The sequence below is a fragment of the Archocentrus centrarchus genome, chromosome 19, assembly GCF_007364275.1.
Source record: "Archocentrus centrarchus isolate MPI-CPG fArcCen1 chromosome 19, fArcCen1, whole genome shotgun sequence".
Taxonomy (NCBI): Eukaryota; Metazoa; Chordata; class Actinopteri; order Cichliformes; family Cichlidae; genus Archocentrus; species Archocentrus centrarchus.
The window spans coordinates 17,959,026-18,031,114 of NC_044364.1; the positions used below are offsets into that span (position 1 = coordinate 17,959,026).

At 40.4% G+C, this 72,089-nt stretch overlaps 4 protein-coding genes across 4 annotated transcripts in view; 2 read left to right on the plus strand and 2 right to left on the minus strand.

The window, feature by feature from the left end:
- Nucleotides 1-22,640: 22,640 nt before the first annotated feature.
- LOC115798661 (uncharacterized) lies at nt 22,641-27,693 on the minus strand. The gene is made up of 5 exons (XM_030755587.1): nt 27,268-27,693; nt 24,929-25,036; nt 24,268-24,390; nt 23,900-24,025; nt 22,641-23,652 (listed from the first exon to the last, which is right to left on the minus strand). Exons 1-5 carry the CDS (start codon nt 27,359-27,361, stop codon nt 23,180-23,182), a joined length of 924 nt encoding a protein of 307 aa, XP_030611447.1. The 5' UTR covers nt 27,362-27,693; the 3' UTR covers nt 22,641-23,179.
- A 630-nt stretch (nt 27,694-28,323) lies between these two features.
- Nucleotides 28,324-34,540, minus strand: LOC115798291 (uncharacterized). The gene is made up of 5 exons (XM_030755098.1): nt 34,444-34,540; nt 32,033-32,693; nt 30,239-30,439; nt 29,981-30,126; nt 28,324-29,860 (listed from the first exon to the last, which is right to left on the minus strand). The coding sequence occupies exons 2-5, from the start codon at nt 32,424-32,426 to the stop codon at nt 29,414-29,416; spliced, it is 1,188 nt and encodes a 395-aa protein (XP_030610958.1). The 5' UTR covers nt 32,427-32,693; nt 34,444-34,540; the 3' UTR covers nt 28,324-29,413.
- A 5,788-nt stretch (nt 34,541-40,328) lies between these two features.
- Nucleotides 40,329-59,966, plus strand: LOC115798441 (zinc finger protein 721-like). The gene is made up of 7 exons (XM_030755287.1): nt 40,329-40,423; nt 41,519-41,673; nt 49,698-50,799; nt 50,884-51,107; nt 52,188-52,892; nt 57,725-58,710; nt 58,879-59,966. Exons 2-7 carry the CDS (start codon nt 41,559-41,561, stop codon nt 59,425-59,427), a joined length of 3,681 nt encoding a protein of 1,226 aa, XP_030611147.1. The 5' UTR covers nt 40,329-40,423; nt 41,519-41,558; the 3' UTR covers nt 59,428-59,966.
- Nucleotides 59,967-65,682: 5,716 nt separating this feature from the next.
- LOC115797791 (gastrula zinc finger protein XlCGF57.1-like) overlaps nt 65,683-72,089 on the plus strand; it is an 8,099-nt gene continuing 1,692 nt past the window's right edge. Inside the window, exons 1-3 of the mRNA XM_030754294.1 lie at nt 65,683-65,888; nt 68,977-69,247; nt 69,962-72,089. The exon at nt 69,962-72,089 is cut by the window's right edge and continues 1,692 nt beyond it. Coding sequence (XP_030610154.1) covers nt 68,977-69,247; nt 69,962-71,604 — 1,914 coding nt within the window. The 5' untranslated portion in view covers nt 65,683-65,888 and the 3' untranslated portion in view covers nt 71,605-72,089. The remainder of the gene's footprint in view (nt 65,889-68,976; nt 69,248-69,961) is intronic.

The following is a 72,089-nucleotide window of genomic DNA, read 5'->3' on the forward strand; positions in this document are numbered from 1 at the left end:
TAGTTTTTATTTATTTCAGTTAACGACAATGTTTTTTCAATTTCAGTTTTCGTTATTTCGTTCGTTTTCGTTAACTATAATAACCCTGCTTCCCTCCAATGCCACTCTAAATTTTCTGCTACAGCTCCAGACTCAAAATAAATACCAGCAGCCCAACAAATTAGTTTCCCTGAATTTTTGCTGTGTCACTTTGGCAGCCCCGTCCCGACACCATGCTCCTATAGCAGCTTGCTAATTACTGGACAGGGGCCTGATTCTCCCAAACCAGACCTGACAGTGTTCTGTGGCACAGTCATAATGTCACAGCAGCTAAATGAAGAAAGTGAAGTCAGTGGATAGTCCCTACGGCGTTCCCAGGTGGACAGTCCTGCTGAAAGCAACATGGTTTGTCTGTATGTTGGCCCTTGCGGCTGCTGTCAACATATCCTGCAAAGTCTGTACAAACTCACCCTCAGTGAACTAAGCTCCTGGAAGAAAATTACTTTCTGCATGGCTGAAAATTCACAGAGCAAGTCACAATAAGCTCACACGTAAAATGATGTCTTTGTGTGGGAGTACGTGTGCTCTGCATGTATATGAGTTTGTGTGTCGTTTTATGTCTGCCAAATGAGAATTTATTGAAGGCATATGGCTGTGTTCACTGTTACTACGTGTTTATGTTTGTTGTTTTGTGAATGACTCACTGCAACCTGGTGTCAGTCACACTCCAGCAGCAACAGGCTGATAACCATCTTCCAATTAACCAGTATGAGGTCAGGGAAACTGAGAAACATGCACACAGACACAACCACCTAACAGACTTGATCAAAGCTTTTTTTGAATATTGTTGCATCCAAATGACCTTTGTCCCTTCTACAGACTCTTCTTAATTTGTGCAGCAGAGGTCAAACTAGCATCCTGCAGTTACATCATGCAGTGAAGACAGTTTAAATCTGCAGGTATAATGTAATACTAAAAGGTGTGCAAAAACATCCACTGCGGTCTGTTTTTCAGTGAGATAAATCAATAGGAGTTCTCTGTTAATCCACCCACTTGTTTCATATAGGGTGTAGGTGGGATAAAGGGAGTAACTGATGGATATAAGACAGGATTTAGAACAAAAATAAAATATAAGATAGATTTCTGTTGAAAGTGTTATTTATATATTTTTTAAAATAGTCAGTAGAAAAGGTTCATCAGTTTGAGTGAGACAAGGTGAGGCTTAACAAGAGAGTTTGATCATTCACAACTCTCAAGGAAGGGGGACGAATCAAAGACAGTGTGGGTGGGATGAGGGGAGCGAAGGAGAGTAATAACTGGGAGAATGCAGACGAGGGTGACAGGGAGAAGATGAGGCTTATTAACGGAAGGTGGAGAGGAGCCGTATTTGTGCCAGTCTGTGCCAGAACCGCTCCGACCAGTCCCCCTGTTTTGGCTGGCAGATGGGTCCTGTCGTGATGCCGCCTGAAGGATGGTGTGCCATGCCGACGCTGTCGCAAGCAACACACACACACACACACACACACACATGCACACAATGTTGTCTGGCAATTTCACTCTCTTTTTTGCCAGAATGGCCATAGCACTGACAGATTGAGAGCAAACAGGCAGGCAGGCAATCAACTCAGACACCTGAGAGCGCCCTGAGGACCCTCGGTCTCGCTGGCAGGCAGAAGGAACTGCTGGCTACGCTGCAAAACACCAATTAGGTTCTTTAAAAAAAAAAGTGCCAATAATAGACCAATTAAAACACTATTATTGAGTAATGAGACGAGCAATACCTGTTAGGTCTGAACCAACCGGAACCAACAGAGATAAAGCAGACTTACTGCGTGAGTAATGTTATTTTATAGGATAGCCACATAGTCAAACATTTTTCTCAGGCACTGAGGTTGTACTGACAGGGCACAGTGACAACACAAAGGATAGCAGCTTATTATATCATTTGTACTAATTCTATTTTATTAGTTGTTGGTGTAGAGAAAATTTCCCCCTCCCGAGAAAAAAATGAAACAAAAAAAATCATATCTGTAAGAAAATTATCTTTAAATGAAGGCATGCTTTTGACATAAAGTGAACCACAATTGCAGTGGAGCGTATCAAGGGAATGAAGAAAAACAGTGCCATGAAGAGCAGTGATGAAGTGACCTGCCACTGAATTCCCTTTTCTGTTGTTAAAACACAGTGGACGTAGGAAGGGCAAGGAAAAGAGTGGCTCATAGCTCTAAGGACCAAAAGACTAAAATTGTTGTGTAATCACTTAACTATGCTATTACTTTCCATTTCTATCCACTCATGCAGCCTCTCTAGACGGGTGTCTGAATCTGTGTGCGTGTGTGTGTGCATGCATGCGTGTGTGAGAGAGAGAGAGAGAGAAAGAGAGTGAAAAGACAGACAGAGACAAGTGTCCTTCTGCTTGATATCTCATCCTCCATCAGGACCAATCAATACAATCTCTCAGAATTACTGTCACAACTGAATGAATTGCCCTGTCATGCAGAGAGAATACTTACACACACACACACACACACACAGATAGTCAAACTTTCTATTTTGCTCATTTGTCCCTGAACACATACTGACCCAGACACAAATAACATTGTGTAAACCTGTGTGTTCACTTGAAACAGCCCTGGTCACTAAGAAGCATGTCTACCATACACTCTGAAAAGATGTACAGTGGTGTGAAAAAGTGTTTGCCCCCCTTGTTAAAACATACTATAACTGTGGTTTTTCACACCTGAGTTCAATTTCCCTAGCCACACCTAGGCCTGATTATTGCCACACCTGTTCCCAATCAAGACATCACTTAAATAGGAGCTGCCTGACACAGTAAGGTCCACCAGAAGATCCTTAAAGGCTACACATCATGCCGAGATCCAAAGAAATTCAGGAGCAATTGAGAAAGAAAGTAATTGAGATCTATCAGTCTGGAAAGGGTTATAAAGCCATTTCCAAAGCTTTGGGAATCCAGCGAACCACAGTGAGAGCCATTATCCACAAATGGCGAAGACATGGAACAGTGGTGAACCTTCCCAGGAGTGGCCGGCCACCCAAAATTACCCCAAGGGCGCAGCGATGACTCATACAAGAGGTCACAAAAGACCCCACAACAACGTCCAAAGAACTGCAGGCCTCACTTGCCTCAGTTAAGGTCAGCGTTCATGCCTCCACCATCAGAAAAAGACTGAGCAAAAATGGCCTGCATGGCAGAGTTCCAAGAAGAAAACCACTGCTGAGCAAAAAGAACATTAAAGCTCGTCTCAATTTTTAAAAAACCGCATCTTGATGATCCCCAAGACTTTTGGGACAACATTCTGTGGACCGATGAGACAAAAGTGGAACTCTTTGGAAGGTGTGTGTCCCATTACATCTGGCGTAAAAGGAACACTGCATTTCAGAAAAAGAACATTATACCAACAGTAAAATATGGTGGTGGTAGTGTGATGGTCTGGGGCTGTTTTGCTGCGTCAGGACCTGGAAGACTTGCTGTGATAAATGGAACTATGAATTCTGCTGTCTACCAAGAGATCCTGAGGGAGAATGTCAGACCATCTGTTTGTGTACTCAAGCTTAAACGTACTTGGGTTCTGCAGCAGGACAATGATCCTAAACACACCAGCAAGTCCACCACTGAATGGCTGAAGAAAAACAAAATGAAGACTTTGGAGTGGCCTAGCCAAAGTCCTGACCTGAATCCTATTGAGATGTTGTGGTATGACCTTAAAAAGGCCGTTCATGCTCGAAAACCCTCTAATGTAACTGAATTAGGACAATTCTGCAAAGATGAGTGAGCCAAAATTCCTCCAGAACGCTGTAAAAGCCTCATTGCAAGTTATCGCAGACGCTTGGTTGCAGTTGTTGCTGCTAAGGGTGGCCCAACCAGTTATTAGGTTTAGGGGGCAATCACTTTTTCACACAGGGCCATGATGGTTTGGATTTTTTTTCACCTTTACTAATAAACACCTTCATTTACAACTTTCATTTTGTGTTTACTTGTGTTGTCCTTGACTATTGTTTAAATTGGTTTGATGTTCCAAAACACTTAAGTGTGACAAACATGCAAAAAAACAGGAAATGAGGCAGGGGGCAAACACTTTTTCACACCACTGTACATTGTGCTCCCACCTCCTCCAACTACAAAAGTGAGAGCAGAAACGGGTGCTCCCATCTTGTGCCAGAGTCACCAGAGTCTACTAAGCATTGACTGGGTTATGGACACATCATCATGGCCCAGCTTCTAATGTGCTCAGAAATCCGTTGTTTATCAGAATAAAATCATTAATCAAAACTAAAAAGAAAAACTGAGAAAGAACAGTATATTATATGACTCTTCTTTGTCACCTGCTCCCTGCAGCAGTCAGCACAGCAGATCATCTGCCTCCTTCTTAATGAATCAACAAAATGTCACCATCTATAATTTGTTAAAATGCCCTTTTTTGCAACGTGACATCCATTCATGGAAACAAGCACATGAGTCGACCTTTTAATGGTTATTTTTAGGAACTCAAATCATTCTTCCTACTTTTCCTCTTTCTCTTCCTACATACACAGCTTTGGGGGAGGACGTGTGTGTTACGATGGCCATTAGTTATCAGCATCTGTTTCCCTGTTGCATCCTTCCACAGATCCCAGAGAAGCAGCCCTGCGCTCACATCGAGGCCAGCTGTTTCGACAAATTCTCGTGTGATTAAATCTGGAGGAGAGGTGGGATGGCATTTCCTGGGTGAAGAAAATATGATCACAGAAGAGATGGCTGTCAGTACTCATGGGGCTAACACAATACTTTAATCAACTCACACTCTCCTCCCATCCCAGATGCCCAAAGCAGCCGGCCAACATCTGAAGATAATTTTTTTTATCTCTCCGGTTTTTACATTCCCTCTGTTTTCTCCTGTCCTCTGTGTCCTGTTTCTCTGTATGTCTCTTTCTTTTCCTGTCCTTCACTCCTTTTTCCATGTTGTAGTCTTCTCCTTTTATTGCTTATTGACCATCTCCGTGTCACTCTCTGTGTCTCATACCCTCTTTCTGTGTCTCAACATGGTATCTATGAAGACAAATGCGACCTCAAGGAGACATGATGTCTATTTTCCAGCCAAAGTCGATATGCCACCACGTAACAAGGACAGATCTCCCAAATGGAGAGAGAAGTGGATACAGACAACAGGGAAGACAAAACAATCTTATTAAAGGTTGTGTCTCTCGGGTTATAACATCAAAATCACTGCAACAAGTTGGCCACTGAGATTAATTAAATACTGAAAAATGGTAAATGCACTTGAAATGTCACCAAGCTGATGATGGAGTCAACAGTCAGGAGCTGAGGTTTTCATAGCCTGCATGTGGTGATACTTAAATGACTGTATGACTTGCATGCTAAAGTGAACACTATCACAAAAATGAGTGCAAGGCAATTACATTTGTTCTCATTAGACAAACATGAGTCAGAATATGCTTACAAATGAACCCAAGTAAACAGTCGGCTGTACTAGTGTTCTGTGATACATGACTGTGCAAAAGTCTTGAGCCACCCCTCATTTCTCTATATTTTGCTAGGGAGATGGAAAATAGGTGGAGCAATTTATTGAAACATGCACAAAAATAAATGAAAATACACTAAATAAGGCAAAAACAGGCTTTGTACAATGAGCTTGAATATTTGATATCACAAACCTACTCAATATTCTTCAACACAACCTGAACAGTCTAAATTACAAAAAAAAGCAAGCTTTCTTCAGGAATAGTTCTCCTGGCTTCTTGAAGGACATTCAAAGTTCTTTCTTGGAAGTTGACTGCCTTTTGTTCCATTCTCCATCAAGATGATCCCACACTGCTTCAATAACATTCATGATGTGTGTCTCTGACAGGCTGGTCTGCAGTATGGGGGCCCCACAGGGAACTGTACTGGCACCGTTCCTCTTCACCCTCTACACTGCAGACTTCTCCATCAACTCCCCACGCTGCCATCTGCAGAAGTTCTCTGACGACTCTGCCATAGTTGGCCTCATCACAGGTGAGGATGACACAGAGTACAGACAGTGGACTCAGGACTTTGTGGGCTGGTGCCAGCGGAACCACCTCCTGATCAACCCTGCTAAAACCAAGGAGCTGGTGGTGGATTTCCACAGGCACAGACCCACCACACTGACACCGGTGAACATCCAGGGAGCGGACATTGAGATAGTGGACTCTTATAAGTACCTGGGTGTTCACCTGAACAATAAACTGGACTGGACTCAAAACACTGATGCGCTCTACAGGAAGGTTCAGAGCAGACTCTACCTGCTGAGAAGGCTGAGGTCTTTTAGAGTGCAGGGGGTGCTCCTGAAGACCTTTTATGACACTGTAGTAGCATCGGCCATCTTCTATGCAGCAGTATGTAGCAGCTTATCTACAGCTGAGAGGAAGCGGTTAGACAAGCTCATCAGGAAAGCCAGCTCTGTTCGAGGATGTCCTCTCGACTCAGTGCAGGTGGTGGGAGACAGAAGGACTCTGACCAAAATAACATCACTGATGGACAAGGTCTCCCACCCCATGCATGAAGCTGTTGCTGAGCTGGAGAGCTCCTTCAGTGACAGACTGCTGCATCTTAAATGCACAAAGGAGCGTTACCACAGATCCTTCCTCCCAGCAGCTGTAAGACTTTATAACCATCACTGCTCCCAACAAAACCACAATAACCTACACATTGTAGGATAATATACAGTATATTGTAAATAGTCTGGCCTGTTAAGGTTCAACACACAGGCACATCATGTACATTGTATATAGTATTATTATTAGTATTATTGTTATTATTATTATTAAGGTTAATCTTGTTCGTGACTGATAGTATTCCATTGAGGGTTTTTCTATCCAGGTATGCTTTTACTGCCCTGGCAGTGTGTTTGGGATCATTATCATGTTGAAAAATGAAGACTGGTGATGCAGTGAGATGTTTTACAGATGGTATAGCATGGTAGATCATATGGAAGCTTGTTTCTGCCACTGAAAAATATCCTGATTGGCAGAGGTAAGCTGAAAATTTTAACTGTTATCTCAAAATTTTGGCTTAATAACTCAAAAATTCAAGTTATTGTTTGAGAAGTTTGAATTAGTTAGTCAAAAAATTGAGATGAATAACCCAAAATTTTGACTTAGGGGTGGCAATAAATGTCTGTTTGTTTTTTCAGTTCAACTTTCATAAGTTCAAAATCTGACAGTAGTTTTCTGCATTCATAATTCCATCAGTTTTGACAAGATCCTAAACACCACTGGATGAAATGCAGCTCTAAACCATGACAGAGCCTCCACTGTGTTTTACAGATGACTGTAGACACTCACCACTGCACTTTTCTCGTGACCTCCTCTGTGCATAGTGATGATAATTTGGATTCATCGATTCATAAGACTTTTCGCCACTGATTTTCAGTCCAGTTCTTGTGTAATTTGGCATACCTCAGCATTTTCTCCCTGTTTCCCTTCCTTAAGAAAGGCTTGCTGACAGCCACCCTTCCATTTCCGATAAGGCAAACAGTACATGGATCAACTAAAGATCCAGATGCATCTCTCAGGACCTGTGTCAGGTCTTGGATGGATGCTTTCTCTTTGTCTTGACATGACTTTCAGATACTGTTTATTTGCTGTAGAATTTTTTTTCAACCTGTCCCTTCTTCATCAGGTGAAGAAGGGGCAGGCTGGCTTCATCAGGTTGTGGCCTCCAGCTCACAGTGGAACAGTTCGCAGCTGAGTGTGAAGTGGCTGGCATGAGAATTAGCACTTCTAAGTCTGAGGCCATGGTCCTCAGCCAGGAAAGAGTGCCCACTCTGGCTCAGGGACGAGTTACTGCCACAGGTGGAGGAATTTAAGTATCTCAGAGTCTTGTTCACGAGTGACCAGAGAAAGGAGCGGGAGGTTGACAGACGGATCAGGGCTGCGTCTGCAGTGATGCGGATGCTGTACTGGTCTGTTGTGGTGAAGAGGGAGCTGAGTGTGAAAGTGAAGCTGTCAGTCTACATCCCTACCCGCACCTATGGTCATGAGCTTTGGGTAGTGACCGAAAGAATGAGATCACGAATACAAGCGGCAGAAATGAGCTTCCTCCAAAGGGTGGCTGGACTCTCCCTTAGAGATAGGGCGAGGAGTGCAGCCATTTGGAAGGGGTTTAGAGTAGGCCCACTGCTCCTACACATCGAAAGGAGCCAGTTGAGGTGGTTCGGGCATCTGACTGGGATGCCTCTTGGACGCCTCTTGGGTGAGGTGTTCTGGGCATGTCCTACCAGGAGGAGGCCCTGGGGCAGACCCAAGACACGCTGGAGAGATTATATCTCTCGGCTGGCCTGGGAACACCTTGGGGTACCTCCGGATGAGCTGGAGGAGGTGGCTGGGGAGAGGGAGGTCTGGGCTTCTCTGCTTAGGCTGCTGCCCCTGCTACCTGGCCCCGGATAAACTGAAGAAAATCGACGGATGGATGGACGGATGCCCCTTCTTCTTTTGTGCTCCTCTTGTCCAGTTTGTCTGATTTTTCTATGGATACACTGCACACCATGTTGACATGCCAAGTTTTTGGCTAATAGTTTTTTGGGAATTGCATCGTTGGTGCAAAAGTACAAATTTATGCCAGTCAAACTTTAATTTAAGAAATAAATTATGTGTTTTTGTAACCAGCTGCTAGTATCACAGTGCCTAAAATCCCTTGAGTTAGATGCCTGTTTATGCTTGAATGATTTGTAGGTTAGTGTTAGTGTTACGTAGTTTAGCAAATAGAGAAAACATTCCTCTGAAAATGGGTACACCCTGGACAGGTTGCCAGTCTATCACAGGGTATTATTTTAATTCATGTGATATTTCTGTGTATTTGATTGTTAAACCTTTGCCTTGATTGAAATGCACTTTCTTGGTAAATGTCCTACATAAATAAAGGTGACTTAGCTTGGTTTCATTAAATATACAGTTGTCTTTTTCATCATCCTAGCACATCCTCCAACCTGGAAATAAACAGAATACTCTCCACGAGGCACACGCTCACACACGCTAATATTATCTGTGCATACACAAACACAACAAGGTCACTTTGGGCATCTGTGTGACCAGCGGTGTTGAATGTTTGGATTGTGTTTGGACTGAAAACTGCACTTGATGCCACGTCAAATAAAGCACTGCACCAAACAATTGTCATCTGTATTTGGTTTGCAGTTATTTTTATTCACTCAGTCACTTGTGGTCAGAAGAGCTGCTTTTATTGGCTGAGGACTTGCGGGAGAAGTGACCAACAGTGTGTTGTCTGTATTTATTTGACAATGCTGAAAACAGTTATTGACAAAGCACACAGAAGAGGGATGCAATCCAGGGGAAGTGAGGAGGGGAGGGCCATTTTGGTGAAGACAGAAGAACAAATGGGGATAAAGAAACCAGCATTCAGAGTATAGTCAGCAAAATGTATTCAGAATCACTTCTTACAAAAGCAGACACGTGTCTTGATTGTGTATTCTAATTGTGTCTAATTAGACACAATTAGACAGACAGAATTAGACAGCTGCAATGCACAAAAAAAACATCCAACCATATGCAGTGGGTTCAGTAAACCCCCACTAAAATGCACTGGGATTACACTACATTATAATAAGCATTTCATATGCACTCTGATTACATTTAATGTCCATGTGCCAATAATAGAAGGGTGGATGTATTCAGCACATATTTATACTTGGGATGGGCGAGAATGAGGATATTAATTGGAGGGGGGGTAGAAAAGAATAAAATGTAATTGTGATTTGTACATACTTATTCACCACCACGAGCACTCACACAGCCACAGACATGAACAAGCCTGTCCTATCTCTTTAGCTGATCATCAATCTTCACTGACACATTATTAACCATGATAGCTCCAGTGGGTATATCTATATCGAGTGAGGCTCTCTGTTTATTTACACAGAACCGATCACACATGCCGATATGCACAAACATTTGCACCTTCCTTGTACTGTTGTGTTTTTCTAGTGTCGTGCAGCTGTCATGCTTTGAGGGGAAAATACATTTATAACTTCACATCTCCATCTGACTGCATCAGTCTAAAAGGAAGTTGCCTTGGAGGAGCATACCATAGGTATAACCAAAGATGTAATTTGGCAAATTTCACCAGCCTGTAATTTTTTGTAAAGAAACTGATGCAGATACAGTCAATTTAATAGAGCACTTCAAGGTTTTTTGTTGTTGTTGTTGTTGTTGTTGTTGTTGGTTATTAGGTACACCTTGCTAATACCAGGTTGGACCCCTTTTGCCACAGGGGTCACCGGTGATCCCTGTAGTAATGAAAGGTAATCTACTACCACAGGGGTCAAGGCCACCAGTGACCCCTGTGGGGTTAATTCCTTGTGGCATTGATTCAACTAGGTGCACGAAACATTCCTCAGAGATTTTGATCCATGTTGATATGATAGCATCACACAGATGCAGCAGATTTGCTGGCTGCACATATGATATCACGTTCCTAAGGTGCTCTACTGGATTGAGATCTGGTGACTGTGGAGGCCATTTGAGTACAGTGAACTCATTATAATGTCCAAGAAACCAGTGTGAGATGATTTGAGCTTTGTGACATGGTGCACATTATCCCATTACAAGAGCTCCAAGACATTTTTACCCGCGAACTGCCACTCACTGGATATTGTCTCCTTTTCAGACCATTCTCTGTAAACCCCAGAGATTGTTGTGTGGGACATTCCCAGTACATGAGCCATTTCCAAAATGCTCGAACAACAATGCCACATTCTTCTGCTGCTCTGTTTGGACTTCAGCAGCACAACTGGACCATTGTTATGCTGGAATGCATTGAGTTAGATATTTGTGATAACAAGCAGAAGAACAGGTGAAACTAATAAAGTGGTGAGTCTATATTGGTTTGTTGAAATTGTAGTATCCTAAATTACATCCTGCCCTTTCCTTACCTAGAGTAATAAAAATTAACTTATGATAGAATTGGGGATATACTTCAAGCCTTTTGAAAGCCTTCATTCTCATTTTACCATCCAGTTATTGTGAAATGCTTAGGATGTTCTGTTAAACGGTTAAATGTTAGTAGATTTAAAATTAGTTAAGTAAAATCAACAAAACTTACAAATATGATTGTTTTCTCTGTGACTCCATCAGTGCAATAAATTCTGTGTTCTTCAAGTTCGAAAAATGGTGTGTCTCAAGGATCTGTTCTTGAGCATATTCTGTTCATTTTCACATACTTCCACCAGCTAATGATGTAAAAATAATATATCATGCCACTTAACAAAATCATGCAGACAACTTTAAAACCTAGACCAAAGGCTACTATAATAGCAGTCTGTGAATGGGCCTCATGTCTTTTTCTTATCTTGAGCACCTTGAATTGCCTTTTTCTTCAAAGGTGCTGCACATTTCAAGTACATACACCTTACCATGTTAAGTGCAGCTGGTAGAAGAAACATGAAAAAGCAAAGACTGCAAGCTAGATTTTATTACCTCAACACATACCAGTCCACTACACTTGAGAGGAATAAAAATTCTGTTTTAAAAACACAATGCATTTTACACCTACTTGAAATTTGTCTAGATAACAAACTGTGGGACTGCAAGTGATCTCGTGGATCCATTTACACTTGGCTGTCTGGAATGAATTGCAATCTAATCTGCGAAAAATATTTGAAGAAGCTACTTGACTTTTAAATATTACATCTGTGGTTGGCTTGTTGCAGATTACCTCTTGAAAAATGTTTCCGGAGGCAGCAAATGCAATGAGAGGTATTCCTTGCCTCTGCAACCTGAAGGCAAACTGGAATTCCAAATTATCATCACAGATGACAACATTTTTGTCACTTTTCCAACAAAGTTGCATTTCAGTCTGTTAGTAAAAGTCATTGCTAAAAGGAAAATTAATTTTCCACTAAGAAACAGGCAACACTTGTCCCTCCCAGTCATTGATGTCCATGTATTATCTATGTAAATGAGATTTCTTCAACAGAAAACTTTTTCCGTGCGTTTCTTAAGCTTTTACTTGTCTATATTTCATGCTATGTATAAGATGTTTTAGACTCTTGCCTTTTAGATGAGACAAATACAGACACTGTATTGTTTCATCGAAAAAAAAATCCTAGTTCAAGGGGCAGAGTGTGTTAAACCTGATTAAAGCAAAGAGACATGGTGCAACTTGAAGGTCAAACCTCATCTCGACTATTAAAATTCACTTTACAACTACTGACAGCAACGCCAACATCCACATGTGAAGGGAGGCTCCTTAATCTGTACAATATATTCTCCTCATGCTCCCCCTGTTTCAGGAGACAAGGGGCCTCTCTTCATTTGCAGTGTGACGGGTGTGTTGCAGGGGGTGTCCCTGCCGGCTAGAGTTGACGGCTGCATAGAGGCAGTGGAGTGACTGACGACTCAGAGATAGTCCGTCTGTCAGACAGAGTGATGGCTGGGAGACACTCGGTGACAGATCAGGCGAGACGAGAGGAAATAAGAGAAGAGGAGGAGGGAGAGGAAGAGGAAGAGGAAGAGGAGGGAAGCCTGGCAGCTTTGTTTTTCAGTCTGGAAAGATATGGGAAATGATGTCAGAAGGGGGAAAAAATCACAAGTGGTGGATGTGTTGATTGTGGATGATCAGCAGGCAACTATACTTGTTGATGTTTTCAAGAAGGATAAAAGGCTAAAAGTGTACTATATTATGCTCCATTAAGCTTGTATCCGATGTTGTTCAACGTGATATCAACGTGAAAGCTGTCACCCTGGGACTAATCAGGCAAGTCTCTAATCAGCCAAGTATCTTAATTAGGCTTGGGAGGGTTGCTGAAGAGCAGTCCTCTGCCTGGCTTTAATCAGTCAGACCTCAACTGGCAACAGTTTGGGGGAACAGATGTATTGATAATACCTTTTGATGAGCCTGAACACAGATGGGTTCTTCCTTGAAACTGTTGTATTTGTCACAAAGGTGTCATTTGTTGTCAAGACATTTGTCATTGACAACACTATTAGCCACACTAGATATAACTCAGGGATGGCAATGTCAGTTTGAGGTAGATATTTTTTATTTTTAGTGAAATGGATAATCAATATGAAAATTTTTTTAAAAATCATAAAAAATTAACACAAATCTTTCTTGAGCCTAGAGGATGAATTCTAAGGCTTTTCACAGTCTGCTGAGTTTTACACACACACACACACACACACACACACACACACACACACACCGCTTTTTTTGCATGACTGGCGCAATAACTTATGTACAGTCCCCCCCCCCACAATGATTTACTTTGACTTTGGAGATTCCAGCTGCCACTGTAATGCTAGCATTTGTGCATTTGAGTTCAATCATCAATTTTGTAATGTATGTAGGTTATGTGTCCTATAATTGATTACATGTCAGCAACATCAATCAAGTGCTCTGTGTTCTCTGAAGTGACGTGATTCTCTTGGTTGTAGATTTAATAATATGAAAGCGGTCTAATGTGCCATATTGACCAACAGGCACGTGAAAACTCCACAGTATAGAGAGTATTTAATTTTCACAGTTAATGTTTACTTTTTGCCAGTTGACCATAGATCACATCTAAATCTGAACCTTGCCCCTTGGAAGTAGTTGAATAAATTTGCATAACCCTTGCTGCAGAGCAGACACTCCTCCTGGTGTCACACAAAGTGCTTCTCCAGGGGTCACATGCAGATTGCACTCTCAGGTTTGCCGCCTCTCGGCCCAGTATTTTCCAGGACAAGAGCAGCACTAAGACACATATTAGCATAAACCCTTCCCTCTCCTTGCTTCTCTTTCTCACTCTCTCTGGCCTTTACACACTCACTGACAAGTCCTATTTCCTCAATGTTGAAACTAATTGGCCTGCCTCCGAACTGAGCTTTTACAACTCAATTACTTTCCTTTTTCTTGTTTGGGCTCTAGGCAGTTCAATCATGAGTTTGAGTAGCATTTGTATTCAGACCCGCTGCACGTGAAAGATCCTTGAGTTTAAATAAAACATGGAAAGTTTGTTTTGTGGGGATAAGAGCCTCAAGCTTAAGCTCTAAACTCCTGCTGAGTCACCCGTCCCAGGGAAGCCTTAAAACTTCACCAACGTGTTTCAACACTTCTTTCTTTACGATGTTTGTTGTTTCTGCCAGTGCATGAGCATGTGTTTGCAGTGGGAAACGTCTGTGAGGAATGAATAAGAGTTGTCCAAGGTACTGCCTGTCGGGGTAGCTGTAGTCATTATGAAAGAAAGTGATAGCCATGCTTACTAACGCTGTCATCACTATTCAGCAGAATGATAGCAGCACACACCATAATGTATACCTGCAGGCTGAGGGAAATGGTGAGCAGAGACTTTTACTGAAACAGGCTCAGGAAGGAGAAAAATGAGGTGGAAAAAAGGGTGTTTGGCAAGAAAGTTTGAGGACTCAAAATCAGCTCTCTATTTTCTTTTGCTTCTGATTGTCACTGCTATATTTTCTGGTTTTTCTGTAGTGTGTAGTGTTAGCACTGATTAAAATAACCTGTCAGAGGTCTTGGCGATAATAAGCACCTAAAACTGTTTGTTAAGTCAGCTCGGAGCTCACCACACACAAATATCTACACACAGAGAAACTACGTTGCTCCGTGATTCAGTTCGTCATATTTTTTATTCACGGGGGGAAAGGGGGAGGGGGGGGGGGGGTGTACTCATCATTTTGGCCTATAATTTCTCTCAGCTCTCAGGGTTGGTAGAGTGCTCTAAATATCATGGCCCAATATGAATCATTTTGATTGGTCCTCCAAACTGTCTGCGTGTTGCTGTCCCCTCCTCTAATTGACTTCCTGGTGTTTCCTCCCACAGTGATAATCTCCAATCAACCATCTGCCGTGTCATCTCTGTGCGCCACTCCTCTGCTCTTCCCTCCATCCCTTCTTCATGTTCCCACTTTCTCCTGCTGGTAGTGTCAAGATGCAATATTCTCTCAAAATAGCCATTAAATAAAACACCATATGAAACCAAAGACAGAACTGGCCTGTTCTTGTTCTTTTTTATAGATTGTGTTTCACAATATGAGGTTGTGTGTATCTTATGGACGTAATAGGCCAGGACAGATGGCCTCTCCTCCCTCCAACCCAAGGCACACACACACACACACACACACACACACACACATTTACATGCACAGACACACGCCTGAAGCTCAGCGTCAGTGTTTGGTCGTGGTTGTTGTTGCCTCTTCCAGTACTAGCCTTATTCTGTCGCTCAGAGCAGCAGGAGAGAGCTACATCTGTGCCGCATTCGCTTGTGATGTCAGTACAGAAATAGAAGTGAAGAAGCCGGCGTTTGAGCCGACCATTCAGCACTCTGACATCCCTGGGTAAAAATAAGCTGTCTGGGATGCGGTAGGCTCTTTGGTGCTTGGTGTTCAGTTTAACATCTGCCTGTCATAACCCGGTAGAGCTTTATACTGTGACAGGGCAGCAACAGGTGTGTCAGCTGAGACTGGATGAAATTTCAATTTGCAGGCTCCACTGTTATCACAACAAGTCGGTTCAGTTTAATTTTCCTGCTCACTATCGAGTTTGTCATCTTTTGACTAAAATTTTGGCATCTGAGTGACTTCACGAGATATAATAAAAGGAAGGAATTAATAGAAAATGCTGTGAAATTAAAAATAACCTTTGGTCATTCAGTTTCTGTTGTGTTATAAGTGACAGAAGTAATGTGAAATGACACTGACATGTTTCCAGTGCAGTTACAGAGGTTGGCAGCAGAAAATTGCTATAGTCAATAGGAGACAATGTAGGCAACGTGGCAAAGTTGGAAGTAATAACTGAGTAGTGTTTAAATACCACAGCCTACCTGAGTGTTGTTGCTGACCATATCCATCCCTTTATGATCACAGTGTACCCACCTTCTGATGGCTGCTTTCAGCAGGATAACCTGCCATGTTACAAAGCTCAAATCATCTCCTACTGCTTTCTTGAACACAATGAGTTCACTGCACTCAAACGGTCTCCACAGTCACCAGACCTGAATCTGAATCCGCCTTTGGGATATGGTGGAACGGGAGATTCACATTATGGATGAGAGGCTGAGAAATCTGCAGACAGTTCTGAAGGTAAACGTGAGTCCAAGCTGGTATTAGCAAGGTGCAGTTAATACAGTGGCTGGTGAGTGTATTGATATAATTGTGAAAAATAAAACTCAGTGTAACAAAGGTCAGTACACTTACTAATTCTAGGACTCAAAACTTAATTTGTTCTTTATTTTTGAAGACAGACTCCTCAGCATGGAGGAAACCAGATGTGTGTAGATTTCTGGAGAGATGTTCTTCCATTCTTCCCCAACTCATCTTTCCTTAAGGAGTTACCCGAAAGCGCAGCAACATACTCTGCAGGTAAGCTCGTCTCACCCCCCACCCCACCCCACTTCCCTTTTCTTCTTTAGAAACTCTTGTGTGATTTTTGCAGAGTGCCTTGGATCATTATCATGTTAGAATTTTCCCATTCTGTGAAGCTTCTGGAGACTGAGTCATCTTGTCAGCCAGAATTTTAGGAGATTTCATCTCATCTCTTTCATCTCCCTAACACACTAATGCAGCCTCATATCATCACACTCAGTTCAGTGCTTCACTGATAGAACTGCGCATTCACTTTGGCAGCCCTCTCCAGGTTCATGCCAAAACATCCTGGATCCCATCTTAGTTGAGCACATCTGTTTTGGTCTCATCTAACAATGTGCTTCCAATATTCATCACATTCTAGCAATGTGATGAATATTGCTACAATGGGAATGTTTTTTGTTTTGTTTTGGTTTGGTTTGGTTTGGTTTGGTTTGGTACCCAAGAGCAAACATATTTTTTTCTCTTTTGGGATGTTGCCCATAGACATCGATTTTCTGCAACTTGTCATATAAATTCTTATTTTCATTGGCAACCCCTGTGCCAAGTGTAAAGCATTTTCCTGTCCAGTTTTCAGAGCTGGATTGTGAAAACAGCACCCTTGCTGTCATTTTAGGAGGACTGGCACTGCATCTCTGAATGAAGTTTAGCTGGCTACCAATCTTCCTGATTCTTCATCCAGCAGTTTTACAACATGATTTTTCACATTGTTTGGCAGGGTTTTTGTTTTGTTTTTTGTCATTGGAGCAAGAATGCAGATGTGAAGATTGCCAAAACTGAAAAAGCTCCAGGCTAATCTGAATTTGCAGGTGCCCTGAGTTTTGTTGCAGTGATCTCAGGTTTTCTCACTTGTGTGTCATTAATCATGGGTGTAGTCATTTTTGTCGTACATTCATGACTTTCTCAAGCATTTTCTTTTGATTATTCATAACAGGAAATACCCTAATTGTCAACTTATGAATAATTCAGTTATTAAGAGGTGATAAAATTTTGAATCACTTGACAGTGAAGTGATAATCTTTTCAGTTCACCTGTATTACGTGTATTTTTACGTGTATACTAAGCAGCATCACTGAAAGAAATGCAGTATTTATCACAGTGAATCTACCCAATATTGTACCAGTTCTATGAAAATTGTACGTACATTGCATTTCCTGATGTTCCTCCCCCAGTCTACCTGTGTGGATTTCACCTTCCCCTAGCTTTAGGTTTAATCTCTTCTCATACCTCTTCTCTAAGTTTTCTGCTATTGCTGTCCTCAATATTGGTACACAATACAGCCGGGTGGATTTGACCAAAAACTCACTTGCACTTGACAGAGGAATCGATTGTTTAATGCTAATCTGGAATCCCTGCTGATGAGAGTTGTCAGCGACCTGTCACAGAGGTCCATAAGTGCAAATTTGCCAGGCTGAAAAGGCATCAGGGTGTCAGAGAGAGGGGAAAATGTTGTTTTCTTGTCTGCTTGACAATCAAACCTGTTATATTTAAAGACAAGAAGCAAACCCCCGAGGAAAGCTCTATCAAAGTGAATGGAGGAATGAAACCCAAGCATCATGTACTGTGTGTTGATCTGTCTATATATTAGATGTTGTGATTGTCTGCAAAGTTATGTTAGTTTTCTGTAGTTATTTGTAGTTTGTTCGTATCAAATGAGAAAGTGTGTGTTGTCAGTCAGCAAGCGTCTGACTGATATCAGTCCCTTAAGGGTACTACAGGCCAAGAATAACTAAGGCCACAATAGAGAAATGACAAAAGCTGTAATTAGAGGCACAATGAAGTCCTAATGCAATTACAGTTCTTTCTGCAGAAAAAAAAGAGGATTAAAGTTTAAATGACTCATTTGCAAAGACAAGCAATATAACAGTCTTCAGCCATGTTATCAGGGTTTGAGGGCACAGAATGCAAAATTCATCATGCATTATTAATGAGTTTTATATTAAAAATAATATATGCATGCTTCCAGCATCTCCCATTACAGAGTGGGATTGGAGCTATTGATTAAACATTTTATGTGTGGAGCTCATCATGTGTTTGTTCAGAGACTAAAACAAGAAGTAGGAAAACATATCTTGAGAACAGTGTGGCAATTAGCCAACTTTTACTGTTGTTATCATGTGGTGTATGGAAGACTAATGTGTAAAAAATTACACAAATACAGTTGGAGAAATGTTCATTTAAACAGCAAGTTACCTTTCATTCCATTCATCCATCCACTGCCACTTGTCTGGCAGAAGATGGATCTGCTTAGACTGCTGTCCCTGCAGGTCACTGGGATAGCCGTCTAAGCAGAGAAGCCCAGACCTCCCCTTCCCCGGCCACCTCCTCCAGCTCTCCCGGGGAGACACCAAGGCATTCCTAGCCAGCCAAGACACATAATAATATCTCCAGTGTGTCCTGGGTCTGCCCCAGGGGCTCCTCCCAGAAGAACATGCTCAAAACATGTCACTTAGGAGGTTTCCAGGAGGCATCCAAGCCAGATGCCCAAACCACCTCAACTGGCTCCTTGGAGGAGTAGTGGCTCTACTCTGAGTTCCTCCCAGCAAATCAAGCTCATTCTTAGGCTGAGCTCAGACACCCTTCGGAGGATGCTCATGTCTTCTACTTGTATCTCATTCTTTCTGTCACTACCCACAGTTTGTGACCACAGATGATGGTTCATAATGTCACTTTCAACTAATCACAGGCTTCGAACAGTGCTGTCTGTTGTATTTGAGACTATAATCGCAAGCCCTAAACAGGGCTCTCCTTAATATATCATCACCTGCCATTAGCTTGTTACAGTTGGCTAAAAGAGGCTTCACAGAGATGTGTCTCTCTCTGAGGCTATCTTCCTAAACCAGCTAATGTAGCACATGGAGAGAATAGCTAACCGCATGCTATCTGCTTTTCTCTGAGGGCATCTTTTTACTTAAGTTAAAAAGTAAAACACACCTTCTGCTGGTCTTTACTTTAATGCTGGTTGCTAATTAACTCCAAATTTGTACATCTCATCCAATTTCCAAAAAATATATAGCCTGCTCAGCAAGCTTTGAAAAAACTAGAGGGCTGTTTACAAAACCTTCCACAGTTCGAAAGTTTTTACAAGTATCTTTAAAGACTCCTCTAGCCATTGGAGCTAGGGGTAAAAAGCCATTATTTTTTATATTTTTAACCACTTTGTAAAGTTGCAACGTGCAGGATGCTAGTGGCTAAAAAACATGAAAAACAGCATGCTGCCAGAATTCACTAACCAAGTAATGAAGGTTCTCTGCTGCTTGTAAATGAAATCCTATCTAAGCCAGCCTTACCACTGTCTTAACCAAGTTATAACTTCTCAACCTTGAGGCTCCAATTCATCAGACATCACCTGACCAAGTGTATTTAGATTTAGACAGGCAATAATGAGATAATTATCCTACGTAATGAGAATCTAAATGGTAGTCTGTCTATGATCCTGTGTGCTTATGTAAATATCTATTTATTCATCCTACCAGTGCTCAGCAAAGCATTTTTCCAATCAAGCTAGTTAAGATAGATACGTGCAACTCTTGTCTACCTGTAAATAATTCCAAAGGCTCATCTCATCTCACATCAAATATTTAAGTGGTTCCCAGAGTAATAAAGTTAGGATTGATTAGAGGACGTGCCCCTGCGTTAGATGCCTGAGGCAGGATGAAACCAATAAGAGAGGTAATTATAAGAAGAGAAATGGAGAAGATCGAGAAGGGAGATACACTTGACTACACTTGTGTCTATCTTTGTGTTGGTATTTGTATTTAACAAATTTACAGGCAAGGGGTAAGTGTTCAATTTGATTTACACACTGTCACAAACTGCTTTCATATCAGCAAGGAAAGGCAGACTAATTGAATCTATGTAAATATCTTTGCATACCCAGTGAGGTGTGCAGTCAAGCAGCTTGTTATTATTAGATTCAGTCCATGTGTAGGCATGTGTATAAAGTCACAAACTGCCTTTCCATTAATTCTATATTTACATTGTATGAATACTACAAAGGTTACTCTAAAGCGCATGTCTGCCATCTATTGTTAAACTTCAGTAATCACACTGTTCTCTGAGAGGACTGAACATGACTGTTTTTTAGTGTGAAGAGGCATTCACGGACAGTTACCCTAAGTCTGAAATAATTTAAAATATATATATTTAAGAAAAAAGTAATTGCCCTACCACCCTTGTTAAATTTTGAATTGTGATTCACAACATCTTTTGCCTGAGTTCAATTTCCACAGCCACACCCAGGCCTGATTACTGCCGGACCTGTTTCATAAAGAAATTATGTAAATAGAACCTGTATGACAAAATGAAGTAGGCTAAAAGATCTCAAAAAGCCACACATCATGCCATGACCTAAAGAAACTTGAGAATAGATAAGAAACAAAGTCACGGACATCTATCAGTCTGGAAAGGGTTACAAAGCCATTTCTGAGGCTTTGGGACTCCAGTGAACCACAGAGTCCCAAAGTTTCCACAGAGCCATTATCCATAAATGAAGAAAACAGTGGTTGGTCTACCAAAATTATACCAAGAGCACATAAATAACGCATCCAGGAGGTTGCAAAAGAACCCAGAACAACATCTAAAGAACTGCAGGCCTCACCTGTCTCAGTTAAAGTCAGTGTTCATGATTCAACTGTAACAATGACACTGGGCAAAAATGGCATCCGTGGGAAAGTTCCAAGGTGAAAACCACTTCTGACCAAAATGAGCAAAAAGGCTTATTTCACATTTGCCAAGACACATCTTGACAATCTCCAGGACTTTTGAGAAAATATTCTGTGGACTGACAAGACAGAAGCTGAACCTTTTGGACGGTTTGGTTCCCGTTACATTTGATGTAAAACCAACCAATTCTTGCTGCCAAGGGTGGCACAATCAGTTGTTAGGTTTAGGGGGCAATTATTTCTTCACACAGGGCCAGGAAGGTTTGGATAGCTTTCTTTCCTTAATAAATAATATCATCACTTAAAACTTCATTTTGTAATATCTTTGTCTAATGTTAAAGTTTGTTTGATGATCTAAGACATTTAAGTGTAACTCAAAAAAATAAATCAAGTAGGGGGCAAATACTTTCAAAATGACCTGCTGATTTAAGTGAATTTGAACATGGCACAGGTGTTGTCGGACAGACTGGCCCAAGTACTTCAGAAAATGCTGATCTCGGACAACACTACTATCTCTAAGGTTTACAGAGAATGGTCTGAAAAAGACAAAATATCCAGTGAGGGGCAGTCCTCTGGTCAAAATTGTCTTGTTGATGCCAGAGGTAAGAGTAGAATGGCCAGAGTGCTTCGAGCTGATAGGAAGATAGCAGTAACTCAAATAACCACTCATTAATACTAAGATATGTAGAAGGGCATCACTGAAAGCACAACATTGAAGCAGATAGGCCACAGCAGCAGCAGACCACATCAGGTGCTACTTCTTTTAGCTAAGAACAGCAAACTGAGGCTACAATTCACGCAGGCACCTGGACCTATCCTGCCTTGTATCAATGGTTCAGGCTAGTGGTGGTGTAATGATGTGGGGGATATTTTCTCTGCACGTTTTGGCCCCCTTAGTACCAACTGAGTATTGTTAAAATACCACAGCCTACCTGAGTATTATTGCTGACCATATCCATCCCTTTATGACCACAGTGCACCCATCTGCTTATGGCTGCTTCCAGCAGGATAGTGCACCATGTCACAAAGCTCAGATCATCTCAGACTGGTTTCTTGAACATCACAATAAGTTCACTGTACTCAAACGGTCAGCAGATCTAGTAGGGCGCCTTTGGGATGTTGTGGAACGGGAGGTTCAGATCATGGATCATGGATGGCTGACAAATCTGCAACAACTGTGACGCTAGCATGTCAACAGGGATCAAAATCTCTGAGGAATGTTTTCCAGCACCTTGTTGAATCTGTGCCATGAATAATTAAGGCAGTTCTGAAGGCAAAAGTGGGTTGAGCCGAGTAGTAGCAAGGTTTACCTAACAAAGGGCCAGTGAGTGAACATTTGTCAGTATTTATAAACAAAGAAATTCAGTTTGTACCATTAAATGAAAAGTTATCAGTGCAAATTAAGAGTAAAAACAATGTTATCTCATGAAATATAGGAGAGTAAAATCCTCTAAACATTCTGGTATGTCAAAGTTACTTGAAATTTCTGAATGTTAGCTATTCATGTTTCATGTTGTTCATGTTTAAAAATTATTTAAACAATAAATACTGCCATGTTTGACTTCAGTACACACACATACACACGTAATTAAAATTATTTTATTATTTAAAGCTTGTCAAAGATATCCAAACTATCTAAAATATAGGACAACACTGAATCACATCAGCAATAATACAATACATAACCGATATACTTCAGAAAAGAACATTCTCAATGTTGCTGCCTTGAATAGGAATTTGCAATAATTTAAAGCACTTGTGAAATCATTCAACATGAGGAGCATCACTACAGAATTTTTTGGATGTAACATGATTTATAGTAATTTTTATCTAATCCTTGATCCACTTATAGCTCAAATACAAACAGCACTTTGTGGCATGGGGTCCTAAAACAGCAGAATTGCCCTATATGTGTAACCATGCATGTAGTTGGAAAAGTTAGCATTTCTGAAAATAAATAAGTTTCTTGATTGCTCAACCTTACAAAGTGAGAGCAAGAAAAAGAAGAAATCAGAAAAATCTGAGTAAACAGGAAGAGCCCAGAGACATTTGTGCATGTCGACATTTAGGGTATGTAAAAATACCCTTGATGTTATGGTGCATATCAACAATTTGAGGGTGATGTAATCCCCTCAGGGTTTTATAGTCCAATTAATTTAGGCCACCACATTTTTAAGCTGTCAGAGGAAAGTGTGGAATACACGGGTCTTCAGACTTTTCGTACGAGGAATATTCCTTGTAGAGAACTTAATCAGCTTGTACAAATTTGAGCAGCTTCCTAAGCTGGAAAAGGGGGACCAATGAGCAGTCTGTTTATTCCCATGAAGGTTCCAGAAAGACGAGGAGCAACGCTGGAAAACCTCGATGCTGACTGCGTACTGACCTGGTCCCCACTGAGACACACGCACCAGAGTCACAGAAGATGCAAAACCACAGGTGTGGGGAGAAACACCATGAAACACAGACTCCCCTGGCCTCACAGATGCTCCTCTCTCCCACACCCTTCCAGCCTCTTCTGCTAATCCCATTCCGCTGATGTTACAGAGGGCCTGAAGGCACACATCCCCTAGGGCCTCCTTATCAGGAAACTGCAGCAGGATGGCAACAAGGCGAGGCACCGCACCTTGGCGTAGTAACAGTTCCTGCAGCTTAGCTGAAGTGAAGAGTGAGTATTGAATCTTAAATCAATGTAACTGTGTTGGAATGATTTGCATTTTTATTTATTAATTTCAGTGAATTTGAATAAAAAGAAAACAAATGGGACCTCTTTTAGCCAACTTCCTAACAATAATGACACAATAATAATCAAGTACATTGCTTTATAGCATAAATCAAATGCAAATGCAATGTGGACTTTGACAGAAGCTTCGCATTGTGTTGAGAATGGTCTCTTAACTTACAGCTTTCATAAGACATGCGTGAGATGGTCCTTGCTGCATGAAAAAGCAGCTCTTGGTCTGTACTGGTCAGCACCGACAGCAAAGCTGCAACCAGGCCTGTTTCACCAAAACCTTTACGAACCACAGCTGATGGGAAACAAAAAACTTTGATGAATCATAATAATAGTATAGTGATAAAGAATATACAATAAATAAGGACGACTTGCTAATAGAATAAAATCTCTTGAAGCGGCAGAGAGGCAAAGAAACCAGAGCTTTCAGTTTCACCACTAAATCCACAGATTAACAACTTTAACAACTTCATTTGTTAAGAAATAATAAACTGCACATAAACAAAGTATAGTGAAATATATGCATAAATTACTTACATTCCTTTGCAAGTTCAGCCACTAATTTTGCAGTTAGCACGCCCAGAGGCCCTCTGCGCCTCAAAGTCAGGGCAAGGATTGGCAGGACCCCACTGATCACCACCTGCTCACCAGAACCTTTCTCTGGACAAAAGTGGAATTGTATATTTCAAAACATTCATATTTTTGAAATTACCAACTAACACATGTTGGAATCACATCCTTAGAAGAGTTTGTCTCTTAAGATAAGATTGCATGGCCTATATGTCAAGTGCTGAATATTCAATCTTAAAGCCGACCTGACCTGAACTGAATCTTGTAATCTGTTTCAGCTTTACTTTTTGCATGACCTCTCTGACCCTTAATTACCTCTGCTGCCTTTTATCTCCCCGTTGACATGCTGGGAGAAACAAATATAGCTTAATGTCTTCTTAGCGCTTACAACTGTCTTACACCTGTTCCTTCACCTGTGCTAACACTGAGATAGGGAGGCTATGATATCGGTGCTGTCACAGGTCTTCCTGTCTTAAGGTATACCAGTGCACATACTTGGCAACAGAGCCGCCTGCACACTCCTGTGACACGAAATATAACGTTTATACCAGAAAATCTACAACAAGCCATTAAAATATTTTATGTTGTCTAGCACAGGGTTACATCTGAAGCAACTGAAGGAACTTACTCCTCTCCTTAATGCTGGTCATCACTGTGTTCAAATGGGGTTTAAGCTCATCTTCAATGAGCTCCACACCAAGGACTCTGATAGCGCCTAAGGCATTGTTTAAATTGTCTGTGGGGACAAACAGGAAGTTGGAAATGTTAAGACTTACAAAATGGAGGGGGGGGGGGGGGGGGGGGGGGGGGGGGGGATTAAAATTGCACAGGTATGGATACTGTAGAGGAACATAAGAAAAATTATTATTAAGAGCTGGGCGAGACAGAAAGTCTTAACAAAAGAAGCATGACTTCTTAAACTTTTGAGATAACACTGAGACTATAAAAGCAGCACAGATGGAAGTTAATCATTAGAATTGCACTTTGATTTCTTTCAGGTAGGTTTTTCTGCAAAACCTACCTGAAAAAAATCCAGATGTCTGCCTCTGCCCTTTGTGGTTTACAGCCAAATGATTAGCACTTTTTTGGGTGCATGCTGAACCTTGTAGTATTATGACAAAAGCTCTTTGAAGCTAAACTGAGGCATGGTGGTGCTTTGAGTCACATGTTAATGTTTAGCAGGTATACTGTTTACTTTTTACTAGCATTCAATACGTTAATGCTGTTACACAAAAAGAGAAAACCAATGATTAACTTCACAACAACAGTTCCCTCAGGTGCTTTACATTGTAAAGTAAGACCCTCTGTGAGCAAAAAAGTGGGAAGGAAAAAAACTCCTTCTAACAGGAAGAAACCTCCAGCAGAACCAGGCTCAGGGAGGGAGACAGGACAAAAGACACATTGTGGAAAAGAGCCAGAGATTAATAGGGTTAGGGTTAGGGCAGAGGTGTCAAACTCATTTACATCAAGAGTGACATACAGCCCAGTTTCATCTTAAGTGGGCCAGACCAGTAAAGCCATTGCCCAATCACCTCCAAATCACCCCCATACTTTATTAGAAGTTTATACATTAATCCCTGAGATGTCTTAAGAAAAAAGTGCAATTTTAACAATATGTCTCAGCTTTTCCATCCATGTTATAAAGAAATGTTGCTGTAGCAAATCAAAGAAATCCATCAGCTCACTGGATTCCCTGGACTTACACTGTATAGGAAATAAAGAAATGAAGGACTCTATCGTGTAATTAAAAAACAGAAAATATCTGTTAATTCACAGAAAATGTCTCTCTTTTTAAATGTAAAAAAGAAAAATATTATATTGTAAACACTGAAAAAGAAACCTTTCAATAATTAAATTGAATACTACTAATGAAAAGAAACTAATTTTCTTTCAATTAATACTTTATCTGTTACTCTGGCATATGACAGACCATAGGTTATATCTTTGTTAGTAAGAACACTATAAAACTAATGAAAATACAGTTAAAGGTCCAAAATTTATGTTCTTCTTCTTTGAAATTTCAACATTTTTCCAAATTCATCCAGTGGGCTGGACGGGACCCTTTGGAGGGCCATATGTTTCGCAGCCCTACCTTAAAGAACTCAAACACAATGATCATCTCTGAACAGGCACCTGGCAATAGTGTCAGCATGCTGATATAATTGGTAACAAGCAGTGCATACAGGTGAGGATGATGAAAATTATTTTGGCAGATTTTGGATCATAAACTAAAAAGCTGTCATCAGCATACTATGTTGCAGGTAGCATGAGTTGTTACTGTGTTTTTAGGAAACTACATATCTGGAACAATATGGAACACCACTTCCTAAGCTTACCTTTCATGATATCATAAATGTGCTGCTTTATGGAAAATTTCAGCCAATAAACCTAGACATTTAATTTTCTACTTTCCAAAGAGGTCTACCGTCATTACAGGTTACAGCCAAAAACTGGATTTGGAGTTGAGATTCTATTTCACGCCAAAGAACATTAAGTGAGCAATAATTGCAGTATAGTTATCATACACTTAAAGTGCATTACCACACTGCACTGATAGACAAAAATCCACACCAATGATGTCCACTGTTGTGTCCTGTAAATCTTTGAGGAACAAAGTATGACTGGACTGGTGAGAAAATATATTAAAAAACCTAAAAGTTGAACATAGCCATCCCAGTTAGAACAAAACAAACAAACATACAAAAAACCCATGAGTTTTATGAACACTGGTTTGAATCTCTGAGGCATAAATACAAGACGGCTAACATTTTATTTGCCTAAACCCAGACAGTCTTGTGTGAAACACCAAAATAAAGACATATAATAATGAATAAAAACCATACAGGTGCTATTACTTAATGCAGGTATTGCAATAACAGCAGTCTCAAAAGCCAATATCTAAGTCCCACAACCACTTATTATTTTCTTTACGATGCAAGAAATCAGTCATGTCATTCTTCTACTCACCATTTGATGTGTAGGGTTGCTGTTGACTGCATCTTTTTTTATCTCTTTGGGAATGCATGCATTTGTGTGAGAGGGGCACACCAGGGTGCCCCATCGCGCTCCGTCCTGCCGTCTCTGGACCAGTCGTTACCAATCTTACATGAACATCTTTCGAAATGCACAGTACTTTTAAAATTAGTCTTTTTTCTTTAGTGCTGTACTTTGAGTCATTAGCTGTTGCTCTGAGGACCCCTATTTCAATCTACAGCCCTCTTTAGTGGCACTGTACTTCATACCTCACTGTTGCTTTTCTCTGTTTTCCTCCAGGTCTGTTTAGCCAGTTTTCCTGGTACTCCAGCTGGCTCTGTGCTCCCTGTCAGGGTTAATACAGAGCAAATCCTCACTAAAGCCGTTCTCCCCTCCACTCACTGCCTATGGATGTGTGTGCACGTGCTGTTAAGGCATTAGCACTTGCGCTCTGCTGAGTGTATTCTATACTCCCATAATGCCTTTCACCTCCTAGAAAATCCAAGCTGAAACAGCACAGACAGGTGGGCATCTGTTTTTGTATACAGTAATAGATTGCATTTTCCCCATAATGTCAGTTTTGATTAGAATTTTGATGACTCTAATCTGATAAGAATATAACAATAACAGGTGAAGATAATGTTATTCATCTGCTTATAATCCAATGTTCTCTTGGGAAACCTTGGATTCTTGTATTTATGTAGATGATACTTTGACTAGTACCACTTAATAGTACTTGTCAAAGTACTAGACCACACCACGTTAACTCCTGCTGGGTTGGAGTCAGCTGATTTGGCTCTTTGGTATTTTCAGCATTGTGGGCATTATCCTGTTTATCAATCAGTGACTGCAGCTGTCATGGTAGTGAGGGGGTATGCTTGATTGCAAGAACGTTTAAGTGGGTGGGGCGGTGGGGGGTAACATATTGCTACTGATAGGTGTATTTAAAGCCTCTGTCAGATCTTGCACGTATGTGGCATAAAAAGAATAACAGAAGCAAGACAATTCGTAAAACTAGATCGGGTTTTACTTGACTCCAGTAAAAACCTTATTTCCAAAAATCTAGTACAGAAGTGGAAATCTAAGCAATAAATACATTAAAACAGGAGACACTGTACCACAAGCCAAAAAAATAATCTATATCTTTATATTACCTATGTACCAGCGTTCTGTTCACTGAAAAATACAGAATGAAAAAATAATGATCGGATTCAGTCAGATGCCAAAAACCAAGACCTGCTACTGAAGCAACAAATTATTAATTTAAAAGGATATTTAGACATTTTGAAAAATGCACTCATTGGCTTTCTTACAAAGGCTTAAATGAGAAAACTGACACCACAGTCCACATGTACACAGTAAACATGAAGTAATTCCACCAGATCGCCTAGCTTAGCACATAAAATGGAAACACTTCCTTAAAAGTCCATCTAAAGTAAACAAAATATAAAGTTAAAGCCACATTTCAATTTAACTTGCTTAATTAAAAAAAAAAAAAAAAACAGTACTTTGTCTTGTCACACTTATTTTGTGCACTGATTGCTTAGAGAAGGTTGTTAAATCCTATTGTGCTCACTTTCAGATAAATATTTTAAATCAGGGACTCTACTAGAACAGCTATGCTACCTTTGTCCTGGTTTGCTGCCCCTTGCAAACACAAGGTTTGAACAGAAGGTGGGTGCAGCTGCTGTGCTGACAGATAGAGCTGTGTGTCTGAGAACCAAAACTGTCATAAAATCCTTTAGAGTAGTCTGAAGTCTAAGCTTTAGGGGGATTACTTGTACATACGTACACTGACCTCTTTATTTTAAACTTGGGCATGTTAAATATCCACCTTTGAAACACATAAAAAAAAAAAAAAAAAAAACACACATTTATAGCATCACTTTAACTTTGGGCAGAACAATGCAAGACTTTTTTTCTGTTCCCAGCCTTTATGCTAAGGTAGGTTAACCAGCTGTGGCTCCAACTACGTATTACAACTCTCAGGAAGAAAGTGAATAGCTCAAAGCCTGACACCAATGTGAGACATATTACGATGAGTACAATGGTGAGCTCAATTTACCCAGACCTGTGTCCCATCGCTGGGAATCTGAACAGGACTGTGATTGGGCCTTTAGACTTGCCATGTGAGTCAGTGTCAAACGGTTCCAGCTGAAGTGAGACCACTGGAAACAGTCTCATAACCTACAGAAACCAGGGTGAGGACATTATTCTCCACACCATCTGGCTTGCACTGCTCTGCCTGGGTCTCCACAGGTCCAGAGGCTCCAGTTTCCTGTCTGTTCTTCTTCTTTGCCCTGATTCGACCCTTGGCTTTTGAAATGACCTTTCCTTGCTCTTTCACCCCTCCAGACACCTTTTGAAGCTTCTCACTGTCCATCGAGGGCGGGCGGTGGCGTCTGCGGATGCGACGCATCTGCGGCCCTGAGTCGACTGGGTCAGATGCTGCTGCGCCAGACAGAATGCGAATCTGCTGTTCAATTACCATAATAATCATGTCCAGTGCAACATCAAGCATTCCAAGACCGAGGCCATGAGTGACGTTGTCAAACGCACCATATTGACCGGGTCCTTGAAACACTTTCTCATATCCTCAGATGGTTCTAGGAGAAAAAGGGCATGAGTCAATGTAAATGAGTCGCTTCATTCTGATTGTTTTTCTCAAGATTTCTTTTAAGTAGAGCAACTACATTATACAGAAAACGCAGTAAGAACAGGCATACTTAGTTTCAATAATTTTGGACCAGTGTTGAACTGTATTTGTCTCGGGGATAAGCTGTTTCGCCATGTTGCCGTAGTCAATGTAATCATGGGCAAAATTCATATCGTCACACAGAGCTCTAGTGTCACCTAAAAAAAAAATAAATAAATAAATAACTAGCACCTGAGTATTTCAAACTCTTCTCTATATTGTTATATTCAAACATGGCTACACACACACACACAAACACACATCTGTCACCTTCAGTGAGTTTGGAGAACGACGAGGATACAGAGGTAGTTGTGCTTGGCGTGAGGCCGAGTACATTAAGCGACTCCAGGAGTGTTTTCTTGCTGGCTGGTCCTCTGCTGACCCGAGTGTACGCTGCCAAAGACCGCAGGGACATCTTTTCTGGGGCCTGCAGGCGCCTTTTAATTTCATCATATGAGATGAGATATTTCCCTGAAATTAGAGCAAGACAAGAGGACATAAATCATCACAGCAGGATCAGAATAAAGCAGCATCTGATCAAATCTGAATAGAGAAATTCTTCAACATCTAACATTTCTGAACAATTTTAAGTGACAGAAACTTTAAACAAAAACCATAAGGTCTCAATTCAAGGAGTCAGAACACACATTTGCTGATTAAATGACTACATGAGTCATGGTAAAACTGAAAGCGCACCGTTTTTAAATTCTAAGGTTTTACATATAAGAACATAGTAAAAATATCTGGTCCTTAGCAGGTCTTAAAATTAGGTACATAAAACTCAGAGGAACAAAAAACATGACACATTACTATGACATTATTCATTTAAAGATTAGGCCAAAATGCAGAAGCAAGTAGCAGCGAGTTGCTGTTAATCAGCTGCACTTGATTTACTGATCATCACCAAGTGTGACCACCTTTGGCATTCAGGTGCCAAGGAGGAAAGACATCAGCAGTGGTCTTAGAGAAGCAGTTGTTGCTGCCCATCAGTCTGGGAAAGTTATAAGGCCATTTCCAAACAATCTGATGTCCATCATTCTACAACAAGAGAGGTTATTCACAAGTGGAAAACATTCAAGACAATTTCCAATTTTCCCCAGGAGGCCAATTCATCCCAAGGTTAGACTGTGTAATGCTCAGCAAAACTGGAAAAAAAAAACCCACAAGACCTACATCTCAGACTCTAAAGGCCTCAGAATGTTAAATATTAAAGTTCATGACACATTTAGAAAAAGACTGACCAAATATTACTTCTTTGGAAGGATTTCCTGGAGGAACTCCTTTCTTTAAAGAGTAGGTTTGGAGTTGCATCTGAGCAAAACTACAAGACTTGGAATGGAGATGTTTGGCGATGATACCACAGTGCCAAGTTTGGAGAAAACCAAACACAGCGTATCAGCACAAACACTCATATCAAACTGTCGGACACTGGAGGAGTCTTATGATTTGGGCTTGTTTTATAACTACAGGACCTGGAAGCTTTGCAGTCGTTGAGTCAAACATTGAACTCATCAGAATAACGAAGTATTCTAGAGTAAGATGTGAGGCCATCTGTAAACAGCTAAGGTCTGGCCCAAGCAATTTAAGAATCAAGGTGTTACAATGGCCCAAAATCCAGACCTCAACCCAGCTGAAATGGTGTGGAGGGACCAAGAGCTGTGCATAAACCACCTAAAAACCTGAATCAACACTGCAGCACAGGTCCAAATTCCATGTGAGGGATGGATAAAGTCCTACGGAAATGAACTACTTCGAGTTATTGTTGCTAAAGATGCTGCTACTGATTCATAGGTCTTAGTTTTTCACTGCTTCTGCATTTTGGTTTATTAATAACATAGTGTAATCTTTCATTTGCTGTTGTTCATTTAGGTTGTATTTACATTATTTTAACACCTGGTAAGGACCAGGTATTTTTTTTATTATTTTCTGAAATGCCAAACCTTAGAATTGACAGGTGTACCTTTTACCATATACTGTAAAACATTCAGTGCACTGCATTTTAAATGGAGCCATAAGTTTGAAAAACTTTTACAGGGTGTGACTTTCAAACAGCTGGCCACTTACGAGCTTTAGATCCTTTCATGTTGGGATCTAGGAGAGATGAAACCTCTGCAAATGCTATCTGGCTAGTGGACTCTGAATTTTCACTCGAGCTTGGTGGCAGATCCTGATTCGTGGGCAATTCCTCAGTCTGGACTGGGGCAGAAACCTGCATCTGAGGCTGAATATGAGCTTGTATGGTGTTCATTTCCATCTGGTTCTGGTCTAGCGGAGGTTGACCTTGCACCTGAGGGAGGACTAATGTGCTCTCAGATAAACCCTGTAGGCCCATGCTCCCTTGTGGAGCACCGCTACTTTGCTCTGAAGACACCTGAAATATGCCCATAACTGGCTTTACAACTGTGAAAACCATGTTGCCCTGGGCATCCAGGCTCACCATCCGAGCAGATGGGTCCATGTCTTTGTTGAAATGTTACCTTTCTAGCTGCAGCAGAAGAGGCTTTAATTATCAGTTCCGGCTACCTTAGAGGCCCATATAGTGTTACACTATGCTCTTCTGGTCCTAAATGGTTATAGTTAAAGCTGACTTTAGAAAAAGGCCACGTAAGCCGACTCCCTTTATTGTTAAGGTAAAACCTCCAACACAAACTGTTACTTTTCACTTTTTTGTCCTGTTGTGTGACACTGCATTCACTCATGGCAACAACACAGCAGGGATGTCGCTCTATAGGACAAAAAAAAAAGAAAAAGAAGAGAAAGCATGGTTAATATTTCTGGCTATGCATTTATAATACCATTATATAATAACTATTGTTGTCTGGCTGAGAATCCACATCTGTCCTCATTCAAACCACATCAGTACCTGATGGTATATTAGATCAGCAAATTTGATGAGTCAGCGGCTGATGTTTCTGTGTTATACAATATCAGTTTTGTTGTGGGATATTAGGATATCATGATGGAGGATTACAATACTTCAACTGAGTGAACTGCATTTAATTGCGGTTTCAGATTTTCTTGTGAATCATAGAAACTGTTTTACTTACCAGCATATTTAAGGAAACAGTTGGAACTAAACTGGCTAAATTAGAACTATCAAACCAAATACAGTAATTACTCAAGACATGAATGGCATAAGAAAATGTCAGATTAATAGCTGAAATATTTATGTGTGGCAAAAAATGTCCCCAAAATTACCCGACTTTGTTTCTCACGTGTGATGATTTGCCTGATATGTTCTTTTTGAATGTCACATAAAAATAATAGATTTTGAATCAGTTTAGCCCCTGAAAAAATGTGTGGGTATTAATCACAATACCACTTCCAAAGTGCTTTAAGTGCATATACAGTCATCAGCCACTTCATTAGGTACACCTGTGAAATTGCTTATTTAATCCAACTATATAATCAGCCAAATACAGTAACAGCAACTCAGTGCATTTAGGCATGTACACACGGTCCAGCTGATCTACTGAAATTCAAACCCAGCATATGAATGGGGAAGAAAGGTGATGCAAGTGACTTTGAAAGTGGCATGGTTGATGGTGTCAGACAGGCTGATCTGAGTGGTTCGTAAACTAGATTTTAGGGTTACAGAGAATGGTCCAAAACAAAACAAAAAAAAAAACAGTTAGCCGTTCAGAGGAGACTGACCAGAGTGCTTGAGCTGAAAGGGAAGGCTACAGTAACTCAAAATGAGTCCAATAGAGCACTTGTGGCATGTTTTGGAATGGGAGATTGGCATCATAGATATGCAGCAATCGTGGTGCGCCCCGAGACCCTGAACAGGATAAGTGGAAGAGAATGGACGGATGGAAATACATATATTTAAAAAAAAAAAAAAAAAAAAGCTGCTTTACGCACAGCTTCTTAGCAAATGAAAGGACTGCATGATCAGCACGTGCTACACCTTACAAATAATCAGTGACGAAGTGATGTACCAAGTTAGAGGTCACAGCTTGGCTGCTTTGAGAGGCGAGACAAAGCAAAAATATCCATCTTAGTTCAAAGAGCGGCACAGTTTCTGGTCATGAATGTGTAAACTATTAAACTCGCACCAGCTTTGAAGGGCGAGCAACAGTCATCCTTACAAAGTTTGAGTCTCGCGCCCATTCGCCTGAGCGAGCAGCTTAAATGTGCAAACTCGTTTAAAAAAAAATGTAATACCAATTTTTTTTTTTAAAGTATCATTGATTTTGAAAAGTTTTGGAAACATTTAAATCAACTGTAGCAACCGCTGCCTGACTTCTAAAGCTGCTAGCTACAGATGACAATTTTATCAACACGTCCACATTTAAAGTATCTAACATTCATCATGGCTGCCTTGCCCCACTGTTGCTGTGTTCATCTGTAGCAAGCCTGAAACGTTACACTAAACTGGCGAAACTGAGGCGTACGGTTGCCGTTCTGAACGGGACACAACAAATTCACAAACCCTAACCTTGGGTGCAACTAGTGACGGCAGTCCCACTCACCGAAATGCCTTACAGGTTTTCCTAAAAGGACACTGATCCTAGAACGGTCCGGGTCGAAGCCAGCGACATTTTCCCTTCTTCTATGCTGTTGCTTCAGCGGGTTGCAAATCAGCTGTATGGCCACTACCGCCCAAGAACCGTAGTCCCCGTTCTCATTAGTCAATTGACAGATCAATCACACAACAAACGATTTGCTATTGGACAAGATTGTAGTCAGTAGCACACAGGGGGCGGTATTTCCGACTCACTATTTTTTTTCTAACACACATGTCTGAAGATTTTGGGGGGGGTTGGCTTTTTTTTTTTTTTTTAAATCTTATTTTACCATGAAACAATTTCGTTTTTAGAGTGCTCTATACAGTTTTTTTATCTGGGTGATATATTCAGTTTTCTGGTTAACTGGAAGCCAAAGTTATGACATATGATAGGTTATAATCAGTGGATCAGAGTATATGATGGTTGAGCCATACATGAATGTCTGATAGAGAAATAATATCCAAATACACCGACACCCTTCAACACAGTGTAGGCTAGTCATGATTGAGTGAATAATCTCAATTAGTTATCCTAGGCTGTTTTCTAAATTAGTGACTACATCATACATCTAGGATACGGCCAAATCAAATGATACGCAATCACATTTAAGAAAAAAAATTACAGTATATAATAATGAATGAAAAATAAAATATCTATATAGTTCTCTGTGACATTAGTAAGGCAGTATTGATTTTTTTTTTTTTTTCTTACAAACTGAATTTTACAAACTGAATTATTAATACTAAATCAATTAAAATCACCTACATTTTCCAAGGGGGTAATTTCCAAGATAATCTTTGCACTACATGCAAAGATTATCTTAACAGTGGGGTGTAAAAATGCGATTATAGAAGAAAACTGCATTGCAATTTAGATTGCCCAGCTGTGGCCATCGCGCTCCCTCTATTGGACATATTTAAATATTACACACGAGATCACAAGACAGTTGAGGATTGACCAAAAAAAAGAAGAAAAAAGTTATTCTCTAGCCTTTTCTGGAAAAAAAGAAAAATCAAAATGCATAACAAAATGCAGCAGCCAGAAGACCTTCTTAAAAATATTTTTATTTAGATTTATTTCAGTACAAATTTTTTAAAATGAACAAAATAAAAAACATAAAGTTACAATTATGAAAACAATGTGAATGAAAAAATAAATAAATAAAAGGCAACATTTAAATATTTAACCAAAACCACAACCAGCTAATCTGAAAAACAAACAAACAAAAAAACACAAGAAACATTGGTGTTTTTACTGCAGGCTATAGCTCATTTTACATTTTTTGTTTTTAAAAATCGGCATTTGTGTAATATTGTCTTCTTGTAATCCTGTCACATATCCATACTTTTCCTTGGACTGTTATTTACATCACTGCTGTAAGGCTCATTAACACCAACCATTCACTGTTCATAACAGGCACTGAATATTACAGAACCTTTACACTCATAACAAAGAAACATAAACACAGTCTTGCATTCATAATGAGTTTGATATGTTCCTGACTTGATGATAATAAAAGCGATTCAGCATGACAACGAGCTAAAGAGAAAACACTTGACCCTCAGCACATCAGTCAACAACAGGCCACAACAACAGACACAGGATGAAAGGGGAATGCCAGTATCTCCTCGAGGGCAGTGACAGTAGTTTACCTGTTTGCAGGCTGCAGTAGAGAGGCCTGACTTTGGTGAGAGGAGAGACCCCTTGTTACTGGGGACGGAGCATGGGGTCCTGGAGCTGACTGTTGGAGAGGAGGGTCTGATGTGCTGTCCAGAGGGTGAAACCTCTGAGCTGTGCTTGTCTTGGTTTGAGGGACCTGCAAGTAAGATGGAGAAAATCAATCAACTCAATCATCCACACATACCAGTGGACAGCATATATACTAAAATAGTACACAGAAGGAAGGAGAATGAATACAGGAATAAACCACATATACAGTCATTGACAGAATCAATCTGCTGGTTTTAAATCATTATAAGAAAAATCAATACTACAAAGAACCCACCTCAGTTTAGTTTAGAAGACTGATCATACACAGAAATATCAGTGTTATCAGATATCGTTCACAGGACTTGTGGCAGTATCAAAAGAACTCCACAGGATTTTTTCAGAATTGTGCTTTGTATTCTTCACATAGAAAATATAAAAGAAAATACTCACTGCTTGACCTTGACAGAGCGTGAGCATATTTTTTGGTGACCTTCAAGGTCTGCCTCACGTGGAGCTTGATTCTTGTTGACCACCTGACAGTTACGTGGGCGTGTCCAGTTCACCTGTAGGCTTGGCCCCTCCCCGGTGCTGCTGGACAGGTTATTGTCTGAAGTGGCATGTCTCAGCTCGAGGCTTTACTGCCTGCCACGCCTCAGTGACAAACCTCTAGGGAGAGCTTCGCTTAAAGAAAGGTTGCTCTTCTGCTTCTTGGGGTCCAGGGGAGATGGTGCAGGATGTAACCGCAGCCGACAGTCTGCTTTTACAGCAATATTCTGGACCCCCTTTAGAATCTGCTGCCATTCTGTGGAGGCACAGGGCGATTACTTCTATGTTGCTTCTTGTTGCTGTTCATTTTTATCTGCTTGCATACCATGGACAGAAACCTACTTAACAAAGAGACATTATTTTTGGACACTGCTAACAATTCATTGGCACTGAATTACTTATCATAAATGGTAAATTATCATTCAAATTTAAAGGACATGTGAAGAATATTAGCTGATTCCTGCTTAAAAATATAGATTTATGCAATAGGTCACAGGGCAATCTGAAGACTTTATCCTGAGCAATGATGCAATGAGCTTTAAAGAAATCTTACATCATACAGACACACAATTAGCAAACTCAAGGCTCTATTGATTTTCTTTTACTTTCCATTTAAATACGTTTCCTGTATCTAAACTGTAGTTAAAACAACAACAACAAAACAGTTAAAGTTCCCAAAGGTTCATATATCTTCATTTGACTATCGTACCATGTAGTGAGGGGGGGGGTATCAGCACCGGCCTCGCTGCTCTCAGGTGATGAGTCCAGGTGACTGCTGACACTGTGGCTAAGATGGCTGTTACTCAAAAAGATTTCAGGAGACAAAGGTTGCAGCTGCAGACATGAGATGAGAGTGCTACATTACGATCCAACATTAACCGCGGTACTTTACTTTCAGCTGCTTCTGGCTGAGTGCCAGTGAGGATCTGAGTAGAGCTCTGGTGGACTCTGGTGAACGTAACTTCATTTTGCAAATGAGTCACAGCTCTCAGATGCATTTTCACAGGAAAAAGTGAGTTAGAGGTGATGAAAGAAAGATGCAATTCTGCTGGTTCGGAAATTTCATCATAGTAAGCAAAAAGAGCCTGAACTTATTAGTCAAAAATGAACAGCTCTCTCTCACTGAGTTTCTCATCACACTGACAGGCAAACTCCACAGTGTTGAACTGCAGTTTGTGATAGTAGTTATTGTTCTGCTCTGCAGCCTCTGTGAGTTTGGTGTAGCAGCACCTGAACCAGCTGTCCACCTTCTGCAGCTTCTGGTTAGAGTGACCCTAAAGTTTGAAGCAGATCTTCAGAGCAGAGCAAGGACTGCTGCCACCAGCTGCAGCCCAAGACAGCTGAGTTGAAGTCTGTTGAACCACGGGATGAGAGATTCTGGGGATCACCACAACAGCAACATCAACAGCTACTGGCACAACATTTCCAAACCAGTAAGAACTGGAATCAAACTGCTTGGAAAATGATGCTATCTAATGAAGAGAGAGTGTAAAAGTGCTATTAAAATATGAAATGTGTAATTATAACAGTAATGAAAATGACATTATAGATTAAATATTGTGCAATGAAAATTATGTGTATGATCAATTGTGGGTTTGATATGAATCTTGATTATTATGTCTTTGTTTCAGTGTCCTGTTAAAATGTGACCTTTTTATTTTGTCTTGTTTTAACTTCAGTCCTAATTGGGACCATAACAAAACAAACCAACAACAGCTGATGAAGTGCACACCATTTCAATAATAATGTAACACTGATATTTTTCTCACCTTTTGTGATGAACACATTTTCTTCTCTGTAGAGGGTGAAAATGTTCCTCTGCTGCTCCATCAGTCTCTCCTCCTGCTGATCAGCTGGGATGCAAACAGATCTTTATTATGCTCCACTGAAGGGTCAGAGTGTCTCATATGTTCATCAAACAACACAAAGTATAACTTTCAGCTCTGGCTGGTTTTAGAAATCTGTCAAATTTGACAGCAGTAAAAAAAAAAATACCCTGAATCTCATTTAGCCTGAGATTTGATGACCTTTCCTAAAGTTACTGAAAATACAAAAAAATGAAAATATTTTACATTTTTATATTGTTGAACACAACAGCCTCAAGTGCACTGAAGCTGTTCTGGGTCTAATTTGACTAATACTTATTCAGATGGATTTCAGACCCACTGTTTGGGTCAAATCAGGGAAATCGAGGCAGCATTAGATAATCTTGAAATTGTGAACTTGTACATGTCCTGTCTGTGAGTATTTTTTATGAGACAGGGGTGACAGAGTTCAATGGAGACCTTGATATCATCATAAGAACTGTCTGTGTCCCCACCACAGGTTGCCTAGGCTCCCACAGACACCTGCTGGTATTTGGAGGATCCCCATGAAGGAACACTGTAACAGTAAAACAACATAGGAGTGATAATTTATGGCACAAAAAAGGAGCAGAGGTCAGAGGGTGCCTTGACAGAGACACATGAGCTGAAATATGACTGCACAGTGGTAGAGTGGTTAGTACTGTCACTTCACAGCAAAAACGTTTCTGGTTCAAATACCATCAAGGGCCTTTCAATGTGGAGTTTTCATGTCCTCCTGTGCCTGTGTGGGTTTACTGCAGGTACTCCAGCTTTCTCCCACAACCCAAGAACATGTATGTTAGCTTAACTGGTGACTCTAAACTGGCCATGATTGTGAGGTGTATGAATGCTTGAAGAGAATGTACTGTATGTGAAAGCAAGTATGTTATATCTGCAATGTAAAAAAATAAATAAATCAACAAAATGAAAATTAGAATTCAATTATTTGGAACTAACTGAGATTAAAGTAAATGAGAGTTCAATGAAATTAATATAGATGGGGAGGGAGGCACCTGAGCTTCTGTTTTAGTGAGTGCGGGACCATGTGGATGTTTTATAGTGTAGCATTGAGGAAAGTGTTTCATGGCTGAAATGTTTATTCTTGCTTGTATAATAAATCTCTACAGTTCCAAAATGAATATTTAATCTCATTGTTGCTGTTATGTTTTAATGTCTTGGGTAAAACAGGACATGATATAATATGAAATGTTTTTCTTTGTGTTGTAAAGCCTAAATAAATAAATAAAATACACCATTCCTGCTCTCTGAAGATCAATTAATGATTAATCAGCCCTTTATTACGGTCAGATAGGCTATTTATGCCTTCTAAACAGAACAGTATTTTAAAGTATAAATATTTATAGATATTTATTATGAGGGAATTCTTAAGCTGGGTCAAACTGACCCGCACCCCAAACTGTGAAGACAAGAAATGTGAACAGTATGTAAGAGTTAAAGTTATAAAAAATTAACTTTAATTCAGAAATGCTGAAGTTACAAAGTAGATGATCACCTGACCAGGAAGCGAAAATACGCGTGCGTACCCCCACCCCCACCCCCCGCCGTGACCCTGAGCTGGATAAGCCAAAGAGGATGGAGGAACCTTCTATTTGTTGTACTATGTTGCAAGAGGGAACAAAACAAAGGACGGACTGAGTCACATAAATGTGTCGATGCTTTCCAAATATTTTAATTTTTTTCCAAGTTTTGCCCCGCAGATTAAAATCTTTCATATTTAAAACAAAGAAAAGCGAGGGCGCGCTATCTCTCGACCCGGGTGGACCTCTCCGAAAAGAGCAAATATTCCCAGAGTGATGCTGAAGTTACCTGTTTCTGCTCAGCAGGTATTTTTTCCCCCACCTTTGTAAATGTAAACTGTTGTTTGGCAGCGTTAGCCCTGAGCATGATTACCAACAAGAGAAATGTTGTATTTTTGCCGTTATAATGCACTGAAATACAGGATTGACCTTTATCTGTACCAGAAACACCCGCTGATCCTCCACAGCTGTTACTGCCACTGAAACCCCAGCCAGCATTTCTGTAGCTCCAACCAATAACTGAGAGCAAAACTTAATTTCCAGTCTTGTTGTATTTTTGTTATTACCATTATTTATTAGTATTTCTAATTATGAAATCAAAACCCTATGACTGGTTGAAGAGCTCAGTCAAGATGGTGGAAAGCTCATCTGCAACCTGTCCTGGTTTTTGTTGGAGAAACAAAAATGTCCTGCAGATAAAACTCATCCTGAAGAACACCTCAGAGGTAATACTCATCCTCTCAAGCCTGGATGGGTCCTGATGGAAGCACAAAGTAATAAAACCTTAATCAATTAAAGTATCCCTGTGCAAAGTCTTCAGTAAAAGCAATAATGCTGTAGCAGGCAGCCCGGCCTTCAGGCATTTGTGAATAAAAACCTACAGACCACAAATAAACATTGCAGTTTTTCACTGTGCAGCTCTGTTTCAGGCCCCAAGCCTGCTGGTGTCATCGTGCCAGTTTGGAAAAGGCACAGGGCATGTGACTCTTTGCAGATCACAGCAAAAAGTAGGCGGATGAAAAGTTACTGTTATAGTGGATTCACACTGGATAACCCTACTATAATTGGGTGCAATACTAATGTTATTTTTGAGACTATAATTACAGCATTGTGCATGTTTTTGATAAATACTGAGTTCATATATGCAGATGTGTCAGAGAGGGTGTATCATATGAGGTGTTCTGAAAAAATATTTTTACTTTATTCCTTCCTATTCCTTTTTTTAGACTAATTAATAGAGTCATAGAGCGAGAGAGTAAGTGGATGTTTTACATTTAAACTCTTCATAAACAGAGAACTGACACACAGTGTTTTCTATGAAAGGATCAGTTATATTTAGAAAATCTCTGTCAGCTGTTATGAATACTTGATATTGAAATGCTGACATTTGTTTGATTACAGTTTAATATATTTGTACCTGAAAATTGGAAGTGAAATAGAAATGCCTCGAAGAAAGAGCCTTCGTCTGGCTGATCCCAAAGGGCTCAAGTGGCTGCCCCCAACATCTGCACCTAACACATCAGACGTGGCACTGACGCAAGTAAGGACAGATCTCGGTAAGTGACAGATATTTGTTTTATTTTATTGTAGCACATGGCCCTAATATGTCATTTATGTTTTTGTTTGAGTAGTATTAATAGAAACTGTATAAAACATATTTTTCTCCTGTCTGGATGTCATTTGGGTTTTTCAGTTACTGGATAGGGCTGGTTTTTGGGAATTGGTTCGAATTTAGTACACATCCTTTTTCCTCTGCACGTTTTGTTAATAAAATTTACTTGACAAAGCTTATGAGAAAGAGCATTTCTCTTTGTGTTCTGGACCATGTGTGATTGCAGTTATGGCTCAAATGTTGAGCTCAGTGATTCTCCAAGGACACTTCAGTGAAGGTGGAAGGGACCTCCAGTATGGTGAGATGAATTGAACACAGCAAGGAACACAGCGTGTTGGTGTCTCACATTTGTTTCTTTATGTCCATTGTTAGTTCTTATTCATTACTAAAGAAGTTGTATTTTTATCTACATTTCAGTAAAGAATTCATTTTCAAACCAGAAAATATGACTTAATTCTTAAAGCAGCAACAAGTTACAGTTTTTTCACACTAGAAACAATTGAAAAATGTAAATAAATTAATGAAAATTCCTGTCATGAAAACACTGTGTGAACATTAGCGCGAACATCAGTGAGCCTGTCCTCTGTTCCCTTCACACCTTGCAGGTATTGCTGTTAAAGAAAGGAGGCATCTGCTGCAGCTAACCTCAATTTCATTATACAGGTCACATAAAGCTTGCAGTTAGTGTATATAGAGAGGGCTTTTATTTCATTTTATTCTGACTTGTGTAGAGTGCTGATTTCCTCATGCATTTGACACTATCATCCCTCACAAACTGATGACCAAACTGAAAGACCTGGGACTGTCTGGGTAGTGTAGGGACAGCAACTTGATTCTTAACACCACCAAGACTAAGGAGCTGATTATTGACTAAAGGAGGAAGAAAACTGACATTCAGCCCATTTTCATCAGTGAGGAATGTGTGGAGAGGGCCTCAGGCTTCTGTTTGTGGGCATGCACATAGAGGAGGACCTCATCTGGACTGCAAACACCACAGCACTGTACAGAAGGCACAGCAGAGACTTTGCTGTTTGAGGATCCTCAGGAAGACCCAGCTCAGCCACAAGCTACTAGTGTCCTATCGCTGCTCAGTAGAGGGAATATGGAATATTGAACAGTGCATCTGTGTGTGGTTTGCCAGCAGCATAGTGGCACAGGAAACTGCTCCAGAGGGTCGTCACTATTGCCCAGAAGATCATCAGATGCCCTCTGCTCTTCACAGTTCCTGCTAACTCAAGAAGAAGAAGAAACAGCCTTTATTGTCCCGCAAAGGGGAAATTTAGGTGTAACAGCAGAAAACATGTCAAAACACAACAGGACAAGATTAACAATACTACTACTAATAATAATAACAATAATAATAAAAATAAAATAATGTATACTGTACAGGATTATAACTACAGGAAATGACAATATACTATGTATTACTATACAATATATACAAAGCACAGAGTATACCAAAAGATCTGTCCCACCTTGGACACTTTCTGTTTGAACTGCTGTCCTCAGGCAGATGTTTCAGAATATTAAAAACAAGGAAAAACTGATTAATCAATAACTTTTATCCAAAAGCTATAACGGCACTAAACACATTTGTGAAAAGTACAAATTGTTTGATGAATGTGCAGGCCACGGTATGTTCACCTGAGGAACTGTGTCTCCAGTAACCTACTGACAAATACAGGAGCTCCACAAGGGACCGTCCCGTCCTTCTTTCTCTTCACAATCTATACATCAGACTTCCAGTACAACTCCAATGCCTGCTTTCTTCAGAAATTCCCTGATGACTCAGCGATTGTGGGTTTTATCAATGAGAGACAGGAGGAGGAATACAGAGGCACGATCAGGGACTTTGTGGACTGGTGCAACCTCAACTACCTTCAGCTAAATATTAGTAAAACCAAGGCGATGGTGATTGACTTTAGGAGGAAGACACTTACACTGGCTCCAGTCACCATTCAAGCTACGGAGGTAGAGGCTGTGTCCAGCTACAGGTATCAGGGCATGCAGCTGGATGTGGTCCAGCCACACTAAGGCAGCGTACAAGAAGAGGCAAAGCAGATTATACTTCCTGAGAAGGTTAAAATCCTTCAACATCTGCAGACCTCTCCTGTTTACCTTCTACCAGACTGTGGTGCTAGTGCACTGTTCTTTGGTGTGGTGTGCTGGGGTGAGGGGGCTTGCTCTAGAGACAGGAACAGAGTGGATAAGCTCATAAAGAGGGTGAGCTCCACAATCAGGGCCGAACTGGACTCTATTCAGCAGAGTGCTGGGGTGAGAATGTTAAGGAAACTGAACAACATATTGAACAACAGCTCACAGCCACTGCATGACCTGGAGGTGCTTCAGGAAAGCACCACCAGTCACGGACTGATACCACCTCCATGCAGGGCACAACGCAGCAAGAAGTCCTTCCTGCCAGCAGTAATCAGACTCTTTAACCTGTTAACTGGGCTATTTGTGGTGCTTTCCGACTTTGCCTCATACCGTCACAGTAACGCTGCTGTTTGCCCTTATGTTGCTTTTATATGACAGAGTAGACCCTCCGAATTGGATTTCGGACCCTCATTTGGCCAATCATGTTATGTAATGGGTTTTCCAGAGCCAATAATAACCAGACAGCATCATGTGACTTCTCTGGACATGCCCCAAATACTCTCCAATCATTCTGATTGGTCAGCTCTGACCCAAAATCTAAAACCACAGATGTATAGCCAATAAAATTCCTGACATGTGGGTATATGACATCTTGGGGTGTGTTTTCAGATGAATCCACAAAGTTGCAGCACAATGAGTGCGTATTACGTGTGCAAAGTCAAGCCGTAAGTAAGACTCTGTGCGCCATAGTGACTCGAGAGTGTTCACAGTACTTTTTCTCAATAACGGATTGTATAAATATCTCAAAACAAGTTATATTTCTTCAACGAAGTGACTAAATGACTCACAAAAGTGGATTCTTATTTATTAGAGGACTTTGTCGCTGATTCGACCGGTTTTATCGCTGCAGAATGAACACGAACGAACAGCTGTTACTCGGAAGGCATTTCATAGTAAGTCTAAGGTTTTATTCTCAGCTTGTGCTCGTATTATATGCCATTTAGATGTAAATATGTATGTCTCAATGGGCTTTCACAGTGGTTACACAATGGCTAAGAGCATTGTTTATTGATATTCGTGACATTCGTTTTGTGGTGGGCTTTGGGTTCCGTTGTGTTTGTGGGGGTGGCGATTAATTGTTTGCGAGGAGGTTGTAGGTTGTATATCAGGACAATTGGGAGGATTGCGGGGTTTTTTATGTGTAGGGCTGCAACTAAAGATTATTTTGGTAGTCAAATGATCTGTCATTTTTGTTATCGATTAGTCGATTAGTCGATTAGTCAACGATTATTTCAATTTTAACTCGCCTGTTCAAGCCTGCCCACCTGTTAACATCACCTTGTTCTCTTCTCACAATTAAAATAATGACCCATAAAAATACAAGTTTGAAACTAATCAAATGTATTTTTAACATTAATGTGACCATCACAATAAATATCAAATAAAAAATGCATATTAAAGTAAATGCAATTTTTATTTTTAAATGAAAATATAATGTGCAAATAAATAAAAATGGCCTCTGTCCAAAAGTTCAAATAAGGCTTCAAATTAAATCAAAAATATTTTTCTGTCCAAAACAGCTGAAAAGTTTACAGATGATTCAGTTCATACAGAGGTTTACTATTCAGAATGAGTGCTGATATTAATATGAGGAAAAAAATAGAAGCCAACGTAGCTGCTCCTATTGTCCTTCACTCGTTAGCTAACATAACTGAAGTGGCGGTGCTTAGCAAACATTATCCATGAGAGCTTGTTTCCGACAGGTAAACTAACAGAAACATTACTGCACAAACATTAACAGGTATCAACGACGCACTAGCGTACCCATCCAGAGCTGATGTCACAGCTCCAGGGTGCCAGCGTTTTAAACGCTCAGCACTGCAGTGATGCTGCCGTGGAAAGAAAACTCTGCTTTGCACAGTCTGCATTCAGCTTTATTTTTGTTTTCTGTCAAATGCTCCCGCACCTTTGACAGTCTGTGTCCATTTTCTTTAATTTTCTCCACCCTCCTCTCTGTTCCACTAACCTTACGCTATTCTGTTACTTTCTTCTTCATTGGTATTGTTGTTGCTGGCAGACAATGGAGGCAAGACTGCCCCCATATCTTCCTGTAGTGTATTGCAATTACAAAATCACACGATAAGCGGAACAAAATGGATGGGTTTAAAAGTACGACGCTTCGACGATGAAATTCCATGTCAACAAATTTTTGTAGTCGACGTCATCGATTACGTCAGCCCTAATATGTAGTGTTTACATTTACTGTAACTGTTGATCAATATGCAATTTATTTATTTTGGGGTGTGTGAAGGAATCACTGAAAATAGACTGAGGTTTTTTGTGAATGAAGGCCCAGCATTTTCCTTCTTTTACAAATTAGGGCAACCTCTGATTTATATGTCTATACTAATAATTAATTCACACTATCAGTAACTTTGTGTATAACAGAGGATTCCTCAGGGTAGTATCTTTGATTAGAGCCCTCATTGATGACTGTATGCTGAAGCATTGAGGAGTTACAGCCATTTGAAGTTTGCATATCAAAGGCGGGTCACATCTGACCCTTGGATTCTCCAAATGGCACATGTGAGACCACTCCTGGACATCAACAAGCAAAAACCTTTACAAAACAGTAGGTTTTTGTGCTATCTTGATAAAATTTGAAATACATGTTAAAAAGACTTCATTCTACAGCTTCATTATATTTTCCAATCCATACCTTCTACACTCAGTGTGTAGTTACATAAGAACAAACAGGAAAAAACAGCAAAAATGAGAGATATAGCTTGTCTTCTTCACAAAGAGACCAAGCTTTTGCATGTACTCCAAAGACTTCAGGAACAGCAGCTGATTTAATTTGGGTATGCTTTTTCAGGCGTTTTTGGTGATTTTGGAGCGGCCAGTTAACAGGTTAACGCAACCCCCTTTAATGCACAGTTGTATATAGTATTTATATTTATGTTGTGTATATAGCTCTTATAGCTCTATTGTGTATATAATATTCTTATTCACATAGTATTTATTATTATTTTTATGACCGATACTGATACTTACATATCTGCCAATACTGATACAAATCCGATCTTTTTAAAAACAATTCTTTTTAAATGCCTGGATGCATTTTACACAAGTCAACAGTGTTTCACACAACAATCGCTCTATTACCTGAAGCCTACTTCTCCTATGTAAGAAGGTGATGCATTGGCTTATGGCATGTTGCAAATTTCATTAGGGCTGCAACTATTGATTATTTTAGTAATCAAGTATTCTATCGATTATTCCATCGATTACTCGAGTAATTGGATAAGAAACACTTTTTTTTGTATTAACAGTTCAGCTGCATATTTTAACTTCCGTACTGCAGTTTTTCCCTGTGTGAAACAAACAGGGTGGATGGAGCAGCTACAAAGTTCTCTTTTCTTCACTTGATGATCAGGTGATTGACGAAGGACCTCCAGCTATTTCCCAGTAAAAGTTTAATGGTAGTTACAGGAAAAAGCTTCTTTTGGACGCTAGAAAAACATTTCCTTTTGCTCCACCTGAGCTCACTGTCTCTATAACGGCTCTGCCTCTTTGTGCTTGTGCAGACAGACTGCATGTAAAACAGCTGACTGCTGTTGTGTTATCAGTGTTTATGTTGAAAAACTGGGGGCTGCGTGAGTATAGTAGTGCTGCTTGTAATGGTTTGTATTCACAAGCATTCTCCTAAATATGTTTCTACTGCAGGTCTATATTCAGTCACTAATCAGGGATTAAAGTATAAAAAATATTTTGACAGGGAAGTGATTCTTCTGGTACAGAATGATCGCTAGTGCTAATGGCGGCTCTCGCTGGTAAACTGTGGTTATAGCAATCTGCTCTGGGAACTGAAGTAGAGACAAAAATAACAGCTGAAATTCTCAGCACAGCGAGCACAATACACAAATGTGACAGAGAGCAGTGGAGGCGTGGAAGAACATGTCAGCAATGATCCTCTTAGTGTTAAAGGGAATCCGTCACCACGACAGAGAACTTTTTAGAATCTGAGGGGATTCACACCTACTGATCCCCAGTAGGTGGCGGTAATGCAGCTCTAAGCTGGTTTGGTCAACCGCAAACCCACAAGAAGAAGTTGACGACGACAGGGAACTGTAATGCAGCTATTTAATGGATCGGATTGCATTTTTTATGCCTTCCCAATATCCGATCTAGTAATTTAGGTCAGGATCAGCCCAATACAGATACCGAATATCAGATTGGTAAATCCCTAGTATTCATATTGTGTATATTGTATTTATATTGTGTTCTTATAGCATTGTATATTGTATTTGCTGCTGCTGCTATAACAAAACAATTTCTTGCAAGGGATCAATAAGGTTCTATTCTATTTAGGGCTGCATAAAACAATTATTTTAGTAATCGAGTATTCTATCGATTATTCCAGCGATTAATCAAGTAATCGGATAAGAAATACTTTTTTTATTAACAGTTTATCTGCATATTTTAAGTTCCGTACTGCAGTTTTTCGCCTGTGAACAAACAGCGGTGAATGGAGCAGCTACAAAGTTCTCTTTTCTTCACCTTAACACTTGCTGATCAGGTGCTTGATGAAGGACCTCCAGCTGTTTCACAGATTTAATGGTGGTTACTAAAAGAAAAAGCTGCTGTTTTGGACGCTGGAAAAACGTTTCCTTTTTCACTACTTGAGCTCACCGTCACAGCTTCGCCTCTTTGCTCTTGCGCAGTTAAAACCGCTGCCTGCTATGAGTGTTTTGAAAAACTAGTGGCTGCGGGAGCCATGGCGCATGTGTGAGTAATGGTGTAATGCTTTGTATTCACAAGCATTCTCGAAAATACGTTTCTACTGCAGGTCTATATTTAGTCACTAATAAGGGAATAAAGTATAAAAAATATTTTGAAGGAGCCCCTCGGTCCTGGGGGGCGGGCCTTCCGGTACCGAACCATCGCTAGTGCTAATGGCCCGCGCTCGCTAGCAAACCAGTTCTGGTAGCTACAGCTGAAGTAAAGACAAAAATAGCAGCTGAAATTCTCAGCGAGCACAACACACACAGACACACAGAGAGCAGTGGAGGCGTGGAAATGCATGTCAGCGACAGTTGCCACCCGTCCCGTAAAGTACGGAACACGGCATGTTACGGAGCCGTATTCCACGGAGTCCCGTAACATACGGGGTTCTGTATTTTACGAGACAGGTGGCAACTCTAGTGATGATCCACTCTGTGTTAAATGAAATCCATCGCAGCGACGGAGAGCTTTTTAGAATGTGTGCGTGTGTGTACGTGAGTGATTCACACTCCAGTCCAGTAGGTGGCGGTAATGCAGTTCTATGTTGGTTTGCCAGCCCCCAATAAACCCACAAAAAAACGTCAGCACTAATGCTCCTAATGCTAGTGAGGAGCGCCGCTTACACCGAGACAGCTGAGCGCTGCAGAGTTTAAACGAAGCATCGACACAGTAAATTTGTGTCGATAAATTTTTAGAATCGATTTAATCGAGTTAATCGATGAATCGTTGCAGCCCTAATTCTATTCTATTAAGAGTACAATAAATAAATATCTAATAAATGCAGGTATTTTTATATGAGGTGAAGTGTTTCTGTCTGTCCTTGTGGCAGCAGAAATTAATCATCTTCCCCCTCAGCCTTTTGTAACTATGAAAGTATTGCTCAGAAATATTGTCAAGTAGGTTGCTTTTATTGTTAATGTAAGGTCTTAGATGGACTTGTGTTCTGAAGAGTCATTCTGTGGCATTCAGTTCTTACTGATATCACAATTTTGTTAGTTTCTTAGAAAACTGTAACAACTTTAAATAATAAACTTTTGGAGATGTGTGCAAATGTAGTCACATATTTGTGTCACATGTTCTCTGCAGATGTTCAGCAGATGTTGTTGATTAAAGAAGAGATGCCCTGGAGCCCAAATCAGGACCAGCAGGACCCAGACCTCCTTGACATGAAGGAAGAACAGGAGGAACTCTTGACCAGTCAGGAGGGAGAACAGCATAATGGTCTGGAGGAGGCTGATATCACCAGGTTCCCAATCACTGCTGTCCCTGTTAAGAATGAAGACAATGAAGAGAAACCTCAGTTCTCACATTTTCATCAAAGTCCAACTTCAGACAACAGAGAGGCAGAGCCTCTGACCAGCAGTTCAGCCAAGCAGATTAAAGCAGAAACTGATGGAGAGGACTGTGGAGGACCAGAACCAGCCACAACCTACAATCCAAATAATCATTTACAACTAAATATTGATGTAAAAATTTCAGACTCTTATGAGACTTATGAATGGCAGGAACCTTTGTCAGAGCCTGAAACTGAAGATAGTGAAGAGTCAGGCATAAAGAGTGATTGTAAGAAACCCTTTATCTGCTCTGAATGTGGGAAACAGTTTCTCCATAACTGGTCACTTCAGAGACACGTCAGACTTCAGTCCAGGAAAAGACCTTCAAGGTTTTTGGTCAGTGATGGCCAAAGTAAATGTTCTGGTGTGGCAGTTCAAACAGAAGAGAAACCATTTGGCTGTGACATTTGTGGACAAAGATTTAAGCTCAATGTGAATCTTAAGGTGCACATGAAGGTCCACACAGGAGAGAAACCATTTAGTTGCAATATCTGTCAAAGAAAATTTCGACATCAGTGTAACCTTAAGACACATATGAGAGTTCACACAGGAGAAAAACCATTTGGCTGTGGTATGTGTGATAAAAAATTTGCACAGACTATACATTTAAAGACACACATGAGAAGCCACACTGGAGAGAAACCATTTGTTTGTGAAGTCTGTAGTAAACAATTTTCACGACTGAGGATTCTGAAGTCACACATGAGAGTCCACACAGGAGAGAAACCATTTGACTGTGATGTTTGTCATAAAAGATTTTCACAACTAGGCGATCTAAAGAGACACAAACTTGTTCACACAGGAGAGAAGCCATTCAGCTGTAGTGTTTGTGGTAAAAGATTTGCACAGAGGATGCATTTCAAGACACACATGAGAATCCACACAGGAGATAGACCTTTCAGTTGTGATGTTTGTGTCAAACGCTTTAACTGTAAGAGAAATCTGAGGACACACATGAGAGTCCACACAGGAGAGAAACCATTTGGTTGTAATGTTTGTAGTAAAAAATTCTCACAACCAGGAATCTTGAAGAGACACATGAGCATCCACACAGAAATTAAGAGGTTTGTGCTTGGCAAATCAAGAGGGCTCTATTTGATGCCGCCCGTATCTAAACCAGTGACATCAGAACTGGTACCGACAGACATCAAGAACAGACGAGGTAAGACATGCATCCGTTTAGTAGAGAAATGCAGCCACACTTGTGAAATATCCATCTTAGATTACAAAGTGTGCAAAGCAGGATACATTTTCTTAAGGTGCAGAAGAGGAGCTATAAACTCACCAGACACCAGAACAGCTGGTGTCGCTGACTGTGAGAATAGAATACTCTCAACATATTTCTATTTATTTTGCTATTTCTGAGTGAGATTATCATTCAAAACTAGCTGCACAAGCTGATGAGACATGAGGGATGCTTCCCAAAGTTTGACTTAAATTGGTCTTACTTCTCAGTAATGTTAGCTCATGCTGAAGGACTACTCTACAGTTAACTGAATAATGAACTTTAGTATGAGCTGCAATAATTTAAGTACAACTTTATTTTAATTATGATCAAGTTGTAAAAGTGAATCAGTGGAATTTATCTGAAGAAGCACTTTTTTCTCCACTGTCTGACAGTGAAGTAGGATGCAAAACATTGAAATGTGGAAATGATGCAATTATGCAGTGCTTTTCTAGCCATGCAGACCATTCAAAGGGCTTTGGACTGCAAGCCACATTTAATTGCATTCATGTAGTACTTTATTCTGTACACTTTAAGTATTTTATCTACTTTTAATCCATGGCCAATGTAGAATGAACTAAATTTAGAATGAACCTGCATGAATTCACATTGTTTAAACTTATGTTTCATATTTTATGTGTCACACTGTGAATGTAGCCTTCTGATACTCTGATATCAGAAGGCTATATTCTGATACTAGTGCAGGTGAGCTCCTTCAAACTATTTTATAAAGGATAGTGGTATAGTAATTTAGAATATTTAGTTTTTTATAAAATATAATTTGTAGATTTATATTTTTAATAAACATACATTAAAAAATTTTACATTAAAATTTCTGTACAAATACCATCCATATCAAGTGATTCAAAGTCTCCTATAAAATGTAATTTAACAATGATGATCAATAGACAACTCTGGTGGAGTTGTGGGGAAAAAACTTCTATATTAAAGCTGCTAATGATATGTATAATTACACACAATCTCCATAATTTACGTGTGTTTTAATATGTTCTGCAGCTATCCAGCAGATGTTGCAGATTGAAGAAGATGCTTCCTCAAGATCCAGACTGGACCAGAATGAACCAACTCTCCTTGACGTACCAGACAAACAGGAGGAGCTCATCACGAGTCAAAAAGGAGAGCAGCTTCATTGTCTGGAGGAGGCCAATCTCTCACAGCTTCATCAAAGACCAACCAAAGACAACATAGAAGCAGATCATCCATTCTTCAGCTGCTCTGAGTGTGATAAACAATATCTCTACAAGCGATCTCTTCAGAGGCACAAGAAAAGTCATTCAGCAGAAAGGTCTTCTAGCTCTTTGGTTAATAATAAATGTTCTAAAGTGAAGCTAAATGTAGTTGACACAAGCAAGAAAATATTTGGATGTGATATTTGCGATCAGAGATTTAATCAAAAATCCCATCTTAAGACTCACATGAGAATCCACACAGGAGAGAAACCATTTAGTTGTAAGATTTGTGGAAATATATTTAGACATCAGTATAGTCTCGATAGACACATAAGAGTCCACACAGGAGAGAAACCATTTTCTTGTGGTGTCTGTAGTAAAAGGTTTTCACATCTATGGGACCTAAAAAGACACAAGAGTGTTCACACAAAGAGTCCTCAACCGAAAGAGCTCAAAGGTCCTGATTTGGTGCCCTCCATACCTCCATCAGCTACATCCGAATTGGTGCAGGCACAAGTCAAGATAGTTGTAGGTAAGTGGCATGTTTGTTTGCCTTAATTGCAACTGATGTCCTAGATAAAAGAGATTTCAGTTACTTCCACAAAACTGTAAAAGCTGCTTTGTCTCAAACTGCTGGTACAGTGGGGAAAATAAGTACCGTATTTTCCGGACTATAGAGCGCACCATACTATAAGCCGCACCTACAAATTTTTTGGAAAAAACTGGAAACGTACATATATAAGCCGCACCGGGCTATAAGCCGCTGGTATCTCCGCCGCTCTCGGTTTTCCACAATTACTCGGCACTCAGCAGAGGGGGACAGACAACCCCAAATTTGAGTTATAACAAGTCAATTCACCATTGATTCGTTCACGCCGAGCTTACGTGCAGCGGCTCTATTTCCCTCCTGTAGTGCCAGGTCGATAGCCCTCAACTTAAAAGCGGCATCATAGGAAGTTCTTTTTGTGGTTTCCATGATGAGGGAGTTTGAAAAAAATCTCTTTTGTGCCTGCTGCTAGCACTTGTTGGCGCTTTCTTCTTTGATTTCCAACTTTGACGTCCCATGATTCATATCCTGCTAAAGAGCCCCCTGGTGGTTAAAGAAAAATCCACAGAAACGCCGCACCGGGCTATAAGCCGCATGGTTCAAAACGTGGGAAAAAAGTAGCGGCTTATAGTCCGAAAAATACGGTATTTGCTACACTGCTGATTTTGCAAGTTTTCCCACCTACAAAGAATGGAAGAAAGGTCTGTAATTTTTATCGTAAGTACACTTCAACTGTGAGAGACAGAATCTAAAAAAAAAAAAAAAATCCAGAAAATCACACTGTACGATTTTTAAATAATTAATTTGCATTTTATTGCATGAAATAAGTATTTGATACAATAGGGAAAAACAGAACTTAATATTTGGTAACGAAACCTTTGTTTGCAATTACATAGGTCAGACGTTTCCTATAGTTCTCTACCAAGTTTGCACACACTGCAGCAGTGATTTTGGCCCACTCCTCCATACAGATCTTCTCCAGATCTTTCAGGTTTCAAGGCTGTCGCTGGGCAACATTGAGTTTCAGCTCCCTCCAAAAATTTTCTATTGGGTTCAGCACTGGAGACTGGCTAAGCCACTCCAGGACCTTGAAATGCTTCTTACAGAGCCACTCCTTAGTTGCCCTGGCTGTGTGTTTCGTGTCAGTCATGCTGGAAGACCCAACCACGACCCATCTTCAGTGCTCTCACTGAAGGAAGGAGGTTGTTGGCTAAATTCTCGCAATAAATGACTCCATCCACCCCCCCTCCATACGTTGCAGTCTTCCTGTCCCCTTTGCAGAAAAGCACCCCCAAAGTATGATGTTTCCACCCCCATGGTTCACGATTGGGATGGTGTTCTTGGGGTTGTACTCATCCTTCTTCTTCCTCCAAACACGACGAGTGGAGTTGATACCAAAAAGCTTTATTTTGCACTCATCTGACCACATGACCTTCTCCCATGCCTCCTCTGGGTCATCCAGATGGTCATTGGCAAACTTGAAATGGGCCTTGACATTTGCTGGTGTGAGCAGAGGGACCTTGCGTGCCCTGCAGGATTTTAATCCATGACATAGTGTGGTACTAACGGTCATCTTTGACTGTGGTTCCAGCTCTCTTCAGGTCATCGAGCAGGTCCCCCCGTGTAGTTCTGGGCTGAATCCTGACCTTTCTCAGAATCATACTTACCCCACAAGGTGAGATCTTGCATGGAGTCCCAGACAGAGGAAGACTGACAGTCATCTTGTGTTTGTTCCATTTTCTAATAATTGCACCAACAGTTGTTGCCTTCTCACCAAGCTGCTTGCCTATTGTCCTGTAGCCCATCCCAACTTTGTGCAAGTCTGCAATCTTGTCCCTGGTGTCCTTAGACAGCTCTTTGGTCTTGGGCATGGTGGAGAGGTTGGGGCTGAGGGAAGAGACAGTACAAAACACATACTGTGGAAATGAGCCAGAATAGGAGGGCTTCTTAAAGAAAAACTAACAGGTCTGTGAGAGCCAGAATTCTTGCTGGTTTGTAGGTGATCAAAAACTTATTTCATGCAATAAAATGTGAATAAATTATTTAAAAATGATATAATAGGATTTTCTGGATTTTTATTTTTAGATTCTGTCTCTCACAGCTGAAGTGCACCTATGATAAAGATTACACACCTCTCCATTCTTTGTACGTGGGAAAACTTGCAAAATCGGCAGTGTATCAGATACTTTTTTTCTCCACTGTATATTAAACTAGTATTGCTTATGTATTAACCTAACCTTTGTCAGCTGAATTTTTGGATTCCTGCTTCTCATCGTTATGATAAACTACTTGACTATTACCTGGTACTGTAAGTTCTTCTTGAAGCACATCTTGCCTCTGGGTAGCCTTCTTGGATATTTATTTGTGTCGTTATTCTGAAGCGTTTATTTAAATTAACTCTAAGTTCAATGGTCACTGTGACATAAAATACTGCAGGTATAAAACTAATAGTCACATCTTTTTAAAATATTGTAATGTTTGTAGAATTTACTGAAAATAAGTCTTTAAAAGGCCTTTTTCCCATAAAAGTTAAACCAGCATCTTTACTGTTATAAAATTCTCCCAATGATTCTTGAGTGCTACGTCTCTCTCTGGTATTGACTCTGATTATCTTAAGTACTAAAGTACACTCCTCAAATAAAATTAAAGAAATGCTTTGAAAACACATCAGATCTCAATGGGTAAAAAATTGTGCTGGATATCTATACTGATATGGGCTGGGCTGCTAGAAATGAAAGAATGATGGAAATGAAAATTATCAACCTTCAAAGGCTGAATTCAAAGACACACCGAAAATCAAAGTGAAAAAATTCTGCTGCAGTATGGAACATTTTACCTAAATATCATTGCAGCAACTTAAACTAGTAATCAGTAGTTTATACAGCCCCGACGGGCTTGTACACATGCCCGACAACATCGGGCTCCTAATGAGTAGATGGCTGGTGTCCTGGGGATCTCCACCCAGATCTGGACCCGGGCATCACTGAGCTCCTGGACAGTCTGAGGAGTGCCCTGACAGAATCTGATGGATTTAGGTCAGGAGAACGTTGGGGCCAGTCAGTGGTATCAATTCCTTCATTCTCCAGGAACTTCCTGCATACTCTCGCCATATGAGGCCAGGCATTGTCATGCGCCAGGAGGAACCCATGACCCACTACACCAGTGTAGGGTCTGACAGGTCCAATGATTTCATCCTGATGCCTAATGGCAGTCAGGGTTCCATTGCCTAGCCTGTAGAGGTCTGTGTGTCCCTCCATGGATATGCCTCCCCAGACCATCACTGATCCAAAATCTAACTGGTCATGCTGAATGATGTTACAGGCAGCATAATGTTCTCCACAGCTTCTCCAGACCCTTTCATATCTGTCATATGTGCTCAGGGTGAACTTGCTCTCATCTGTGAAAAGCACAGGGTGCCAGTGGTGGATCTGCCAATTCTGATATTCTGTGACAAATGCCAGTCAGGCTCCACAATAATAGGCAGTGACCACAGGGCCCACTAGAGGATGTTGGGCCACCCTCATGAAGTCTGTTTCTGATTGTTTGATTGTTTGTGCCTCCTTGCACAAAGAAGCAGATGCTGGTCCTCCTGATGGGTTAAGGACCTTCTACAGCCCTGTCCAATTCTCCTAGAGTAACTGCCTGTCTCCTGGAATCTCCTCCGTGCTCTGAGGCTAGGGTGGGAGACACAGCAAACCTTCTGGCAATGGCACATATTGATGTGCCATCTTGGAGGAGTTGGACTACCTGTGCAACCTCTGTAGGGTCCAGGTATGGCCTCATGCTATCAGTAGTGACACTGACCCTAGCCAAATGCTAAACTATGGAAAAACAGTCAGAAAAGATGAGGAGGGAAAAATGTCAGTGGCCTCCACCTGTGAAACAATTCCTGTTTTGGAGGTTGTCTCATTGTTGTCCCTGTAGTACACCTGTTGCTAATTTCATTAACACCAAAGCAACTGAAACTAATTAGCAACCCCCTCTGATACTTAACTGACCAAATCAATATCCCAGAAGTTTAATTGACTTGATGCTATACTCTGATTAACCTGTTAACTGGTAACGGCCCACTTTCCGAATTTGAAGCCTCATAGTGTCACAGTAACGCTGCAGTCCGCCCTTTTGATGCTTTTATATGACAGACTAGACCCTCAGAATTGGATTGACACCTCATTTGGCCATGTTATGAAATGGGTTTTCCAGAGCCAATAGTAACCAGACAGCGTCATGTGACTTCTCTGGACATGCCCCAAATGTTCTCCAGTCGTTCTGATTGGTCGACTCTGACACAAAATCCAAAACCACAGATGTATAGCCAATAAAATTCCTGACACGTGGGTATATGGCGCTATGGGGTGTGTTTTCACATTAATCCATAAACTCCCTGCGTAGTCAGTGCGTGAAACTGAGCAGGAAGTAAGAGTGTGTGCACTGTCGTGCATAAACAGTGTTTACAATACTTTTTCTTGCCAACGGATTGTCAGAATGCATCAAAAGAGACTATATTTATTCAACGAAGTGACTAAATGACTCACGTTGCCAAATAACTTTCAAGATAATTTTAGATCTAAACAAGTTTTGATATATTTCTAAAATATCTGTTTTCTTTTTTTCTGACAGATGATCTAAGACATTTGTTAACCACTGTATTTAGGTTTTTTTTTCCCCCACACACAGGTTTAGTGTGAGGGTTGGGGGCTCCACTGCTGACGACTTACAACTAAGAGAGTTAAATAACGTTTAATTTGTTGAGGAGGTGTGGAAATAGTTCACACATAGTTCTCCATAAAGCAGATGTTTTTCACTGTTCCCTGCAGATGTCCAGCAGATGTTGCCAATTAAAGATGAGGTTCCTTGGACGTTAAGTTTGGACCAGCAAGACTCAGACATGTGCCACATAAAGGAGGAACAGGAGGGAGAGCAGCTTAATGGTCTGGATGAGGCTGATGTCCCCAGGTTTCCCTTCACTGCTGCTGCTGTGAAGAGTGAAGATGATGAGGAGAAACCTGAGTTCTCACAGCTTCATAAAAGACCAGCAGACACACAGTCTCCAACCATCAACTCAGTTAAACAGATTAAAACAGAAAGAGATGAAGAGGACTGTGGAGGACCAGAATTAGCTTCCTGCCAAGAAATAAATAGGCATTTACAAGCAAATACTAATGGAAAGGCTTCTGACTTTCATGTGACAGACGTCAACACCGATGATGTATGGCATGAGTCTCTTTCTTCTGGACCTGAAACTGAAGACAGTGAGAGGGGTTGGAAGGAGGGCAGGGAATGTGAGTCAGCGGTAAACAATGGTGTGGAATGTAACACCGCTGAAAATTCCCTTAGCTGCTCTGACAGTGGCAAACTGTTTCTCTACACACGGTCCCTTCAGCGACACAGAAAATTTAATTCAGGAAAAAAGGCTTCCAGGCATTTGGTAAATGAGAAATGTTTTAAAGTAAAACAAAATGCAGATTCAGACATTGCAGCGTACACAGAAGAGAAACTATTTAATTGTGGTGTTTGTGGGCAAAGATTCAATAAAAACGCAAATCTTAAAATCCACATTAGAGTCCACACAGGAGAGAAACCATTCAGTTGTAACATCTGTGAAAAAACATTTGGACATCATTGTAATCTTAAGACACACATTAGAGTCCACACAGGAGAGAAACCATTTGGTTGTAATTTGTGTGATAAAAAATTTACACAGAGAGTACATTTGAAGACACACATGAGCGTCCACACAGGAGCAAGACCATTTGTTTGTGATATCTGTAGCAAAAGATTTTCACAGCTCAGGATTCTGAAGGCACACATGAACATCCATACAGGAGATAGACCATTTGTGTGTGAGGTTTGTGCTAAAGGATTTTCAAAATTAGGGGATCTAAAGAGACACATGAATGTTCACACTGGGGAGAAACCATTCAAATGTACTGATTGTGAAAAACAATTCACACAGAGGATACATTTCAAGACACATATGAGTATCCATACAGGAGAGAGACCATTTTGTTGTGATAAATGTGGTAAAAGATTTAAGTGTAACAGAAATCTTAAGTTGCACATGAATGTTCACACAGAAGAAAAACCATTTGTTTGTGAAATTTGTGGTAAAAGACTGAAGTGTGACAGAAGCCTTAAGATACACATGAGCATTCACACAGGAGAAAAACCATTTGGGTGTGCTGTTTGTAGTAAAAGCTTCTCCCAGTCAGGAATTTTGAAGAGACACATGAGAATCCACACAGGATTGACACCATTTAGTTGCAACATGTGTGGTAAAAGGTTTAAGTGTCAAGGGAATCTTAACTCGCACATACGAGTACATTCAGGAGAGAGGCCATTTGTTTGTGATGTTTGTGGTAAAAGATTAAAGTCTAACAGTAATCTTAAGAACCACTTAAGAGTCCACACAGGAGAGAGACCGTTTGGTTGTGACATTTGTGACATCAGATTTAATGAAGAAGGAAGTCTGAGGAGACACATGAGATGCCGCCATGTTGTTGTGGTGAAAGATTTATGAAATTTCAAAGTGTCAGTTTTAAAAGAACATTTGAAATTTTAGCACATCTGTCTTTTTACTAAGCATCACAACTTAATCCCTCCTCAGCTCCAGTCCGCCCACTTACAGACAATCTTGGCAAGCGCAGGAGGCAAACATAAGCTACAAACTCACATTTATGAGCAAAAATATGAGATTATAAAATTTGCGGAAGCAAATCCAGTGATGAAGCAGAAGCGATTGCAGCGAAATTCGATATTAGAGCCCAAACTGTCTGATATTTTGAAGAATCAGATTTTATCAGACTTACACTTGACGGATTTTTTACAAGTCAGATGAATTCCATGGGCCATTTGAATCCGACTGAGGTGATTTCTACTGTATTTGTTTTTGCAGTGTATCTTACTTTGAAGGCATGTTTGAATGTTACCATGGCAACCAGAGAGCATAGTGGACAGAAAGGATGTTATTTATGCTGTGGCGCAATGTTTTGAGTACACTGCTGATAGAGTTGCATATGAATACACAGTGATTTCACGTTTATTATTATACTTAGAAAATTTCACACTTTTGATTATGGTTGTATCATTTATTTTGACATATTTAGCCACCACACCTTTAAACCACACCGGTCCGTGGCTCAAAAAAGGTTGGGGACCACTGATCTAAAGCACATTCTCTGCTGAATCATCTGTATTCACATTATTCACTTTTGTTTTTAGAAATTCGCTAGCTTAGTGCTGCTAGTAGCCTAGCTCTTAGCCGACTCACTAGTAGCATGGCTTTTTAGCCACCGTAAGCTTCCACCAGCAGATCTCGAGCAGCAGGGAAAGCAGGACGGCTGGGTGACTGTGAGGTGGAAGCGTAGTCCTAAACAGAAGCCCCTGGTACACCACCAACCCGTTCACGTCTCTAACCATTTTTTCCCACTCGGCGACACACCCGCTAAGGAACAAACTCTGGTTATTGACGACTCTGTTTTGAGAAACGTGAAGCTAGCGACACCAGCAACCGTAGTCAAATGTCTTCCAGGGGCTAGAGCAGGTGACATTCAAGGAAATTTGAAACTGCTGGCTAAGGCTAATCATAGATTTGGTAAGATCGTAATTCATGTTGGCAGTAATGACACCCAGTTACGGCAATCGGAGGTCACTAAAATTAATATTGAATCGGTGTGTAACTTTGCAAAAACAATGTCGGACTCTGTAGTTTTCTCTGGGCCTCTCCCCAATCAGACCAGGAGCCACATGTTTAGCCACATGTTCTCCTTGTATCGCTGGCTGTCTGAGTGGTGTCCAAAAAAACGACGTGGGGAAAGTTTTAGGAAAGTTTCTGGGAAAAACCTGGTCTTGTTAGGAGAGACGGCATGCATCCCACTTTGGCCGGAGCAGCTCTCATTTCTAGAAATCTGGACAAATTTATTAACCCTCCTAAAAACTGACTACCCAGGGTTGAGACCAGGAAGCAGAGTTGCAGTCTTACACGCCTCTCTGCAGCTTCTCTCCTCTTGCCATCCCCCCAAAACCCCATCCCCATAGAGATGGTGCCTGCTCCCAGACCACCAAAAACCAAACTTAAAATCAGCAAAACCTATTTAAGCATAAAAATTCAAAAGAAAACATAATATAGCATCCTCAACTGCACCAAAGAATAAAACAGTTAAATGTGGATTATTAAACATTAGGTCTCTCTTCCAAGTCCCTGTTAGTAAATTATTTAATAATTGATCAACATATTGATTTATTCTGCCTTACAGAAACCTGGATACAGCAGGATGAATATGTTAGTTTAAATGAATCAACACCCCCGAGTCACAGTAACTGTCAGAATGCTCGAAGCACAAGTTGAGAAGGAGGATTAGCAGCAATCTTCAATTCCAGCTTAGTAATTAATCAAAGACCCAAAGTTTTAATTCTTTTGAAAGCCTGGCTCCTAGTCTTGTCCACCCTAAAAAACCTGTTTTATTTGTTATTTTCTATCGTCCACCTGGTCCTTACTCAGAGTTTCTATCTGATTTCTCAGACTTTTTATCTGATTTAGTGCTCAGTTCAGATAAAATAATTATAGTGGGCAATTTTAACATCCATGTAGATGCTGAAAATGACAGCCTCAACACTGCATTTAATCTATTATTAGATTCAATTGGCTTCTCTCAAAATATAAAGGAGCCCCCCCACCACTTTGATCATACTCTGGATTTTGTCCTGATATATGGCATAGAAACTGAAGACTTAACACTATTCTCTGAAAGCCCCTTCCTGTCTGATCATTTCTTAATAACATTTAATGGATTACACAGCAGTGAAGAATAAGTTTTATTACAGTAGAAGTATTTCTGAAAGTGCTGTAACTAAGTTTAAGGATATAATTCCTTCATTGTTATGCTCTTCAGTGCCATGTGCCAACACAGTGCAGAGCAGCTACCTAAACTCTGCTCCCAGTGAGGTCGATTAGCTCATCAATAGTTTTACATCCTCACTGCGTATAACTTTGGATACTGTGGCTCCTCTGAAGAGGAAAGCTTCAAATCAGAAGTGCCTGACTCTGTGGTATAATTCATAATGCGCATCTTAAAGCAGATAACCCGTAAGCTGGAGAGGGAATGACGTTTCACTAACTTAGAAGATGCTCATTTAGCCTGGAAAAAGAGTTTATTGCTCTATAAAAAAGCCCTCCGTAAAGCCAGGGCATTTTACTATTCATCATTAATTGAAGAAAATAAGAACAACCCCAGGTTTCTTTTCAGCACTGTAGCCAGGCTGACAAAGAGTCAGAGCTCTGTAGAGCCGAGTATTCCTTTCACTTTAACTAGTAGTGACTTCATGAATTTCTTTGCAAATAAAATTTTAGACATTAGAAAAAATTATTCATAACCATCTCAACAATTTATCTTCATGTTCAGCTGCTTTCAGCACTGCTGGTATTTGTTTAAACTCTCTCACTCCAGTTGATCTTTCGGCATTACCTTCAATAGTTACTTCCTCCAAACCAGCAACATGTTTATTAGATCCCATTCCTACTAGACTGTTCAAAGAAGTCTTTCCAATTATTGATGTTTCAATCTTAAAAATGATCAATCTGTCTTTATTAGTTGGCTATGTACCACAGACCTTCAAGGTGGCTGTAATTAAACCGCTACTTAAAAAGCCATCGCTTGACCCAGCTGTCTTAGCTAATTATAGGCCAATCTCCAACCTTCCTTTTCTCTCAAAGATTCTTGAAAGAGTAGTTGTAAAACAGCTAACTGATCATCTGCAGAGGAACGGTTTATTTGAAGAGTTTCAGTCAGGTTTCAGAATTCATCACAGTACAGAAACAGCATTAGTGAAGGTTACAAATGATCTTCTTACAGCCTCTGACAGTGGACTCATCTCTGTTCTCTTCTTATTGGACCTCAGTGCAGCTTTTGATACTGTTGACCATAACATTTTATTACAGAGATTGGAGCATGCCATAAGTATTAAAGGTACTGCACTGCAGTGGTTTGAATCATATTTATCTAATAAACTCCAATTTGTTCATGTAAACGGGAGTCTTCTTCATACAATAAGGTTAATTATAGAGTTCCACAGGGTTCTGTGCTAGGACCAGTTTTATTTACACTATACATGCTTCCCTTGGACAGTATTATTAGAAAGCATTGCATCAATTTTAACTGTAATGCAGATGATACCCAGCTTTATCTATCCATGAAGCCAGATGACACACATCAATTAGTTTGACTTCTGGAATGCCTTAAAGACATAAAGGCCTGGATGACCTCTAATTTCCTGCTTCTAAATTCAGATAAAACTGAAGTTCTTGTACTCAGCCCCACAGATCTTAGAAACATGGTGTCAAACCAGATACTTACTGTGGATGGCATTACTTTGCCCTCCAGTAACACTGTGAGAAATCTTGGAGTCATTTTTGACCACGATATGACCTTCAATGTGCATATTAAACAAATATGTTGGACCGCTTTTTTGCATTTGTGCAATATTTATCAAATTAGAACTGACTGATGCTGAAATGCTAATTTTTTTGTTTTTGTTTTTTTTTTTGTTTACACATTTTTTGAAATTTGTAAAAAATAAAACAGTAAGTATCAGGTCAGTGATGGTTGACCTACAACCATCACTGGATTCACTTTAAAGAAAAATTACTTTCTGTGCCAATATATCACATATTGAACAGCTAAAAGCTTTTCTTTATGAATACATCAGTACTTAAACAGGTTGGATACTGTGTCATTTTATTACTGGCTGTGAAAGTCATGTACATCACTGTTCTCTGTGTGCTGCTGCTAGGCGGCCATCTGCAGACTTTCTCATTGGTGTTTTTTTTTTTTTTTATCTAGAAAATCATCTCTGCTTGGGCTGTTCGTTCTTATGTGTTTATAAGTGTGAAAAACCACAGTGAGTATAGCCTGCGCTCTCATGGTGTTTGTCCCCAGAATCAGAATGGAGTTAGGAAAAAGGCTTATATGTGCTGGGCCTGTTTCCTGGACTAATCTACAGAGGGAGCTGAAATTGTCAGAACTAATGAAGCAAGGGAAATTTTTTTGTTGTTGTTGTTGTTCACTGCTTTTAATGTTGCTCTTGAAATGAGCTTTTATCTGTTTAAAAAGGTCGAGGGTTCAAATCCAGCAATTAGCTAGAGTCTGTTCTATCTGGGCCTGCACACGCTGTCTGGGTACTCCAGCTTCCCACCACAGTCCCACAGTAATTGGTGATTCTAAATTAGCCGCAGATGTCAGTGTGACTGTGAATGGTTGTCTGTGTCTTGTGTTAACCCTTTGATAGACTGACAACATGTCCATAGGCTGATGAGGTAGGCTCCACCCTCCACCCACACACACATACACACACAATTCTAAAGTGGTTCAGGAATTAAGAAGAGGATGGATGGGTGGACTAAAGCTGCCAAGAATATATCAGAAAATACAAGGTCCCAGAGATTTATGTGGAATCACAGATTTAGGAGACTCGGGCACAGGGTGAACATGCAAGCGCCACACAGAAAGGCCAAACACTTCACCACTGAGCCACCCCATTAATAACTGCTAGTTGCTATTGAGCTGATAAAGAGCACATTTTAAACAGCTGTCTTTTTTTTTTTTTTACGATTTATTTTTGGGCAGTTCTTTTCCATTGCTGGTAAGAATGTTAAGCAAGCAGGAAAGGGAGAGAGAGAGAGAGAGCTGGCCTCTGTGGTGGCCTCTCAGCATATGGGTCCCCTACTCAACCCAGTGACCCAGACCAGTGCACTGTAAAACAAACAAAGGAATGCTATTGATTAATAAATTTTGCTTGCATTCATCCCATGTGATTGCTAAGGAACATATTCATGATACTAAAGGTTATATAGTGCATTGTAAAGGTTGCTCCTGAAAGGATTAGTGAGGATGATGTGCTGAATGTCTTATTCCATTATTTTTTGTCACTGGTTTCTATTAAACTCCAGTTATGAGTGAGATAACTTTTTTGTCGGTATGTACATGTGCTTTTACTTTCCTGTGTGTGTTTTCAGAAGATGACACAAACACACAAACAGTGTATTATATTATATTATACAACACTTTATTTTTCACTGTACAATATGATGCTTTGTCCCTCTGCATAACATTGTTGGTTACTAGTAAAATAAAATACAAAAAGAAAATGCAGTAGTCGACGTAACTAAGTAATTTTAATGAAGTCCTAGACTTAAGCACAGTTTTTATGTTGTCTTCTTTAGGGGGCACCACATCTGCCTCCATTTCACCCTATTCCAGCATCCTTCTCTGTCACACCAATCCACTGCATGTCCTCCTTCACTAAATCCATGAATCTCTTCTGTGGTCTCTTCCTCATCCCTGGCAGCTCCATCTTCATCATCCTCTGTCCAGTATATCTACTATTCTGCCTCTGCACATGTCCAAACCATCTCAGCCTCTCTTTGTCTCCAAAGTTCAGTTTTTATATACTTGCCTTTAAATATTTCCATGTTATGTCACACAAACCTTTAGATTTTCGAAACATGAATTACTCATAAACTGTGCTGTATCATTATGAGCAAAGCTATCCATCAGTATCTAAAGTAATTCGGTGCATCTCCAGGTGCTAAAGGGAAGGAGGCCACATGAATGTGTCAGTCATCATAACTCAGCAGTTTAATGTGACACTGAAAGGGACCATACTGCACATCGCTCTCTTATTGGTGGGTAGCTTCTATTGAAATATGATAATACAACACGGGAGTAGGAACCGTCTATTGTATGGTGTTGCAAGAGGGAACAAAACAAATGTGGGACTGGCTGTCATGTAGCTGGCCTTGTTGCTGGTGTATCGAGCCTGCAGACGGATGGAGGAGAATACTCATAATTCATCAACACAATAAAGTTTCGGAGCGGCGAGAAAACAACCCGGGAAAGGCATCCGCCGGAAACGGCTCCGCCAGGTGTGCGTCAGTGCAGATGGACAGATGCTTTCGGAGTGACGCTGCCGGTGTCTGCTGCACAGGTAATTTATTCAGCCTGAAACCTCTGCAGGAGGCAGAGCATGTGGTCAGAGACGTGGAGACGTGGACGTCAGAAGATCCTGCAGAGAAATCTGTGGGTGTGGTCGAATAAGCCGGATAATAATAATGCAAATAATAACGACGTCCTTTCCCTTATCATTCTCCTCGACCTCAGTGTAAAACGTCATGGGGTCAAAGAAAGGTGTGTAGGAGGAGAGGAGGGGGAGGAGGGTGGATGTTGCTGACGTGGCTCTGGTGAGGTGAAGCTGCAGCTCACAGATGCACCACCTGTTGATAGCATGTTGTTTAATGCAGGTCATACAGAAGAAGTATCATGGTAAATAGAAACATTTATAAAGTGAAATTTATTACATCACTTCCTCCTGCCGAGAAGATCCAGTGCAGGTCCTGCCTTTGTCTGTGACTGATAACAAAGAGAGTATTTATTTATTACAGTGTCAGTGTAATGTTTATAGAATAATCGTCAACATAAACATATAACCCCAAGAATATCCTGACATATTTTAAATGAAATGAATCTGTGCGAACTCAGGTGATTCAGTCAAACAATACAGTTAAATTCTAGACCTGCCACGAGGGGTCATTCTGACCCTGTCCTGCATTAAGTCATTTCTCGAAGGAATTAAGGTGTTAATTATCAGTAAGATTTAACAAAATAAGTATTTAAGATTCGGTTTTAGGCTTTACTGATTGTAAAGGTAAAATATACATTAGAATTCACTCATAAACAGATCACACCAAACAAAACAAGCCCTAATATATCTAAATAATTTAATTACTGTAGAAGAAGAATGCTGTGGTAAAGTTAAAAAATGGATTCAGCATAATGCAGATAATTAGTTACACTAAAAACAAAGAAGGTATAAAAACAGTTCCTGCATTTTAAAACTGACCTCAGCTGGCAACAACAAAGAAAGAAACACATTTTATTACACATTTAATGAAACACATTTAATTACTGAAAAAGTACAACTGTCAAAGTTTATCATCGTCCACATTGCTCCGCCTCTGTTCCGTTTGCAGCCCTTCAGCTCCTCAGGCCTGAAACCTGTCTGAGTTCATCAAATTACAGTCCCTTATATATTTATCTATCAGTCACATCTAGCAAACTGTGGCTCATGTTACAGCACCCTTTGTATCAAAATGTGTGAAAGCAGTATCTGTTGTTAGGCAATCAGGATGTCGACTTTTACATCGATTTCTGTGGGGTCAAAATGACTGTTAGAAGTTCCCAATATGATGAATAACCCCATTTTCAGAAAAGTTATGAAGTCTGAGATTCAGCAGATTTACATCATTTTTAAAATGTCGGGAGGTCAAAATGACCCCCTTCGTGGCTCCAGTGTTAACATGCAATTCCAGTGTAAGTGCAGCTTACAGGCAGCGAGGTGGTTCAGATCAATGAGAGGACACTGAAGACAAATCAATATGTTTATCAGGGTGAACTCTTCTGTTAGAAGCTGTTGGGACTCAGGTAGAGCACAGGATTTATCCACAGAAGAGCTGCTTTATTACAAATGATTCCTCCATATGAACCTGAAATCTCTGTGTAACGGGTAATGTGTAGAAGAACATAAAACATTATTTACTGTCAGACTCTGAGCCATCTGTGTGTTAATGAAGACAATCTCACTCTGTCACCATTGCTGTGTGTGTGTGTGTGTGTGTGTGTGTGTGTGTGTGTGTGTGTGTGTGTGTGTGTGTGTGTGTGTGTGTGTGTGTGAGAAGTGCTGTGCAAAGACAGTGAGAGAGGTTTCCATCGTGTGCTGACCTCTGTAGGTCAGTATTCCACTCTGCTCACTCTGCTTACTTTCAGTTCAGCACTGCGCTGCTTCAGTAAAATCCCAGTACAGTGATCCCTCGCCTATGGTGGGGGTTACATTCCAGAGACCCCCATAGGTGAAAATCCGCGAAGTAGTGGTGTTATATTTTTTATATATTTATTTTATGGTTTATATATATTTTAAGGCTTAATAAACCCTTCCCACACTCCTAAAAACCGTTCCCACTCTCTTACTACAACTGAATTGCCGCCAGAGTACAGCTGTTTGTTTGTGAGATTCTGTAAAACTGGTCAAATCACCCAAGAAATCTTCTAATAAATAATAATCCACTCTAGTGAGTCATTTAGTCACTTCGTTGAATAAATATAGTCTGTTTTTGATGCATTCTGACCATCAGTTGGTGAGAAAAAGCATTGTAAATACTGTTTACGCACAACGGTGCACACACTCTTACTTCCTGCTCAGTTTCACGCACGGAGGACGCACTGAATACGTAGGGAGTTTATGGTTTCATGTGAAAACCCACCCCATAGTGCCATATACCCACGTGTCAGGAATTGTATTGGGTATACAGCTGTGGTTTTGGATTTTGGGTCAGACTAGACCAATCAGAACGATTGGAGAACATTTGGGGCATGTCCATAAAAGTCACATGATGCTGTCTGCTTATTATTGGCTCTGGAAAACCCATTTCATAACATGATTGGCCAAATGAGGTGTTAATCCAATTCTAAAGGTCTAGTCTGTAATAAAAGCATCGTAAGGGCGAACAGCAGCGTTACTGTGACGCTATGAGGCTTCAAAGTCGGAGAGCGCTACAAACGTCCCGCGGGCGGGCCATTGCCAGTTAATAGGTTAATTGAAAGAGAACATGGGGGTAATAAGCAAAGATCTGGGCCTGAGTCTGTGGTCTGGGGAAGGCCTCGGTGAGGATCAGCAACAGCTCCCAGGACAGGCAGATCCCCCTGTTACCAACAAGAAGTCATGAGAACTAAGAAAGGGGCAGAGAAGCAAAAACAAACCAGCATGTAGGGCAAGAAGGCATTTATAGACATACCAGATAGATGAGATTGTGAGGTGTGGTCCCACTCCTGAAATTCAAATGATTTCAGTACAAAATACACTGCAGCTTTTTACACTAGAGAGCTTTTTGTACCTGAAAATTAATTTATTTAGTGTCTCAAACTTTTCTTTTTCGAAAGGGTTTTACATGTGAGTGGTTAGTAATTTACATGTGCACAGTTTGTCAGGTATTATAATCAATAACATGCATAATATCCTGCAGATGTTGCAGATTGAAGAAGAGGTTCCCTGGAGCATGAGTCTGGACCAGCAGGACCTCCTCCATATTAAGGAGGAACAGGAGGAACTGCTCAGTGGGCTGGAGGAGGCTGATATCAACAGGTTCTCAGTCAGTGCTATTACTGTGAAGAGTGAAGATGATGAAGACAGACACCAGTTCTCACAGATTTGTCAGAGCCCAGCTGAAGACAAAAGAGAGGCAGAGTGTCCAGCCGTGTCTTCTTTTGCTGCTGCTGAGGAGTCACAGCTTGCAGGTAAGGAATTGGCTGCATCCGCTCAAAACAAAAATTGATTTCAAGATGCTTTACGCATTAATCTTACCATTCATATACATACAGCGGGTCTTTTTTTAGTGTGTTCTGAACAAGTTGCTGTTAGACTCGTGTTTGTATGTTTTCATTCATATTGTTTTCCTTGTATCCTGGTCAAATCTCCCCTACACATTTATGAGAAGATATCTGATCTCATGGCATTTTCTAGCACTAGCTTCATAATCCAAAATATTTTTTTTTTACTCCATATAAAGGCTAATTAATGAAGTGTGAAGGTAGCTTGAGAGAAGATCTAAATACTTGGTCTACATATCTTTTGTTTTTTTAAAAACCCTTCAAATCATTAGTTTGGATAAAACCATAGGGAGATAGTATCACATTACAGCATTGTTTTCAATGGTGAATCTAAATTGATTTGAGCTCAATCAATTGAGCTCAAATCAGTTTCCAAGAAATGGCCTCAAAAATATATTTACAACACTTTAAATATTAATAAGAGGTATAAGTCACAGTGATTCATGATGTGCATGTGTGTTTATTGTTTTCTATTGTTTTTGTTTGTTTGTTTGTTTGTTTTTTCTTTGACCTGTCATGTCTGGCAGTTTTCGCAATCGGAATGATAATCCGAAGGCATTATTGTACCAAACATATTTGTTTTTACAAGAAGTGTGTGTGTGTGTTTATTGTTGCCTGCAGATGTTCAGCAGATCTTGGTGATTAAAGAAGAGTTTCCTTGGAGCTCAAGTCTGGACCCAGACCTCCTCCACATTAAGGAGGAACAGGAGGAATGCTTACCTGGTCATGAGGAAGAGCAGCTTCATAGGCCAGAGGACGATGATATCACCAGGTTCCCATTCACTTCTGTTTCTGTAAAGAGTGAAAATGATGAAGAGAAACCTCAGCTCTCACAGCTTCATCAGAGTCCAACTGATGACAACAGAGAGGCAGACACTCTAACCAGCAGCTCACCTAAGCAGATAAAAACAGAAACATATCGAGAGGATTGTGAAGGATCAGAACCAGCTCGGACCCCATATCTGAACAGTCATTTACAACCGAGTACTGATGGAAAGGTTTCAGACTCTTATGAAACTGAAGTCAGTATTGATGAGGAGGAGGAGGACAATGATGATGATTGGCAGGAACATTCAGATTCTGAACTTGAAACAGAAGACAGTGACAGTGGCTGTAAAGAGAGCAACACTAATGAGTCAGGTATAAAAGGTGATATGACAAGTCAGGCAATAGAAAGGTCTACCAACTGTCTGGTTAGTAAGAAATTTTTTAGGGCGAAGCAGAATGCAGAGTCAAAGATGATAGGCCTCACAGGAGAGAAACCATTTGGTTGTGATGTTTGTAAAAAAAGATTTAGAGATCTGTATAATTTTAATAGACACATGAGAGGTCACACGGGAGAGAAGCCATTTAGCTGTGATGTTTGCGAAAAAAAATTTAGAGACCAGTATTATCTTAAGACACACATGAGAATCCACACAGGAGAGAAGCTTTTCACTTGCAGTGTTTGTGGTAAAAGATTTACACAGAGTTTAAATTTCAAGACACACATGAGAATCCACACAGGAGAGAAACCATTTAGTTGTGAATTCTGTGGTAAAAGATTTAACCAAGAGGGAAATCTGAAGATGCACAAAAGACTGCACACAGGAGAGAAACCATTTGGTTGTGATTTTTGTGGCAAAAGATTTCATCAAGAGGGAAATCTGAAGATGCACAAAACACTCCATACAGGAGAGAAACCGTTTGGTTGTGTGGTGTGTCATAAAAGATTTTCACAACTAGGTGATCTAAAAAGACATGAGACTGTGCATGCAGGAGACAAACCATTTAACTGTAGTATTTGTGGTATAAATTTTACCCAGAAAAAGTATTTTGAGAGGCACATGAACATTCATTCAGGAGAGAGGCCATTTGGTTGTGATGTTTGTGGTAAAAGATTTAACACTAAGAGAAATCTCGAGATGCATACTAGAGTCCATACAGGAGAGAAACCATTTGGTTGTGATGTTTGTAGTAAAAGATTTTCACAGATGGGGATTTTAAGGCGACATATGAAAGTTCACACAGCAGAGAGACCATTTGGTTGCGATGTTTGCAGTAGAAGATTTAACTGCAAGCGGAATCTTGACACACACATGAGAGTCCACACAGGAGAGAAACCATTTGTTTGTGATGTCTGCGGTAATCAGTTTTCACAACTAGGAATTTTGAAGAGACACATGGTAGTTCACACAGGAGAGAAACCATTTAGTTGTGATGTTTGTAATAAAAAATATTCACGATTAGAGGATCTAAAAAGGCACAAGAGTATCCACACATAAAAAAACGAAACATGCAGCTGTGGTGTTTCTCCTGAAAGATTTAACTGTAAAAAAAAATTTCAAGATACACTGGAGGAAAACTCTTTCACTGTGGTCTGCAGAGACACATGAAATCCCACCCTCTGACTGTGGTGAAAGATTAACCCCTTAACACCGAACATGTCAGCATTGTCACAACGTGTTTCAAATGTCCTGCCATTTGCGGACTTCTGGCAACAATTACCATAATAACCTTATGTTGGCTGTGAAGCGCAATGTCTCAGTTTTCAGAAACCATTTGAATTTTTCCAATAGAACAAACCGTCGCATGATGCAAAATATGTGATCAGATGTTTTGGTGGTGAGACGCTCGGTGTTACAAGCTGTTAAAGGCAGGTAACAGGTGTATCAGCAGCGATGCCCCAGTGTTAAAGGGTTAATGAAAGTATTCTGTTGATTAGGTGCAACAATAACAACACATTTACTTATATTATGAAATCACAAAA

Excerpts from the sequence above, each read along its gene's own strand:
- LOC115798661 (XM_030755587.1), bottom strand. The coding sequence starts at position 27,361 with ATGGGGCACCCTGGTGTGCCCCTCTCACACAAATGCATGCATTCCCAA. Across the intron at positions 24,026-24,267 it reads GGCTGAACTTGCAAAGGAAT|CTGTGGTTCGTAAAGGTTTT; the intron begins GTAAGTAATTTA and ends GTTTCCCATCAG. Across the intron at positions 23,653-23,899 it reads ACGCATGTCTTATGAAAGCT|CTAAGCTGCAGGAACTGTTA; the intron begins GTAAGTTAAGAG and ends TCTTCACTTCAG.
- LOC115798291 (XM_030755098.1), bottom strand. The coding sequence starts at position 32,426 with ATGGACCCATCTGCTCGGATGGTGAGCCTGGATGCCCAGGGCAACATG. Across the intron at positions 30,440-32,032 it reads CATGAAAGGATCTAAAGCTC|GGAAATATCTCATCTCATAT; the intron begins GTAAGTGGCCAG and ends CTCTAATTTCAG. Across the intron at positions 29,861-29,980 it reads AGTATGCCTGTTCTTACTGC|AAAGTGTTTCAAGGACCCGG; the intron begins GTTTTCTGTATA and ends TGAGGATATGAG.
- LOC115798441 (XM_030755287.1), top strand. The coding sequence starts at position 41,559 with ATGCCTCGAAGAAAGAGCCTTCGTCTGGCTGATCCCAAAGGGCTCAAG. Across the intron at positions 52,893-57,724 it reads ACAAGTCAAGATAGTTGTAG|ATGTCCAGCAGATGTTGCCA; the intron begins GTAAGTGGCATG and ends TGTTCCCTGCAG. Across the intron at positions 58,711-58,878 it reads CACAGCTCAGGATTCTGAAG|ACACATATGAGTATCCATAC; the intron begins GCACACATGAAC and ends ATACATTTCAAG.